Source organism: Corvus cornix, chromosome 7 (assembly GCF_000738735.6).
Source record: "Corvus cornix cornix isolate S_Up_H32 chromosome 7, ASM73873v5, whole genome shotgun sequence".
Taxonomy (NCBI): Eukaryota; Metazoa; Chordata; class Aves; order Passeriformes; family Corvidae; genus Corvus; species Corvus cornix.
Genome location: NC_046337.1, coordinates 22,079,841 through 22,151,929, shown reverse-complemented (window position 1 = coordinate 22,151,929; position 72,089 = coordinate 22,079,841).

Below are 72,089 nucleotides of genomic sequence, written 5' to 3'. Positions count from 1 at the left end.
TGTTCTATTCCATATAAAGGAACTTTGCATGAAAAAGAAACTTCTTCTTCGAATTCTACTTTTCATATATTTTTGTTTAAAGAGAAAAGGATTTTGTTTTATTTTACAGCTAGCCAGTGCAGAGACAGAAAGTAGCTTGACATTCAGTAGAAACCATTTGGTTAAGGAAGAAAATGTAAAGAAATCCCATTTCTTCAAATAAAATTGTCTCTGTATAAGCTATCTGTTGGGGACAAGAAGATTTCTCTTCCCAAATATTTCATCCTGAATATATTTTAAATCCTGAATATCAGGACGACCATTGCTGTCTAGTTTTTCAGAAAGAGCATATTTATTATTTTTTAATTCACACACAGGAATCAGAAACATATTGTCTAGGGCCAAAGTCTGAAAACTTTTCCATAAACATAGCCATAATGATGAGCAAGGCTGAGTTAGTGGGTTTTTGCTTTGCTATTTGCAAATCATCCAGTACATGGAGATTTCCAACAAAGCTGATTACCTAGGCATTGTAAGTGTACATTGCCAGCTCCATGCTGGATAGCCTCAGCATCTCTTGATGGAAGGGGATATCTCCTTGTTGCACGGCACAAAAACTGCTGTTGGTTTTGTTGTTTGATGAAGGCAAAATTTGGCTTTGGGGTAAGGAGATAAAATGACAGTTGTGACTGTGACCAGTGTGCTGTCACAGCTGTACAGAAAAGATAGACTTAGCATGTTTCCAACATCCTCTAGGCCCTTTCAGCACTTCAGAGAAAACAGATGTAAATATGATGGCTTTCATATAAGGCTTTGCTTTTGCGTTGCAGCTGGATTTTGTGGTTTTATAGTGTGTGCACCACATTAGAGTCCTCTGCTTTCCACAATAATAATTTTTGTCTTTATCACTGTGCAGCTATCACATAATCTAGGAGCTTAGCTGAGCTCTTGCAATAGGCTATATTTTATTGACAACCAAAACCTAAATCTTGGTGTTGTGGCAGGAGCTGATCTTTGCCTTGCAGTTTATTGGGCAATATTCAAGTTGTTCATACAGCTCTGTAGATATTCTGGATATTTTACAGACAGATATAACACCAGCCTCTGCCCCAAGGAATTCACACTCAAAATTCAAGGTGGCACAGGAGCAGAAGAGAAAGCAGATGATGTCTGAAAGGAAGACTGGGAGTAAATCATCAGCTTGTAGTGCAGCATTAATGTCAGCATTCTGAATATTGAAGTCACCAAAAAAAGCTGCTCTTTTTGTAGATTGCATTCTTCTTTTCTCATTAAATATTCAGTTTTGCAGTGATGCTAATGTGTAAGCACTATGAGACCATGTAGGTAGCAGTTGCTGGAGGTCTAAAGTCACAGGTCAGTGTACTAATCACAGCATGCTGTACCAGCCAAGCAGCCACGGGGTACCAGGCATGAGGCAGCAGCACTGCCCTGAGCATGCTGCTACCACATTGCTTCCACACAACAAAATTCATAGCAGGACGTGATGCCAAATCTTCCGGTCAACACGCTGTATAAAATAGTTTTCTCTTTGTCACCAAACAATTTTAAGGATACAGCCCAGCACAGTAGGGCTGTAATCGTGTTTATTCTTTGCAGACACTACAAGGCTCTCTAAAAGCCTTAGAGATCATCATACCCTTGTTATCTTAGCAGGTATACGCCTTGTAATCTCGCCGTACTAATTGTTGAGAAAATGTGCTTGGTAGTCTACACCAGCAGAATCCCAATTGCCAAGGTAATTAATAGTGTTACAGACTTCAAGGCCATAATGCTCATCAGTTATTAATTAGCAATTCATTTTGCTGAATAAATAATACTTATGATTGATGATGGAACTTGTAATTGGGCACTAGTAGTGTTCCTCAAGGGAACAGCTTCTCTGCCAGTATTGACTATGACAGTAACAGCTCAGAAATCCAAGATCATTTAAGAAAATCTACTCTAAACAACTGTGACACAATGAAGGCATTTACATTCAATGTTGTTGGAAACATAGAGTTTAAACATTGGAGACTTGCCTATGCCAACCAAATGCTACTATTTTTGTCTATTTTTCTTGTATGTTGCTTCACTTTAAGCATTGTCTCCTTATAAGGAGATTTCCTATATAATTTAATGGCATGCATTACATTGTCTTTATGAGCTTTCATACGTGTTCTTCACAAATTCAGAAGATAGTATAATAAGGGAAATACTTCCCCAAGCACAATAACCGATTTAAAAGAAATTTTTTCAGATTAAATCTATTTCAGATTAATAGATTGTGGAAATCACTTTTATATTAGTTAGCACTAATATAAAAATAGCACTACCTTTTGACATAAATGAAATAGAACTTATAGCTTCCACCCCCATGATGGAAGGAGAAGCTGGTAAATAAAGCAAATAAGCTTTAAGTTTTAACTGGTTAGTCAACAAAGACAAGTATGGGAGGTCAGCTGCTGACCAGATGCTGCCTTCAATTAATATTCCAACCCTAAAAGACATTTATTGTTCAGTTTAGATGGCAGAGCAGCTGAGTCATAAAAGCAGCCCACAAAAGATATTTTAAAGCATTTGTAATGACTAAATTGCTTGAAATAAATTAGCCCTGAAAATAAACATATTTTGTACAGCCTATGTAAACCAAATTTCTTCTCCCTGTAAATTGCTTGGACTAAGTGGGAGTTTGTGTTTGACAAGAGCGTACATTTGCTTCATTACTACATGCAGGTTATTTTTTTTCCCTTTGAAAAGGGTTAATAAACTATAAGATATCATTGCTAACTAAATGAGTCCTGCACCCTTTTAAGGGAGGAAGATGCTGCTGAAGAGCAAGTTAAAAAGAAATGCAGAGCCTGTGTTGTAATGCTAACAGGCAATTAACAAACTCATGGGTGTTAATTATCTTCATACTGTATCATGTTCAATTAGCTCAGCCCCTGCAACAAAGGCAACCATGAGCAATTGCTTTGATAGGCGTACAGTACTTCATTTGTAGTTAATCGGTTTAAGCCTTGCAGTTGCTAGGCTACACTGGTCTCCAGAGGTAAAAAGCTGCACAGATGCACTATGTTTAAATGACTACAGAGAACTGTTTAAACTCAAACCATGTATAACTCTTTATTGATTTTTCAGAGAAGATCTCAGCTCTGATGATAAGGTTTTGATATATTTTCCTGCTACAGCCAGTTCCTTGGAGTATTGCAGAAAAAATCTGTCAATATGCTTCTATTATGATCTCTTGATCTGTGGCTATAAAAACCTTTAGCTGCAGCCCTTATTATAAAATAATGGAAGAAGCGATATTTGATTTTTTTTTCCCTTTTTTTCATCCTCCCACTCTATAATACATGGAGATTTTTTTCCCCAGTGCCTCTAGAACAAAATTAAAGTATGTTCCTTCTGTATTTCTGTATTAGAATAATACAGAAGAATTTCTATCACTAATTAATTTGATTGACTCTCAGCAGGAAAGGATCAGCTGTAGCATCATGAACTTTAACAATAACTACCAACTGATGGGCATTTCACATCAATAAGACCATCACTAGCCTCCCTCACCTGTCACCAGGCAGGGAATGAGCAATAACCACCCCCTGCAGATGCACTGCTTAGCTCTTTCTGCCCGATTAGCAATTTATAATGGTGATCAAGAAACAGTCAGCGGCAAATCAAGACAACTGTCTGACTGCCTGTTTAATTGGCCTTGTTTGCTTTTTGATAAATGGCTCATGACTGCTATAGGCCTCCATATTTTGACTTTTATTAGGCCACTGTGATTAGACTACCAACAGATACCAGGTCAAAGCTGAGGGAAGGTGCAAAAAATGTTAATTAATATCAATAATAGGCAATTATTAGTTAGACAGAAGGACCTACTAGCTGCGTGCTCTAATGACTCAGAGCTAACTTGAAGGGAAACAGTGCCAAATTAGCATAACTGTGTATGCAGGCTGCATTGTGGATCCTAGCAAACATCTGTTATGTAATTCAAACAGAATTCTTCCTTTTTGCATGGTGCTCACAAAATTATCAATTCTTTTCAGTCATTTCAAGATACTAATAACACTGTGGGGGTTACTGATTTTGGGCTTTGTGTCTGTCCGTCGTATCAAGGGCTAAATTGCAAAAGTTAATAATTTAGGTGTGGTTTTCTAGATCTCTAAGTTAGTAACTCCTGTGTAAAGGTCACCAATACTCTAACTGGAGGAATACATGCTGAGCAATCATGTTAGTCCAAGTGTTGCTCTCACTACGAATAACTTTTCTCCACTTAGTCTCTTTTGGGAAAACGACCACGCAAAACAACAATGGATACTGAAATATTTGTGTCTGCTATTGTTGACCTGCTGGATAGACACGATGCAATGCAATGGCCTATGATGAGAGAGTCAAAATTCTTACATATGGGGTGACACAAAGAAGAAAAGGAGCTCCTTTGACTCTCTAACGGGTCTACTTTCCTATGGTGGTTTCCAGGATACTGAGTGTGTCCCCTTCCTTGCAAACACGGAATAGACAAAGCACACCCAAGGGCAGTGGAAGCATTTCACTTACAAGATGTGTTTTAAGTAAACTTTATCTAGAGGGGTAATGGCCCTAGATTTTAAGGGATCCTTTATTCTTGCAAGCTTAAACTCTTAAGTGAGATGAACTCTTGTGATGTAGAGGGTAGAGGAGACTTAGTTGAGAGTGTGTTATCTTGTAAGTAGTTCAGGGATTTTTTTCTCTTCACTAAAATGGTCAGAAATCCCTTATAGTAGAGTTAGTGATAAAGCTCTGATACAGCTTTACTCTGGGTATTTCTAAGGCAGCTGCAGTGCCCACTAATATGGCTGTGACACACTGATGGGAATTTGGTCACGACTGAAGAAGACGCATTGATGCAAACAGAATCGAGGCGTCATTATCAAGCCCAAAAGAAAAATCTGTGATTGAAGGCTCAGGAATGTGCTGCAGTCTCTGTAGAGGCTTGTCCTGATGGGGGTGGAGAAACAATCTCCTGTTAAGGGCCATAACATCCTATACCTATATATCTATTTCCTTTATTATTTCATACCTATATTTCCAGATGTAAAATCAACAAGTGTCGCCAATCCCCGATTTGCCTGGTCAGTAACATATGCAGCACCAAGACTGGCTTGATGGACTGTCTGCTTTGGACACAGTCTGGCTCTTGGAACCCCTACCCTGGTACAAGTTACAACAGTTTGAAGCAGGGAATGATTGTGCAGTGTTTTCTCTGAGTATTTCAAAATTATTATATGACTTATATTCTAAAGTTAATGGAAAAGACAGGCTCTCAGTGGTTGACAGGATGAGAGGTATGCTGTTTGAGATGTCTTAAAAACAATTCTTGGGAAAGAGAACATGCTCCTGGCACATCTTTTGTAGGATTCAGGGGCTGGGCTGCTGAGAACCTGCAGTACTGACTGACTGAGGAGGGAAAGAAGTGTTTTGTGCTCCCTCCTATTCAGAGAGATGAAATGCACGATTTGGGAGAAGACTGGTCACTGTAGGCTTGGACCAAGAGCTATGTATTACTGTGTGGGATGTGCCTTGGATGAGGGCAGATGGCACATAGAAAAATAGCAGAATAATAGCTCTGGAAGCAAAAGGTAGCAGGTGGTGTCTGGTGTCTCCTTCCTGTCCTCACCTGCTCCTTTTTCCCTTGAACTTGAGTGCCTGGTGGAGACCACTCTTGGCTTCTAACAAATGCACGGAGCACAAGTGCTTATGTTTCTAATTTATTTTTCTTCTGACTGGTCTCTTATTCAGTAGCTCCCTTTCTAGGGTGCCACAGACTTTTGTAGTGCTGCTGTTTGGCAGGCACTGCTATGTGAAGTTGTCTTGGCTTCTGCTTGGCAGCCTGATGCTTGGCAACCACAAGTCTGCAAGAGCTCACTTGGACTGAAAGGGAATCATAGTAGGCACAAGCACATATGACCTCCCCTTGTTATGATGGATGTTCAATATGGCATTGTTTATGTGCAATAGAAAAGTACTCTGAGGCCTCAGAGGAGAATTATGGGACAATACTCTGGTGAAAATACCCACCCTGAGTAAAATACCTTACACCTGAGTGTAAGAACTAAACAAACAGGGTGGGAAGAGATGTTTCCACTTCACAGCTGGAAGCAGAACAAGTGACTGAGGCAGGATTTGTTTTCTTTCCTACCTCCTGAGCTCCAGCCCCAAGTCTTAGCCACAGAACTGTAGTATTTTAAGTAAGCAATGTTTATGGGCACACGTATAACCTATAATCATATTGGTTTTCTACTGACATGTATAGCCTATTTTTTTAATATTTACAACAAATTGAGGATGAAAGATGTGACTTCAAAGAATTATCTCCTCACCATCACCTTCATTTTTAATTTTACATTGAGGAGTGGGAACAGTGGGAATCATGAGAAAACATATCAGTTCCAGGCGGTAGTGGCCACTTTTCATCTCCCAAGGAAGATATTTTACTTTTTATCTATCTACTCAAGGTTCACTTATATGAAGAGAGAACTACTTCATACATTTTGGAGCCAAAATGTACATTGTGATGCATATCAGCTTAAGGAGTCATACATGTTAGTACTTAAATTTTGAAATTCTAGTTGATGCAAAATGGAACCATTGTAGAGGTACATCAAAAAATGATCCTTTTCAGGCTTTAGAAGAGCTTGTCTCCCACAGAGAAGTCTCTCTGAAAAGTTTCATAAAGAAAAGGTGAATAAAGATGTAAAGTCTACTACAGAGTATTTATATGCTTCATATAATTTGTGATTTTTTTTCAGCTGTGACTATCACGTTATTACAAATATTACTGTTTAAACACAAAGTTACGTGAATACAGTAAGTTTTGACTGTTTCAGGCGAGGTTGTTCCATCTTTTATAAAGAAAAAAATTCCATTATCTACAGCTGAAAATCCTTTTTTTTTTTTTTTGAATTTGCATGGAGTATTTGAAGGCATCTGACAGAATAAAAGATTTTTTTTAAAATCTGAACTTATATTTAGACAGGATTTGTCTTGAAAATAATTTGTTTAATATACCAGTTTTGAAATCTTAAGGGCATTTAACTTCAGTTCAGTTGTTGTCTGTTATCTCTCTCCTAAGCATTCTTAATATCTAGAGATTTAAACATTAGTCTGGAGGAAGAAAACAAAACCAGCAACCTCCTCCTCTATGTACCCTGATTGATCTTTCTGTATTCTCATTTATTTTGCATAAATTATTTTACTAACCTCATTAGGGAAAGAATTGTGAAAATGTATAGTTTATACAGCATGGAAGCATTGCACTGAAAATCACGCATGATACAACACGCTTTGGTACATAAGATCTATTGTTTGAAGAGCTGTGGGAGGTTTTATTTTCAGTAGAATAAGCTGGCCCAGCTGTTTGGTGTACTCTTTAGCTTTCCTGCTCCCTCGAATTATGTGAAGTGAGTCTTACAGTGCACAGAGAAGTCTCTTTCGATGTTCAGGTCTGCTAAAAGCTGGAGCACCAGAGACCTGTGCTGGAATATTACACCTCTGTTATGAGGTCTTGTTCTTCCAGGTCAATTCTGACTAAACCTTTTCTGACATGCTCTGAAGGGACACATTCTCCTCATCACACATAACCCCAGAAATTTATTTTTGGGTTAGTGGGGAGTCTAGAATGTATCTATTCTAGAAGATACGTAATAATATAAGATTTTTGTCCTCGCACGATCTTTAGTTGCCTTCTAAACCATCTCTTGTGAATCCCCTGGTGACAAGGTTATAGAAAAGTGGGGGAAATTATTGTCTCCTTTGAAAAAGGAATTTGAGAAGTTTACTTGGGTGTGAAACAGGACAAACTCTGAAATTCTTAAAATCATTTGAAGTATGAGAAAAGCACTTAACAGTTAGATCTACTAATTGTGAAAGAAATTGATGTCTTTTTCATGCAAGTCATCTTGCCATCTCCCTATGAACCCTAAATTATTGGCCATTGATACCCGTGACAGCGAATTTCTATGCTAGATAGATGTGTTTGAAAATCTTTGAGCCCAGACCAGAAACTTTGCTCTAATTGACTGAATGTAACAGGCTACAATAAGCTCTGAAAGAATAGTTGTTGTCTGAAGATAGTCAACAGTTTCAATTTTAAAAATGTTTTTATTGTATAAAGTAGTTCAACAGAAAAAAATACAGGACACTGCAGTCTTTTTCTTGAAGACTTTATACTCTTGCATTATGCAGCACAGATATCTGTAAAGCTCATCCAATGAGCTCAGCATAGCCTAGAAGGCACATGTGACACTGGAAATAATGAACATTTGTATTGCACAACTTCCCATATCAAAACTTGGTTTGAAAGTTCTTTGGTTTAATTTTTATAAAAACAGAATCATTAGGGTTGGAAGAGACCTCTGGAGATCGTTCAGTCCAACCCACCTCATAATGAAATGCAGCCTTGATAATTTTTGTCTGCTTGTTTGTTGTAGGAGACACATCAAACACTAAATATCCAACATGTTAAATTCAGGAAGCTTGAACTTCTTGTCTTCAAATTTTGCTTCATATGTGGCTTTCAAACATTAAGGTGTCTTCTGGAAAGCTGTAAGCCTTGGAAAGTTCGTTGTGCATATCCCAGTTTTACAAATAAGAATGTGAAGTGGGTTTGTCTGGTTTTGTTTGAGCAACATCAGAAAAGTCCTTTATCTTTCCAAAACAATATTCCATGTGTTTTTCAAGGTCTCTCGAATGAGATTTTGACTATTGCATACATAAGGTGAGAAAGTGTGTGTTTTAACACCATTATTAAAATGCATGTCAAGTTATTTATGGATTTAATTTTTAAGCTCTATGACTTTATAAGACTTCCATTTTATTAGCTTTTTATTTTTTAAACCAATAGAGGACACTTTATCACAAGCTGTCATTTCAAAGCACTGGGTTGAGGTAGTGAAAGATGTCTCTATCTCCCCTGTTTTGCACAGTCTATTCATGGGCTGCCTGTTACCCCATCTCCTTGGTAAGATAATAGTATGGGTCTAGGTCATTATTGCTTTTGGCAAGATAATGCATTAAAAAAAATCCCCCAGAGATTTGTTGTAGTAATCATCTTTTGTATTCAAAACATAGGTTCTAGAGTCTTAGAACAACAGAATCCATGAAAAATAGTTTTGATTTCCTGGAGCTATAACTACCAATTCTGCTAGTGCTTTGCCTTGCGTTTAGCAGGTTTGGTATGGCAAGCTTCGCAGACATTCTGCTACTCTTTTTGTGCAGTGCTGATGAAACTGTCTCTCTCCTTCTATGCTTGCCTGATTCTTAAACATTACTGTCCAGACCATAAGTACTAGAGATTTGTGAATGTAGGTGGCATGACATGGGTATAGACTGGTGTATTAGCTGCAGGGTATTGAAATGAAACCCTGAACCCAGCTACAGAAGATGAAACTAGGGCATGGTTCTGGTCATTAAGATTAGACACGGGTTGGATTAAAGCCCTCTAAATTCAGAACAAATACAGATCTCTGCCTTTCTCAATTGTTTCATATTGAAGTTTTCTGGAGACTTAATTGTGAGTTCAATTAAAATATCTTTTAAGGAATAATGCATTGCTACAAAATTGTCTTAATCTCAACCAACATTGGAAAACCCTTAATTAATAATTTCAAGTTCACTGCTCTCATGTATTTTAGGTGGTATGTACCTTTTGTTACAGACAAATTATCAAATAGAAAAGAGTCAGAGGAGAAGGTTCTCTTTATATTAAGTAATGGTCTCAGAACTTTGTACTAGAATTTATGGTTATACGCTGTGAAGACAGTGCAGACTTTCAGATACTACTAACATGAAAAATACAGTCCAGCAAAGATTAAAAAAAAAAATGTGAAGAGGAAAATAAATGACCTAGGAAGCATTTGGAGCCAGGTAGCCCTCTGCAGCTTTTTTCTTCCCAATGTGTTACCTTTGTGTAATGATTACATCATCTCTATGTATTTTATCATTCCTAATGAAAAAAAAGAAAAACTGTAGGAAAAAAAAGAGAATTCTTGATACTTGGGGATTTATTTTTGACTGGATTAACATAGAAACAATGGCCTTTAGGGGGACTTTAGGGGGACTGATGAGATTGCATGGCTGTCCTCAGACCGAGTCATGTGCTGTGAACTCAGATGCACAGGATGCACTTGGGAGGAAAGTAAAAATTCTGTTCTCATCTAAGCCGAAATCCTGTAAGACTCATTCAAAACAAAATCCTTCAAGTGTATCCATTTAATCTGTGATACCAGATACAAGCTTAATTTGAATGTACTGCTAATCTATAGATCTCAGGACACCGAGCTTCTCGTAGGGACTGCCTAATATGCTGCCTGCCACAGTGATGCTCACACAGCTCCTCATCTGAAGAGACTTGAGCATCTGCGCTCTGCAGATCAGCCTTGCCCAGAGGCTTAAAACTGCTTTAATTTTGTTTTAGACCCAGAGTGCACAAGATTGAGTGCCTGGACATACTTTCAACATACATCAACTTTTCCTTTGGACTGTCTGTGAGCAGATAGAGCAGGAAAGCCATCCTAGTTTCCTAGCATAGCTGCTCTCTTATGAGGTAGAAATTACTGCTGTGAGAAGGAAAGGTCTGTCATGCAACTTCTTGAGAATTTTTGTCTTGTCACCTAAAACCTTTCTTAAGTAAAATTACAGCTAGTTAGGAAGTTATACTTCAAGGGAAGCAGAACAGCCTCTCCCTGAATGTGCAGTTAGATGGGATCAAGCTTAGAAGAATGGATGCCAATCTGGATTGCCTGATGCCACTTACGTTCATGTAAAAACCCACAAACTGCTAAGTGAATTAAATTATACTGCTTTTTGGTTTTCTTGGAGAAGAATATTCTCCTCTTGGCCAGCCCAAAGCAGTCTGCTTCTCCTATAATTTTCATGTCTTATGTTTATATTTTCACATTCTTGTCAAAATTCAGCTGTATTTTTGAAAGTGAATCCTTTCAATGTTTTTGCAAAGTCTTTTTCTGGATGAAGTTCAGATGAAGGATGCAAGCAAATGCAGCATCTTCACCCAGCAGCTGGGTGAAGAATGCAGGTTTCCAAGCCAAATGAAACTAAATGACTAATTGTATTTCTACCACCTTAGGGGGAAAAAAAAAAGCCAATGGCAGTTTGATCTTACCCTTTATTATTTTACTTATAAAATCTATAAATAAAAATAAAAATAAACCAAGTAATTTCTCCCTGAACACAGAGGACCCCAGACCTAGAGTCAAAGGGCAAGCAGGGCACCTTGTACCCCAGTCGCTGTGCTGCTGGTCCCCAGGGCCTGTCACGAGAACAGGTCTATTCTACTTTGCTCATAGGAAAGTCATCTTCTGAGACTGCCTTTTGTGAAAGGCTTGGTGCTAAGGACAAGTGCCTCCCAGATGTTATAGGGACCCAATGGCCTGTTTATCTGCTTTTATATATGTTCTTTCCCTCGCACTTGCTTAGGCATCTTTGGCTTCCCAGACTTTCAGATTGGAATGAGACCATAACTTAGGCTTTAACACCATCTTCCTTTGTACCTTACAACCCTTTTCCACTGTATGTCATCTCTGTACTAAATAAAAATAAACTGTATGTTAAGTATATCATAAAATCTGCTGGTACATCCATAATTTGTGCATCCAACCACAGATTGTGTTATAAATAATTGTTCGTCACTAGATTATTTTCGGCAGCCAAGCTGTAGCTGTATCTTTCCTCAGGAGTTGTTCACCACATTAAAAATTACCACATGGGTAACTAACGTTCTGTTTAGCATTTTTGCAAAGAATAATTGACACAGATGCACAATCAATGCTGTCTATACTAACTTAAATTTAGCTGTTTCAGCTCTCATTAATGCAAAAAATTGCATGAAATGCTATATTCTGATGGTGAAAAGTTTAATAAATGAAGCACAGTTCTGCTTTTCTGTCTTTTCTGTTATGCAAAATAAGTGAGGATGTGTCTTTGGAGTAGTGAGGTGTTTTTGAGGGGAGAGGTTTTGTTAAAGAAAGCTTTGGATGGGCCAAATACATGACCAAATTTTCAATGAACTTCCCAGGATTTCTTTTTATTAATACAACTTAGTTGCCAATTTGAATTCTATTCCTTAGTTTTAATGGTTAGTATATTTTAAAACTAGAGAAGCTTAATTGTGACATATGAAAGTCCTTATTCAGGGTAGATTTTTAATTTGATTGCTGTCTGCCCTGCTGTGTAAATAGTCTCTTGGGTATGGATTTTTAAGAGAGTGTGTTCTCCTTTACATTTCACTGTGTGACAATTCCTCTTTACCCATCCTCTCCATCCTCTGAGCAAGCCAAGAGCAGACAATAGATACATACTAATGGAGCTGTGTACTTGCCATCTGTAAGAGCAGCTGCTCTCCTGCATCTGTACAATATGTTGGAACTGAGAGCTTCACTAATCTGCATAATAAGGAGGAGGCTTATCCCACTCTAGCTAATAATTGCAAGCAATCGATGCACTTCATTCCCCCACTGTAGAACACAAAAAAGTTTCAATATGTTTGCATATTCTTCAGATATACAGAGGTCAAGCAAAAGAATGGACTGCTCATTCTGCCTCGAGCAATAAAGAAAATTCCATTCTCTGTCATTTGTGCAACCGTTACCAACAACCCCCCATTATTGTATTCTTATTTTGCAATTCAAATAGAAAATCAAAAACTTCAAGATCCAAATTAAAATATCAGGACATCCAATCAAGCATATCTTTTAAACTGTCTGTAGTATTGAGTGTTTTAGGTTTGTACTATGACCTCTTCCTCTAACCTTGACCCCTATGAAAACATTGAATTAGCTAGCATATGATTTCCCCACTCTATGTCCTACTGAACATAATCCATATAGGGAAGTGATACTGAGATACTGATTAATTTCTTTTGCTACTAGTACATTACATACAAACACTGATGGAAGATTATACAAATGCCCTTCTCCTAACTGTTGTGCACCTAGAGGATGAATTTGAAATTCATGGCCATTTCAGAATGGAAATTTGGTTCATGACTCCCACAGAGGCAGAAAAGGCTGTAATGCTGTATTACACTGAAGAACAACAGAATGAGAAAGAAAACAGGCCGAGAGCAGTGATAAACAGTATTTATTTTCATTTCATTTACAACACCAGGGTGAAATGTATATCTCATCTCTACCAGCATCTTGCAGGCAGCAAGGCTGACCATAAAAAAATGATGAGAAAGCTTTCACTTAGAAAATAGAAAAAGCAAAATTTGAAAGTAAATATCTGAAGTCCTGTTACAAAAGCATCACAAATCATAGCTATTCTCTGGTTTCTTAGGAACTGGTTGCAACTGTATATTTTCTAATATTGATAATTTTCTTTAGATTAAATGAAAGAGGCAATTCTGAAAGAAAACTGAATGCAATAGCATTTACAATGTTGGAGTAATGTGCAATCATTTAGGAACAAGTTTGTTTTCCTGGCAGCAGCAGGAGCTGGAGCTAGCAGCCCATGGAAGGTGGCAAATAGGTCTTCCTTCCCTCTCTCCTGGAGGAGAATCCTAACAGTTCTCACAGCGACTCCCTGGCACCTTCCCAGCTATTCTGATGTTTTTATAGAGCATAGCAACTGGGGTAACAACTGGCTCAAGAACAGTGCCTATTTTAATCTATGAACCTGTTGTGACTAGCAAAGTTTATAGGACACAAGCTAGGACTTGTGGGGTATAAAGGATTTTAAAAAACTTAATGGCAGGATCTCTAAGTAGGGTGGCATCTGGCAAACCTCTTGGAAAATGTGAAAAATATGTGTGCATATGTGCTCTACAAACCTACTTACATCCAGGTAACTTTTCAGCTCCCACAGACTTGAATGTTTAAGATCAGATCAAGCCATAGCTATGTTTAGAAGCTGCAATCAGTCTGTTGTAGCTCCAACAAACCATGTTTTTGGTGGGTGAAGGCCACATGCCCTAAGAACTAGGGAGGCTGTGCATCAGAGCACGCCTTGAGCAGCTTTGCTCTGTGCCTGCGCTCACCTCTTCCAGCACAGGGAAATCCTTGTGGCAGCACTTCTCACTTCAATTCAGCAGGATGTAAAAAGCTTCTTTGAAGCACAAAATACTGGAAGCTAGCAGTGATTATTTTACTTCTCATTGTAACAATGTGGGCTTTTTCTTTTCACACTGGTGGAAGGAATCAGATAATTTTCTCTGAATTTTAGTTTTCAGACTACAGGAGGCTTATCTCAAAAACATAAACCAAATATGCTCCAAATAAGCTAGTTTTTATGTTAAAATCAATCTATTATTACTTTTATTGCTGTTCCAAAAGTCAGGGTTTAAACATAAATATTGGATAATACTGTGTCAGTGATTCTGAAGACCAGACTTGTGAGAAACTGTGTATTTGTGAGCCTGCAGACAGTGGATACACAGGAAAAAGGGGAGGTAAAACTCAATCACTTGTGATGAAAAGGGGATTTTTGGAAGAGTACTTATTCATATTCTGGCTCTGGTTCTGGAACCCAGGCAAGCAGTTTTGGTGTTCCCCACCTCTGTCCGTGGGTGTGCAATGTCTGTTGAAGCAGAGTTTAGGGGAATGTATTAAATTACACGATTTTTTTTTTTAACCCTAACCCCCCACCCCCCAAATCTGGAGCACATAGGAGGTGCTTCAGTTTGTCTCTTATATTACCATTCAATATTGCTGTTCATGCTGCAGAGAAAAACTGTGGTAGATCTTTTTGCATTCCATGCTCTTTTGATATGCTGGGCTCTGCAAAGCGGAAGAAAGCTTGGGAGAAAACTCAGATCCCATGGATTTGGAGGTGGTGTCACACACACATATTTGCCTTTCCAATACAGTCAGCCAGACTCTTTGCTCACATCATGCTTAAAAAGGAAACAGTATCTCTAATGGGGGAAAATCAACAAAACCCAGTGGCATCCCCAGATGTCCACCCTCCATTCAGTGACTGACAAATGTGTAGCAGATGGTACAAGTGCTCCCGGATGTATTTACAGATCAATGTAAACGTAAATAAATAACTAGCAGCAAATGCAAGCACCTACCTTACTGCTGATGCCTTGGTGGCTCTAATGAGTCTGACCTGACTGGAAACATGGAGGAAGAAAAAATTTGCTTGAAGTTATTTGTCCTAATGTGTTGGAGTGAAAGTTCCTCTGGACTCAGGCCCAGAGGGAAGCCAAAGCACAGGGGTTGAATTAAAACCTTCGGACAAGCTGAGATACATGAAGCCACACCAAAGTGAAATAGAAATACAGATTTTTAACTTGTAGTAGAAATATATGCTAAGTGCCTTAAACATTAAAAAGCTGTAGCAGAGACCTTAAACACAGTTCTTGCTGCAGCAGTGTTACCTTTTCACGGAATTCCTTACTTTAGACAAAGTATAGATAGAACTATACTGTTCACATTTTTTAGATGGAGTGTTCACATAAATAATAAGAGCTGATAGAAGCTGTATATGTAAATCTGTGTAATACCTGTGTAACACTTGTGTAAGGCTTACGACTGTTAGAAATAGACCAGGATAGGTTCAGAAAAGAAAAACTAGAATCGTATGTTAATCTTATTGGTCAGTTAGCAAATATAATCCACTCTTCTGTAAGAAAAAATATATAGAGCATATAGAACATACAGAAGAAGAAGAAGCTGTTTTTGCCTGCTGTGGCTGCTTGCCTTTATCATGTAACCCCCTTCGAACTCTGCCTTCAAGAAAGCTATGAGACTATGAAATAAAGAACTTAGCAGAACAGCAGCCTCCTCTGCTCTCTTACCCTTGTCTAAGAAGGAAGGTTACCCCGTCAAAAGTTCAACACTAATGGACCGAAGGGAAATGGCAAATCTTACAAGCTCAAGCTCTGTTTATTCCTAAGGAGAATTTCAGAGACAGTTAAAAGCATTAGTGAGTGTTTTTTCCACCTCCTTCTCTGTAGGTGCAATAATCCTACCACAGTCTAAAGCAGGATCTCACTTTTTCCACGCTCCATAAGTAAGAAAATGTTGAGCGATGTGCAGTTTCACCAGACACTATGAGCTTGACTTGTGGAAATCATTGTATTTTCTCACAACAAGTTCTCCATTTTCTAACGATGGGAGAAGGGAAAGATGTGTTTGGCTTTTTTGTTTCCCCATACAGCAGCAGCAGTGGCTTCACTGCAGTGCTGGTGGCAGGGACCCTGTGGAAGGCTGTTCCAGCCCCTCTCACTGCATCTCACCAAGCTGAACACTGGGGCTTTGCTAAAGCGATGAAGGAGCACTGATCTATCAGAGTTTTACAGGTTTCTTGGTTTAGAGAAGGTTTGTCATCCCCTAAAGCTAATCAAACTGGGAAAAAAAAATCACTAGAACATTTTCCAGTGATATTATTTTAACAGCTGTAATTACGACATGCTCTATAAGCACATGTGGGCATTGCGTGTCTGCCACTGAAAGACCTTGTTGTCTAAATAAGTGTTCTCTTTGATGCTTCTAGCTAGGCAGAAACAACCCCAGTACTCCCCAGCTTGCCTTAAAAGCAAAGCAGCCTCACTCGCTTGGGCCTCTGTTCCCTACTTGAGTTTTGATGCTGTCATGTCTTCTCCAAAACCAGTAACACATAAACTTGTACTTGTGAGTAATAAACCTATTACTTGTGAGATGGTTCACATACTTGAAACACCTCAGTAAAGGCCGTTAGAAACATTATTCTCTGGAAAATTTGGGTTAAAATTTTTGCCCTGTGAAGTCTGTGACAACAACCTACTACTCAGAAAAAAAAAGTATATCTGTATATGGGAATGTTTTGAAGTCTCACAGCTATCAGCTGTGCACCATGACCATTTAAAAAATATTATCCCCCAATAAACATTTCTGAGTTCAGACTTTTTTTCAATTTAGAAGTATTTCTGTAGCTACATAAAACTGGAACATTGTGACTTTCCCAGTTTCACTGAACTTGAACCTCTTCCTGTAATTCCTCAGTGCAGGAGGAGATTACTGGACAACCGAATTTTAGGATGTATATTTTAGTATGGATGTATTCATAAATTTAGCCTACTACTGTAGCACTGAGTTGAATATTTATTTGACCTGTGAACCTTCCAGAGCTACTTTCAGATTTCACCAAGGAGGATTTCAGAGCTGGAGGAACCATTACACCATGTAGGAGTTTGATTCATTATTCTCACTGTTTAAAATTAGCACCATTTGTCTGTTTTAAAATTGTGTGCCTTTAAGTTCTAGTTCTTAATAACACCAACTCAATAAGTTCTATATAGTTACAAAAATATTGATTTTCAACATGTTTTGAAGTAATGGATGGTCTTAAGAATACAACCATGCAGAAATGAGCATCTCTCAAGGCAAATTGGCTCGATGGAGTTTTTTCACTCAGCTTCAATGGGTCCAGGATTATCCTCTTTTGCTCACAGGCATTAGGAGATGAGGCCTTTGTTGGATAGTTATGATTCTTCCTCTGATGAATGTATCGGTTGGAAAACTTACTTTTTATGAGTTTGTTTGCACATTTTGTAATTTGTATTGCACATGATAAAGGTTTAGACCCACACTTTGGACCTGAAATCTAAACAGAATCCAAGTGACAAAATCAGATGGTGCTAAACCTGGGAGTCTGACATGGGGACAACAATATTCAAAGCAAAAAAAGAGAGGGCAGTGACCAAACACAAATTCCAGCTGTAGGAGCAGTGACTGGAAAGCTCAAAGGCCTTCTTTTTTCCTTGGATGGACCTGTTTTCCTTAATCTCTATCTGAAACAATTAGCATCAACAACTGGACAGTGTTTACTAAGTGAAGCCTTCTCTTCCTGCAGTTCTTTGGTTTCAAAGTTTAAACATAGTGTATCCTTTACCACAGACTATTTCAATTTGCCTTCCTGCTAACTCCAGCCTGTAGTGTACTCTCGCATGCATGCTCAGGTGGCGGTTTTTAGTTTGTTTGGTGGTTTTTTTGGGGGGGGGGGGTGGTGGGGGGGGTGGTGGTGGGGTTCTTGTGTTGGCAATTATTATCTCTTGTATGTGTTTTAGTTGGGAAAATTGAAGGGAAATGTACTGAAAAAATGGAGAAATGATGCTATTTCTGGAAGAGAGAAGTCTTAATTTTGGTTTTGACTTTGCTGTTATTTCTGTGTGCCCATATTCATCCAAGGACAAGATATTATACCTAAAGTACAGCCTAAGGCAGCAATCTCTACCCAAGGGGCTGGATGAAATTTGCAGCTTCTGCGGCACAACACTCTGTTCCTGGGAGCAGCCCTTGCTGGTACAAGCAGCAGCCATATGTTTAACTGCATCATAACATGATGACTTCATGACACCTGGGTAACCAAATTTGACTCTCTGTTACAATTTCTCCATTTGCCAAATGAGAATATTGACACTTTCATCACAGAAATAGAATGGAATTAAAGATTCAAGTGATACGGCACTCTGAATTGAGAAAGTACCAAGCCATGCCAAATATTGTTATTAGTAAAATCTGCATTTGCAAAATAACCACCCATTCTTACAAAGATTAATTTAATTTCCTGGAAATTATGCATTTTTGTAAGGCCACAGAGGGTCTCCTGTAATTATGTGGGTACTGTTAAAACCCCTCTCGCAGTTCAGTATGAATTATTTTCAAAACCAAAAATTAGTATAAGCTGTATGATAGCTCTATATATCCATCTATCTGGATAAAATTTTAATTCTATTCCTGCTTAATTTTTCTTTCGTCCTCCAAAAAAACCAGAAGATATCAACCATTTTTTGTATCAGCACTATTGACACTATATCACCTCTAGAGTACATGACAGATTTGAAGAAGTTTCTCTGTGAAACGTCATGAGATGTCCCTGACTGAACCTGCAGCCCACATGCAGAAGAGTGAACAGTACCGAATGGGGGAAAAAAGTTGAGTTTTAGGAGAAACTCGGAGAAAGAGGGATGTGCCCACAGGACAGAGCAGCCAGGGTGAGTCATTTTCCCCATACCTTCTGGCAACCCAATATAGACCACAAGAGATTAAAGCCAGCTCAACCATCTTTACAGAGTAATGGAGTAAATAGGTCACCCATTACTGATCCTGTGCTGAAAAAATAGCTCCAGTTGTATTTCAGATGGCCTGACATCTTTTGTACTAAAGCCTACTTACTTGGGCGGTGTTCAAGAAAACAGGATTTGATTTTCAATATATTTCTTAAAATGTAAGAAAGCAAACAAATACAACTGCATATCACAATAAGCCTGTCTTTGCCAATCTTAAATACTCAGTGAAAAGGAAGCTCATATTTTCCAGTGTAACTTGAAAGTAGCACCTTTCAAAAGATAAATGCTGCTGTGCACCTTTTAAAGTTATTTAGCTTTTCCTTAGCTCTGTGTTATAATGATTTGTTCTGCTTGAAAAACATGCAGCAAGGGAGTATATTTTCAGTTCTATGATACGTGGAGTGTGCTTACCTGCAGGAATATGGGAGAGTGGTGCTGGAGGAGGCTTCCACACAAGACCAGCAAAATTTCTTGGTTTAGAAATGTTAACGCTGCTACTAGCAGCAACAAAAATCAGACCTTCTTGCTTTTAACTTGGATCAAGGGGAAAAACACGGAAGTGAGAAAGACTCAAAGATATTGAATAATTGGTAAAGTCAAATTAGATTTTAAATGTATTGGGTCTTCTGCCTATAAATGTAATGGACCATTTTTTCCTCTCATTTGCACCATTACCATGCCAGCTGAAATAAACGATGCTCCCCTTTTTAGTCTATGACATTGTAGTGATGCCATTTCACATATCTAATGGGAGCACATTTTGCTTGAATAAGCCTATTAAAAAATTTCCTTGTTTTTGTTGTACCAATGTATGCTGCGTGTGACAGCACAGCAGGTGGCTGCACGGAGGTGAACTCTAATTAATTCAAATCAAAAAGTGAGAGACCCAGATAACAAGCTCCACAATTAGCAAATTACATCAAGTGTATGCAGCTATCCATCAGGAAGTAGCTGCCTGGACACCAGTGTGCTAATGGTAAATCCAACCAGTTCATGACCGTGGCAAGCACTTGCCCAAGGGAGCTGCCCTTCTGTCGCCACCACCACTGTCCAGCCGGACAGAGGGGCTGGCTGCTCACTGTGGATGCCTGTGGATGGCCCAGGCTGCGACCTGGTTTGCACTGGGTGGAGCTCTATGGACTTGTTGTGACCACCCGCTTTATGAGGAAATAAACTAGCAAACAACAGTAAGAAGTAAAATGGGTGGTCGTCTTTCCTCCTTGTCATTGGAGTGTCCTGAGCTGTACAATGTACTTTGGAGTAGTGCGGCCTTACACTTACTTTTAAAAGCTGTGCTGTGAGTACTTCACTGTGCTTTTCAAAGTACCTATAAAACATAGGAAGGGCTTGGGGGAAAAGATTTGCTCTCACCATAAATCAAAAGTGAGCAGACAAAGGTCAAAATACCAAAAGCCCCAAGAACATTAACACTTGGGATATAAAGATTTCCTAAGAAACTAATGCGTGCTCTTTCCCCAGATAAAGCAGACACCTTATCTTTGGGAGTTTACAAAATGGAGCCAAGCTATACAAGTAACCACTTAACTAAACCAAGGCCTGGATCTTTTAGCAGTCTGCAGTCATTAAAGCTCTCGGAAAGTCTCCCAGGAGCCAATATGCTTGCTTAAGTATATGCTGTAAAAGGTCCCTGAGATTTACAAGGAACTGCTCCATGCTAAGCTAGGCACCATCTGATAAACAAGCAATTTTAGCTTCAGGCTAAACGATGCTCTTTGAGGCTTTGATTTACAATGCTGCAGATGATATATTTGTAGTTCTAGGATAGGTTCTGCTGTGGACCTGCTGTGATTACTCATCCATGAACTAAGTTAGGGCTCAGATCTTCAACTAGGAGGTCAGAAAATTGTCAGCGGAGCAAGAAATGTTTGATAAGGTTTATTTAGTTGCTAACCACATTAAAAAAATTAAATTAAGCAAAGAGAGGTGAACAATTCTTAAGCTTTCTAGGGACCAAGCCTGGGTTTTTTCTTTTTTTTCTTTTTTTTTTTCTTTTTTTTTGGTAGCTTAATCTTAAATGTATTTTGAGTGAAAAAGATATGAAAGTAAGTCCCAAATTGACTTCTGTACTAATTTTACTTTCATTAGGCTATTTTTTCGAAAAGAGGGATGCATTTAACATCTTAAAATAGAAAATCCTAACTTCTATTTTATGAATTTCTCAATCTTGTTATACTTCTCTCTAACATCTAAAAAACAACTTTGAAAGAATCAGCACAAAAGAAGTCATCTAAACTTCAAAAATTTAGACTAAAAACCCAGGCGGCCTTAGGGGAAAGAGCAAGAAGGAAAGGAAGCAGAACCTAACATTTCAGGAATGTGTGGCTTTCATAATTTTTTCAGTGATCCCAGACATGTGGGCCCAATCCTGCACACTGCTGGGTGCCTTCTGAGAAGTGGTGAGTCGTCTCAACTGCTGTTAAAGTTGGAATTTTTTAGTGATTCCTTTAACTTTGCTGTCAGGAATACACAATTCACGCATTTAAAAAAATGTGATTTTAACCTTGCTGCTACATATATTAGGACTTTTTTTTCTCCAGAAAAGAACACAGATCGAACATTGTTAGAAACAGGTTAAACACAAAATTTTAGTTCAGAAAAAATAACCTTTATTTATTTCTTTTAAATGGAATCTATGTGTTCTGACATTCTTTTCTGTAATACTAACTGTTGATCTTACCTAAATAATATCTCACTGGAAAAGCCTGGAAAATGTTTCTTGTTGTCACAAAAGCTGTAGACAAACTTTAAAAGTATACCTATGTTTTTGCTCCTTTTTCTAGGTTGTTTTCAAATGTAAACCTTAGACTTCTGAAAACTGTGGGTCTGAAGATTTTCAGAAGTGCTTTGCTTTTAGAGTCTAATTTTTAAAAACCTTTTAAACACACAATTTTGTTTCACTTTTAAACCTATCCATCCTTGGCTCTTGGTCCACAAAACCCTCTGCCTTAGAAGTATGGCATGTCCTGAATTCACTCCACCTTGGTTTCCTGCAAAGTTCAACTGAATTTATATTGAAGTTTATAAACCATTATGATTTCATAATGCAAAGAAGGCTTTTATCACATAAGCATATGACTGAAAGCAAACAAAACATGTTGTTTCAGAAAGCCTCTGGGACTCAGCAATCAGAGAAGGGGATGTTGCCAGCTGTACTTGGGGGAAATATGTAACAAGATGTTTTCATTTTTAGCAAATACTGTGCAGAATGTGCATGTGGCAGTCAAGATACTCAGGTAATATAATCTTGTGTTGTATTATATGACATCCATTAAATTCAGAGATGTGGCACTTATTTAAATATCAGGGTTATAGGCACTGTCCAGAAATCATTAAGAATTGCAATTGCAGTCACATAAGTAACAATAACTGGAGTTAAGGCTCCAAAACAACTATCTTTACTCATTTTTTATTATAAACCACTGTCTTTACTAATTTTATGCAATGAACTTTTTTTTACATTCAAATTTAGAGTACAATATTTTGTCTGGTATCTCTTAGTACACTTAAGTCTGGCCTGTGAACATAAGAACCAATGTGGGGGATTTTCTTAGGTGGTGGTGGTGTTGTTTGTTTTGTTTTGTTGTTGGTTTTTGTTGTTGTTGTTGTTTTTTGAATGCCAGCTGGTTCATGCCACCCCTTAAATAAAAGGAAATACCCTGATTCTTTTCCTGCTTCACAGTCTAGATACAACTAATGAAGTCCTGCATTTTCTTTGGATATTGCATGTGACATAAAAAAAATTGTGTAGTGAGTCTGATAATGCAAATACCTTACAGGAGGATTCTACTTCACAAATCTCCCTATTAAAGTTTGAACAACTTCAAGAAAATAACTTTTAATTTCAGTTGTTGTTTCAACAACTCAGACACTGGGCATTGGCCACTTTCTAGAGGGTATGCTTGTGTCATTTCTAGTGACATCAATGGAGCTTGTGGATCAGCAAATGAAGTGCATATCTGTCTGTTAGAAATATAATATGCAAAATACAATATCAAGGCCCAATTGGCAATGTAAAAGGTCACTTAAAAGGTGCATAATGTTTTAAGTAGTACATAAGGGGAGTACATGGGGTATTTTTTTGGTTTTAAGACTTCACAAAAAATTAAATATGATATCTTTAATGACAGAAATACTAGCAGAAAAATAACAACATACAATTCATGGCTTTTACTACAACAGTTTTTTATTTATTCTTTCATTGAGAAAGACTCCCCGGGAATTTGTTTTCCAAGAGCATAGTAAGCTACATATGAGTTTCTACAATACAGGGTAGCAAAGCCTTGCTGTCCTGCAGAGCAGATGAGGTCCAAGCAATTGAACAGTTGGGGGTAGGCTTTGTGAGCAACCTCCTCTGCACAGCTCAGAGTTTCAACTGCTTTAAAACCAGGGGATTCCAAGTCCCTCAAGTCAGAGAAGCAGTGATGCCAGCAGGGAGGAGCCAAATTAGGCTGACAGCCACCTTGCTGGAGTGGATGCAGAAATGATGAGTGCATGCATTAGCACCCTGGCTGTGAGCACCCTCTATCCCAGCAGCCATGGGTAGGTGAGAGCAGGTCTTGAGCTGTCCTCTGCTGATCAAAGGAGCTCATAATAGCTCATTCAAGCAATGAGGAGAGGCAGAAGCCCTTTGCTCCTTGCATGTCCCTGTCCTACCATGAGCTCACAGCCTATGGGTGGGTGGGCAGCATCTTGAGCTCCACTGTCGAATGATCCATTGCAGAGTGCTCTTGCTGCCCTCCCTTCAGACACCTGCCCTCTCCACAGGCTGCATGGACAGGGGATCAGCAGAAATGTTTACTTTCCCTTTTATTTTGGACCCGTAGAAGCCATCATGGTTTCTGCCAGCCTATTTGTATTGGTTTTTCTTGGCTAAGAGCCTCTCCATCCAATGTCAGAATATTGGTTGGCAAACCAAGAGTGTGTAGTTTTCCCTCTGCTCTGCTTCTAGGGCTTTCTGACCCATGGAGCTTGGTCTTTGAGATCCCCTGGCCTCATTTCAACTGTCAAGGTCAGATGAATGTGGAATCTGAATCCTCATGAATATCATTATGCCCCAGAATTTTCCCAAATTTTGCATGCTGGAACCTTTTCAGATCCTTGCAAGGCTACTTATCTTGAAAAATAAAATAAATTGGTAAATCTCTATGCCAATTGCAGAAGATAGAATCTAGGCAGCTCACAAAAATGTGAAAATATGCAAAGTAAACAGATTGTTTCTGACAGTAACAACCCTGCGATTGCATAAAGCATCATCAAATTGCAACATGCACATATTAAGCTTTGAGAACAACTGAATTCACAGTGACACATTCTCAGCTCTTGAATTCATTATCACACCTGCTCAGCTTGGAGATTTGCAGTATTGTACCTTGTTCTAAAAGGTGGTCTCCAAAGGAGCGCTGTATTATCAATGTAATCTCATTTGGGTTCAATTTTATGAATTTCTCTTTGAGCTGTATGGAGAATTGTAGTCAGGGCAGGGCAAAGGGGTACCAAATAGAGGTAAATATATGCAAACTCTTCTTTGAGTTCTGCTTTCTGCAAAGATGCTCATAGCAGGACCATAAGTGCTCCTGAAAGGAGATTGTGAAGGGGCAATGTCCTGCAGTGCCATCCAATCATGCTCTAGCTCTGGCTGTAGAGAGCCCAGCCAAGCTGATGTGTGTGCACCTTCCCCTCTGTGATTTTAACAGCTTACTTTACTATGTAGAAGTTTCTAGGAGAAAAATAAACCCAAACCTTAAAATCTAATTCACTGGGAAAATGGTAGTAACTAACAACCAGAAAACAAGCTTTGTAAAACAAAGGAAATAAATACCAGCCCCCTAATAAACACACTTTCATCCAAATACAAAGAAATACAAGCTTCATGATAATGCTACAGTCTTGACCTTGGACAATGTGCTCGGGATTCCTTAAATCAACATGTTAATGTATACTATTGCAGGCATTTTTAATAGTCTAATATATTAACGTGCTGTAGAATTTTAAAGCATTTTTAATTGCTATGACTTCTCTCAGTTCTTCCAGATACATTATTAAAGTATTTTCCCACTTAATCTAACAAAATGTATATATGCAGACTTCTATTTGATGCTTGTCAGTAGATGTCATTAACATGTATATAAATAATTTTTAATGGTTGTCTCTTCCAGAAGTAGTTATTGCTGTTATGGTTAGAATGTGAGAGGTCTCCCGTAATACTATTTATTTAAGGTCAGAAATAAAGTTAAGCTATGATGCAGTACATTCTTTATAAAACAAATGTGTACTCAAGCAGCCCACAATTTATCGTGTATTTATATCCATCTCCTTGGTTTTATGTAATGGATACTTGGAGACAGATAGTATACTTATGAAAATACTTAAGCTGCTAAAGATGTTCATTTTTGTTTGTTTGGGTTCACTCTAATATGTTTATTTACCCATTGCATATCTTTATTTCTCACAGATGTACAGCAGCACAATTTTCCAATAAGAAAACTATTTCCTTTCATGCACAACCCCATTTTATTACAGTAAACAGCTGCCAAAGCCAATACTGCCTGGGAACTGACAGACATATTTCTCCAGCACAAGATCTTTCAAGGTCTTGCAGAAGCAGGTGGACAGAAAGAAGTCACCTGGCTACCTCCTGGAGGGGACAATGGAGTGCAGTGAGCTCTTTCACTGTGGGAACTCATGTGAGCAGAATGAAAGCAGTCACCTTCTGTCCTTAAAACAAGCAGCTTGTGGCAAAGCACTCTCTGCTTCTTCTTCCACTCTTTCATACACTTACAGGTGTGGAAATTAGCATACAAATCAAAACTTCCAGCAAATTAGAAAAAAAAAGAAAAAGGATTTGAAGACTTCTCATCTTTATTGCAGAGAAGAATATTGCAGTGCTACTGAGTTTTACATTTTCAGTGCATTAAAAGTACCTTTACACTGAAGAATGTTTTGGTTAGAGTTGTCCTAACTCTGTCTTTTTACACAAAATGGAGTGGGTGGAGAATCTTGGAGATAAGGACTTTGAAGTCAGAAAAGTTTCCTGGGAGCAAACTATAACAAGGTGAGTTATAAAGATAAAAATATGTCATAGAATCACATAATATACTGAGTTGGAAGGGACCCACAAGGAACATCCAGACCCAACTCCTGGCTCTGCACAAAACCACCTGATATCATGAAGGTAATGTATTTCTATTGTAGTCACAGAAAAACATGTCATGAGAACAAAACGTCCCCTTCTCTATCCTGTCTGTGGCAGCTCACTAATCAGATATGAATCATTATGAATTCAGTAGTGTAACCCAGAGATAATTCAGCAATGACATAAGGGTTGTTCAAAAATTGTGTTTTTGAAGGCAGAATCTTGCAGTTTAAAAGGTGAACTTCAAGAGAACAGCAAACTCTTCCTCTCAGCTAAAGAAACGTACATCACAGATGAGATGTTGCCAGCCAGATGATTGTCACTAATAACATACAATCTTCTATGACAATTTTTTCTGTTTTCTTTATTTTTTCATTGTCAAAGCAAATAACACCCTTATCAGTTTGTGACAAAGACAGTTTTTCATACCTGTTTTCTGTTCAAAATGCTAGTAGGTTTGTTTGGCTTTTTTCTTTCTGCGAGTATCTCCGTTTTCAGTCATAAAAGGAAAGAAGCAGTAGACATACAGAAAATTTTCCCTTTAATTCCATGCTATAAGAAAACGTGCCTGCCTCTATACCAGCCTGTATCAGTTTCAAGATGTAAAATACATTTGGAACATGTTGTTTCATGTATTTTGCATTTCATAGGGATAGTAGCCCTATGATAGTAGCATGTCAGACAAAGGAGAGCAGTGCTATCTTATCTCTTCTGGCCTCTTCCCTTGCTATCACTCCAACCTCCCAGTGTGATGTCCAGAACACTTTACCCAGGTCTTTAACAGAGCTTTCAGTCCTTCTGCCTCAGGACTGTAGGCAAGTCTAGGAGTGCCACACTACTGCAAGATCTCCTCATCAACCTTCCAGCAATGCTCAGATTTGGAGAGATAGAAGCTGCCCCCTGCTCCTGTGGTCTTCACTACAACCCAGAGGCTCTGAATAGCTCCTAAAAAAAAAATCTGCTTGTGCACAGATCTTGCCGAGTCCTGATTCATTATTACAGGTTAATGCTGATCACCTCTTACCATTAACAGTTGGCAAAAAGAAGATTCAGATACATTTCAGTAAGCACCAAGGTGTGTAACCAAACTGCCTGTTCTCCTTTGCCACTAATTTTACAATATATATGTATATATATATCTATCACCAAATCTGTCTGTCAATAAATATATTTTGCCACAAACGTGCCTAATATTTGTGTTTTGAGGTGCGCTTCCAGACCATTCACAAACAGAAAACAGGCAAAGAGAACTTGCATTTGTTACAGAATTTTTGTTCCTATGAGAATTCAAGAGGCTCTTTTTCCTTGTATTTAGTGGTCTCATAGCACCTGTGGTGATCTGTTTTAGTCCCTGATTTAAATGATTATCAGCAATAATTGCATTTCTGAAACAACAACACTTCAGTAAAAAGACAAACATTTATTCAAAAAGGATGGAGCACAACATGGACTATATTTCAAGATTATTCCTTCGCACACAAATGCTTCTTTAAGCTTTGGGCCAATACTGATCTCATATTACTACAGATATACTACAGTGTCAGCAGGTTAGATTTGCCATGAAGCCCTAGCATCACTTTAGCAGCAAACATTTGCCTATAAACCTTCAGACAATCTTTGTTGTACTGCGTGAGTTGCTCATCTCCACCAAAAGAGAGCAGGCTAGAAGAGAAGGTAGTTGGCATGGTTCCTACTGTGCTTGGTGCTCAGCAAAGCCCCAACAGCTTGGGGGAGGCTGCAGTGGCCACAGGTGTGGGCAGGGAAGCTCTGCAGCCCAAAGGGAGCTGGAGAGCAGCGGAGTGTGTGGCAGGGCAGCTGTGCTGAGTTACCCTGATCAGGAGCCCTATAAGAGCTAGGGAGGGGCTGAGGTGTTGGTTTGTTCTTGTTTGGTTTGGCATTGCTCTGGCTGTGATGGGGCTGTGTCTCTGTACTGGTTTCCAGGTACTCCGTTATTTTAAGTCTACCGCTGTGGTGTGGAGTTTGGTTTAGTTTTTTTTTAATAGCTTCATTATGGTAGTGGCTGTGAGGGGTGCTTTGCTAAAAACCTTTCTTTGGTTTTACTATGGGGTGGACTTAAGAGGCTGTGTCTCTTCTGGAGCTGCTGAAAGAAGAGTAGAAATCTGTGTTTCATTCCTCAGGCGTTATTTTGCTCTATTTTCTGTCTTGAGCACCTTGTAATTCATAGAGTCATAGAAAGGCTGGGGTTGGAAGGGGACCTTAGAGATTATCTTGTTTCAACACCCCTGTTGTGGTCAGGTTTTCCTTTTAGACCAGGTTGCTCAGACCACCATCCAACCTGGCCTTGAATGCCTCAAAGTGTGAGGCAGCCACAGCTTCTGTGGGCAACCTGTTCCAGTGCCTCACCACTCTGATAGTAAAGAATTTCTTGCTAGTTTTTGATCTAGACCTACTCACTTCTGGTTTAAATCTGTTACATCTGTTTCTGTCCCTCAATGCTCTTATAAAAAAAAACCCCAAACCAACCCCTCTTTATTGTTCTTGTAGGCCCCCATAAGTAAGGTGCTTTAAGGTCTCCCTGGATCCTTCTCTTCTTCAGCCTGAACAACCTTAACTCTCAAGGCCTTTCTGTAAGTGTTGCTTTGTAATATACTTTTTAAAGTTGATTGAGTGCTATTGGGTGGGAACCAAGAGCAGCATTGCTGGAAAATCAAAGCAATATTTCTGTTGTGTAGCCCTGTCATGACTCTGTTACTCTCATGGTTGAGATGAGACCAGCTCTCAGAGAAATTAAGACAAGACTATACTGACAAAGCTCAGTGAAATCTCATTCAGCTGTGTGGAGTAAGCCTCTTTCAGGGAGCAAACACAGCTGCTCTAAGTGATGGTCATTAGAAAAGAAGTCCACCTGTTTTCTTGCCAGTTTAAGTTCACTAGCTTCTTTAGGTCCAAGTCTGCCCAGGACTGAAACTGTCTCCCTTTGCAGCTGTATCTGTGTTGAACTATCTGCCAGCTCAGCAGCTGTGTGTGGATACAACTCTGCCTTATGCTGCAGACAAGGGAAGGTGCAGCTTGTGCCGATGGAGCTCCATGTGGCTGTGAGGAGGAGGCAAAGACTCCTGGTGCCAGGGTTGCTCTCACTGGCTTTGCTCCAAGTTTGTGCTGAATTATCCATGTTAATAACTGGCTGCCAGTTGTCACAAAGGAGAGAATACCCTGAGATGATGGGGTCTAAGTCTAGTCACATTTCAGAGATGGCAGTTCCTCTTAAACAGAGTGAAAGGCCTGTGTCCTTCCCCCCTGCCCCCACTATTGTATGCTACTATTACTTTGTATATTTTTTTTTTTTTTTTTTTTAATACCTAGTAGAAAGAATTGTGAAGAAGGAAAATGTGAAGCTCCTCTGGGTGACATAAAACTCACATCTGGCTACCAGGATAAATGAATATGGTGAGTAACATAATCTGAATTCTTCTACTTTGTATTTACTTAGACTTTCTGCTGTAAATGGTACCAAAAATATGTCAAATATATCTGGCATTCATGAATTTATATAATTTTAAATAACTTTCTAAAGGAAACTCTTCTGATATTTATTATTCAATGGCTATAAATTTTTACCTTCATATTCTTTAAAAACACAAAAGTGAGTTAGAAATGTGGTCCTGCATTTCATCAGTGAAAACAAAGTGGCCTTTTCAAATGGGGAAAATGGAGAAGGTAGCAGAGGGGAAAATATGCAGACAATGAAGAGCTAGGTAGGAAAACAAAATGAACTGAGTAGAAAAGGAGAAAGCAATGAATGTGAGCAGCCCTGAAAAGGACACTTGTTGAGTAACTGCAGGAAGTCAAACCTTTAAAGAACAGACAGAAAAGCAGGAAATGAGAGGAGTTGTGGTCACTTTTGTCCTTCTCCTGTCAAGGCACAGGAGGTCTGCAAGGAAACCACAAGCTGTGCATGCAGAGGGGTGGCCTGACTATCTCATTGCCCCATTCTATGCCTCTCCTCTGAGCAGTCTTGTCATACTGAACTCCTCATTTGCTCCTGGTGCTTCACTCATGCTTGTGAGAATGTCTGCAGGGGACTGGGGGAGCACCCAGCAAGGAAGGCTTTCACCCTGCCCCTTCTCCTTCCTTCCTCTGGGGCTCAGAAGTTTGTAAGAGTGAATAAAAGTCAAAAAGAAAATGAAAGTTAGTGGTGTCTTAAGTATTACTATGAACAAATACTGAATTACGATATGTTTGCAAAGGTCTGGATTTTCCACATAGTAAAATCAGATGGTAGAAATGAAAAGCTGTGACTGGGTTCTGCTGCTGTTGAGGTGGACTAGATTTGGGTTATGGAAAGGATGTTCCCTCTCTGCACTGCCAAAGTGGGTTTTGCTTGGAGGTTTTCTTTAAATCAAAGTTGCAGAGAGCTGTACAATGAGTATCTAAAGCAAATTTTCTTTCTTGCTGGTTGATGCATGTTACAGTGAAGGTGAGGTAATGATAATCAGCCATATTTACAGAACACCTGGGGAAATTAGGTGAATTTCTACTGGAAATAATGGACATTGTGCAAGGCTGAGTGCAGACTTGTATTTTGACCTTCGTTCTTGTTATAACTTTGCTATGTTTGTCAGAAGTGTAAAATTATTTACTTATGGAAAAGGTTTTTATCTTTTAAAATGTGATTAGAAACCAAGTAAATCCATAACTTCTCATTTAAAATGAAAAAACCACTTAGTACTGCTTTGGAATACTTTCTTCTTGGGGGAAGAGGATTTAATTGCTGCTTTTAGAATAAATTTGCTATTTTTTTTCAATGGTTTGCCTGTCCTGACAGCACTCAGTTCACTCAACAGTATGAAGGCAGATTTTACTCCTCAAGAAAGTGAGAGACGCATATGCCTTTTCTGACTTTTATTAATAGTTAGTTGATATTGATTTTTCAATATGAATTCAGTAGAAGACGTGATGTTAATTTTAATATTGGAAGATCTGCTAGGGTTGCTGTTTGGTTTTCTTGTATTTTCTCTAATGCATAATCTCAGAACAGGCTTAAATAATGCTGAGAAAAGTTTTTGAGTCTTGGATTCTGTAGTGGGGGAGGTGTAGTCAGCAAAAACAGGATCAAGTCATCAGTGTGAACCTGAGTGTTTTTAAAAAGAGGTGTGAGCTCCCCTTTCTTGGCTTTTCTTGAAAAGGTTTATCAGCCAGAGATACCTCAAGCCCTGTGCTTCTTTCCTGTTAGTTCTACCCCTGGCAAAGTCAGGGCAAGTTTTAACATCAATTACATAATTTCAAAATTGACCTGTAAGTCCTTGTTTCCAGTAGATGGTCTAACACTTTCTGGTGAATTTGGGGTGTTTAATGCCTGAAGCCATTTAGATGCTTATGCATACACATTCTTGCATTCAAAGTGTTTTGCTGTTTTAAAAGAATGGGGTAGAGAAGTTGTAGAAGAAATGTAGGGAATCCCATGTATCTTTTACAGGTCAGAGGAAGGCGGGGTGGGTGGAGTGTAGTGGAGAAGCCCTTGAGTCTCACAGCTGGATACCAGGCTGTACAGTCAGGACATAAGAGAAGTTATGCCCTTGGCTTGGGCCCTGCTAGAATCTGGGGTCATTGTTGTAGCTGGTTTTCATGTAATTGATGTTAATGACAATAATTGCTAGCAATGGGCTGAGGTTAATTATCCAAACAACTATTTCAAGTATCTGGAATTGCAAATATCTCCTTGAAGGTATTGATGAAGGAGGGACCCTTTTCCAGGTATATGAAATTATATTAATTTGAAGAAGCTAATAGAGTTTTGGGATTTATAAAGCACTAAAGTACTATTAGATATTAATTTCTACTTAGTAGAACAACCAGAGAAATACCAAGAATGTATCAGTGTGTTTAGTTTTTAGGTGGTGGCTGAATTTTTTCTCACAGAGCAGAAGATTCTCGGAGCTTACCAATGTACGACTTGGGTAGAAGTTTAGAAAACTCTCTGCAGCTTCATATAGAGCAATTTTTCAGCTTTAGGTAGGTGTTTTAAGCAGCTACAGGTCTGTTATATGCTGTGATTCAACACGTTTTAGTGAGCTGTAATGTATAATCAGTCGTATTTCAGATTAATTGCTTGATTAAATTAGTAAAAATGCATACACATTGTACTTTAAGCTATTTTAAAATAGCAGGGTGCAGTAATGACCCAAGTTTGTGTCTTGTATTACCTGCCTTATTAGTGTAATAATGTGCAGGTCTTGTTTTGCAGTGTAGTTGCAAACCCTTCTTGACATGTAAATTCACTCATGTTCTGTATGATTTTATTGATTTTTACAAAAGAGAATTGGTTTATTTGACCTACCTTACTTTTTTTTCTTTTTATTTTTCCTAAGGAAATCAATATAATAAAGTAATTCTTTCCTGCTATCCTCTTCTTCACTAAGCTCTTCTAAGAACAGTCAGAAAATGTCTCCCTTTCAATTATTTTAGACTTGTTTGCATTAAATCCCTTCAAAGGGACGCATGTAAGTGTGCTACTTTAATAAGGATGTCTTCCTATGGTATAAGCTAAATAAAATTTTACATTTAAGGTGAGTAAGAACCAGTTATGGAGAAAATTTTTCAATATATGTTCCATCCTAATTTCATTTTCCATACAAAGCCTGCTACAGCTCTAAACTGGGATAGGAGTTTGATGATTCAGTATGCATAATTCATGGTTTTGGCCTTCTGTCTGCCCTTCTTTTTCTGGAATACTACATATTTAGATTAGGCAAACCTATTCTTGTCTCCTATCAATACAGTTTGTTTTCAAGCAATATAATACAACATACAGCATTGCACCTGGAGAGAGTGAGACAGCTGGAGCCTCACTTTGCAGAACAAGCTGTTTTCTCCCACAGAGTGCATAGGTCTCATTTGGGAAGTTCACTTCTGTTTTATCCTGTAAATATTAGAATCTAGATTCTACTGATGACTTTCCAGAAAGAGTGGGATGCTTTGTACCACCCTGACATTATTAAGCAGTTATTTCCATGGCAATTCAGTGGCAGCAATGAAGGTACCAGTGACTAGACTGAACAGTGTGTGAGGCACTGTTTTGATACTCATTGCATGTGGTCTCATCCAGAGTCCATCTCTGTGTTTTGAGCCCTTCTATTCTTTGTGGTGTTATTGCTACTATAAAATATTTCTAAGTGTATTTTTGATTTTAAATTTAATAGACCTTCAATGCATTAGTTTAGACTAACATGCCCCTGAACTACTGAAAGTTCAGCAGGTTAAATATGACTTCCTGAATGACAAATGGTGAAATTTGGCATTTTTACCAAATGTTTCCGAATGGTGTTCTTGTTCTTTGTAATCTTTCAGTGATCTGGAGTTGTAGTGAGCAGAAAAACTCTTCATGTGTTGAATTTGGAGTGAATTTGGATGTTACTTTGGTAATCAAATGTGGCCATGTGAGATGTTACCATACTGCAGAGTAGTATTTGGATTTGAATGTGTCTGAAAATAAATGTTTACTGTTAAATTACCCTTTTGAAGTGAAAGCCTAAGATTATAATTGTTTCAGTAATAATGATAGGCTGTAAAGAGACCAAAGTCTCAAAACAATGGACTCTTGGCTCTGGGAATTCAAATGCTGACCTGCATTTTAGATTCAACTCTTAATAGTGTTGTTTAAACTTTTCAGAAAATTTACAAATTGAATTATTTTTTAAAAAAATTACTATTATAGTTTCCATTTAAAATAACATTTCTGAAGTAAACTATCCTGCATTTTTCACAAAGGAAAACAATTCATTAAGTGTCAACTAACTTTCAGTTACTTAGCAGTCTTTTTTCAGTGTAATTTTGTGATATCACAATGAATTAACTGAATGCTTTGTTTAGCCTAGTTTTTTTTTTAGTTGGAAGGAACTTTGCAGAACCCCCACACTGATCCCTTTTAGCTTTGAAATGGCGGATTTGAAAAGTATTCACGTGATAGTGTCAGTCTGACACCTAAACATAATGTCCTCCCAGTCAAGAAATTAAAAGTCAATTTATTTAATTTTAAGATGGTCTTTTGAGTCTTTCAGATGCTTATTTTTACCCTTCAACAAAATAATAAAATTTTAAGCTTAGAATAACTGCAATAGCAATGAATTACCACTTTTCCATACTGAATCTTTAGGGAAAAGACCAAACTACTTGTGCAATCGAATGTTTGAAGCCCTGCTTTAGAGGGAATAGTTCAGATTCTTCTACTTGTTTACAGTGGGCTGGGGAGGTACTGGCTGTTCTGCCTGACTGCAGTGTCTGATTACAGCACTGGGGCTGAGCTTCAGAGCTTGAAATGAGCTTGTGCAGATGCACCTGCAAAGTGGAATGTGTTCTTCCAAATGCTTTTCCAAATGCTTCATAGTTTGCCTCCTGTTCAAATTTAAACCTATAGAAAGAAAATTAAAATCAAGATTATTCCTGAACTTATAAATCAAAACGTTTTTCCCATGCCCAGATACTGCAGTTTGCTATGAGTCTTGGATGCTGCAGCTGGGGGCTGGAAAATGGCTGTGGAGATGTTTTCTGCTCTCAAATGTGGAATTACCCTTCACCCTTCTGAAAATACTTGCTGTAAGACAGGAATTGGTCCCTGATGGTTAATTCACTGTCACAGACAATACAAGCCCATCCTTCCCAAACAGGTTTTATTTACCCATATTATTACTTGGTGAATGCTGCTTCAGTCAAAGGTCCTCTGCTTCAGTATAGATCCAAAGTCTATGAATTCCTATTGGAAGTTGCTATGTGTGAGGGCTGTTTGTTGTCTTGTCTGCAGTTCCTTAACTGTCCCAGAAAGTGCAGTAATTGTTTAGCACTGGAACTGCATCAAGTGTTTTGATGTGTTATATGTTGCAACTATTTTAGATCCCAAGGTACAAATTTCTGGTGTTGTCATCTATGTAACCCTTTCCTACTGAGGTCAGGATCATGGCTGTGGACTTGTCACAGACTCTGAATTCCGCAAACTGGATTGTGGCTCTGCTTCCTTGTGCCTCTTGTGTTTTAAGGGACTTTCACACTCCATAATAGAAATCCAATAGGCAGGGAGAAGGGTAAGGATATAAAATATAGTGTTTAAACAACCCTTCTCAAAGATACTGCCTTCATCATGGGTGTCTCTAGTAAGTATAGCCAAAGTATGTCTGAGAAGAGGCAAAAGTGATAGGTGACTAAATCATAGTGAGTGTGCACTACAAAGCTGCTAATAAATACAATTCCTAGCTGCCATCATAGTGTAAATATTAAAATCTAGAGTCTTCCATGAATTTGTATTTTGAAAAAAATTTTTATGCTTATTTCAAGATCTCCCCTTCAGTGTTATATGTCTAATCAGAAAGCAAAATAGACACATCAGGTGAGGTTTAAAAAGGGGAAGAGAAAGTTTTGGTTTTGTGTGGGAACAATTAGAGACTGTAAAAGGAGTAAGAATTTGCCTCATCAATGAAAGATGTGTGTTGGAGAAGCTTGTTCTGTGCAGCAGGAGAGGAAAAGGTCTGGGGCACTGTCTGTGTGTGCAGGTGTGCCTCAGCAATACAAGTTAATGTTTACACTACTTTGGAAAAGCTTTTGTTTTCCCATCCCAAACTGCACATTTGAATACCATATCAGTGCAAAAAGGAGGGCATCAGCAATAATCAAATAAAACTAAATGCATTTTTATGTAAGAAAAATGCTAGAAGGGTGAATTCCTTGCTCTGTACTATCTCGAGCTTTTAATATGCTGCTTAGCAGTAACACCAGGATGTGCCTTTAGTGGCTAAGAGGCAGGCTTCAGTGGTTTAGCAGACCTGGAAAGTAATTGTGTGAAAGGCACTGAGGTACTTGGTACAAAATCTTGTATGTGAAAGAGCTCCCATAATTTAAAAATAATTTTGTACTTCATTTGAAAATCTAGTCATAATACATTCAGCTCTTGCTTTTGTTCTATCTGTGACATAAGACAACCTTGTTTGTATCCATAGGATTCACATTTAAACCTGTTTGAAAAAAACCTGTTGATTGATTAGAGCTCCGTATTCACTCTGACTCTGGACAGTCCTGGTCTAGACCTTGCACCACTATTGTCTGTTTCCATTGAAAATAAAGTAGAATCCACTTACTACATTTCAGGATGACTTTTGCTAGAGATTCTAGATCTTTTGTGGACTTCAGGTTTCTCATGAATGGAACTGTTTCTATAACTGTAGGATTGAGCTGGAAAATGCCCAATAAAATGCAAGCAAAAACATACATTTTTATAAATATCTCTAAGCAGTTTAAATGGTCAAAATTGGGTATATTGGACAGATATTGAAGAAGCCTAATGTTGAAATGGGTTCTGAATCTATTGCCATCTTGCTCATCTTAATTTCCTTTTGTCTTTCTGCCCCCCCCCCCCCCAAGTTGCTCTCCCTTGGTGCTGTTTGTGAAGTTGCTGCTCCCTGCAGAGGTGGCTGGCTCTGCACCTCGGTCCCTTAGTTTGTCCCAGCTTCAACCACAACCTGCTCCTCAGCAAGCTTCAATTTCACTGATTTCTTCATTACAACTGACAATCTGTATCTTCTTCTCAGGGCTAAAGCTGAGAGTGAAATAGAATCCTCTGTGTTGTTGCTTTAATGACTAAAAGTTTCAAATAAGTGTATCTGAGACACAAAAACTATCTGAGAGGCTTACTGGGAGCTTCATATGCAGGATGCACAGCACCTGTAAATGATTATTACTACACCAAAGATAATTTCCATGTAATTAAATTTGAGAATAAGAAGCAGGTCCGCTCCTTGAGTGCAGCAGCATGTCTCCTTACATAGAAATCACTGTCATAATTTGAGACATGTACTTGCTGGATATAGTACTTTGTAAAGGCAATAATCCTAAGTATGAATAAAAATTCAGCATTCCAGGCAGTAATAGAAGCAATTCTTATATTCCTAATATAATGTAGCATTTTTTAAAGGTTAAAAAAAGATTTTAGTATGTCTTGAAGTAGCTTCTGAATGATAGTAGTCTTCAGCTGATTGCTTCTTTGACATCCAAATGACATCCTGTGTTGCACATTCATAATTCAAAAAATGAAATGTGTTGCAAAAGAGAGAATGGAAATAGGATTTGGAGTTATATTTATATAGCTTTTCAGAAAAAATTAGTAAGGAATAATGCATACATTCCTAGTCTTTATATTTACTTAGTACGTACACAACTAAAAATGAATGTATTATATCATGTTATATATGTCCTCATACATAAAATGGAAACCATAAATATTTGTCAATCATTTCATAGATAGAGTGCCTGTTTTAAGCCAGTGGGAATGTTTTACAAAAATAGTATTCAATTTAGCTTCAAAGACCAAGACTGCCTTTTATTTAACTGCAGGTGGTGGAGATGGCCTTTGATGACTTTGTAGAACAAGTTCTTCCCAGTTATGCCTGTCATCTCTACTTATTTAAAATTCCATTTGCAAACTCTATATTACAAATTTTTTTCTAGCTTAATGATATTGGCTAGTGGTATTTATGCTTTGGATATATTTTATTTATGCTAGAACTTACTTTGGGATAGGTGGAATTAAAGGAGTGCATACCCCTGTTTATAATGTGGAACAACAGAAGATTCTGTAGAACCTGGGAGGAAAATATGTTGTATTTTTATTATCCTATGTTATACCCCTTAGCTGGAGACCCAGGTTTTTGAAATCCGTGTCATTCTGCAAAGGTTTGTTGGGTGATGGATCCCTAGGAGAGCTCAGCTGGTGGTGACTTTGGTGGCAGTTGCATAGACAAAACAAAATGATGTGCTACAGCCCTGTTGCCACTCAGTTCCACCCCCTCCTTCTCCCAGTTTGTGCTGGCACAGGCATGGCTGAGCTCTGAGCTGCCATGTGAGCCAGTGGGTGTGGCAGCCTGTGGAGCAGGAGGGAGTTTGGGTGGAAGCACCTGGGCAGTCACAGGGTGGTGCTGGGGAAGCAGTGGGAGCACTTAGGCAGGAGCAGATGGGAAGAAGCTGTTTTTCTATCTGCTTTTTGTGCCAAGGAGCTCTCAGCTCTGCTGTTGTGGAGACTGCACAGTAGCTGGAGCATTTGGTGGCATCTGAAGGATGGCTTCAACTATTTCTCTTACTTCCTTCTGTCCATCTCTGCTTGCCTAGAGCTGCCAATTACCTATTCATGAAAAGTGAGTAGAAAACTCATACATTCAAGCAAAATTTGGCTTTCAGATTTGTAAATCTTTATATAGTTATACCAGTTTGTGATTTTAGTGCTTCTGCATGAAAGATGGAAGAATTTGGCTTCATATTCTTGATATCCATTTTTATCTACACTATACTACTGTCCAGTCCTTTTTGTCTGATCAGTTGTTCTCTATTCTGGCATATAAAGCTTCAAAAGTGGCTGTAGTTCAACAACCATTTCTTTTTCTCCATGTTTTTACTCTAAGTAGTTCAGCCATAGGTTCTGTTAGAACAATCTGTGAGCTCCTGGAGTAATAAAGAGAGCAAAAATCTATTCTTGGAGATGTTTACTTTTCTTGATTTACCTCATCTTTTTGCCTATAGTCTTTTGTCTGTAGTTATTAATTATAGTCAGGGCAACATTTTCAATGATTAATTGACTACTGCTTAAAACAGTAAGGCTGCTTAATAAGCAAAACACAGTGAAAACTTCTATTTTTGTGAGACTTGCTTTGGTAAGAGAGCTCCTATGCACACTAGTAATTCTGGTGCTATAAAATGAGGGGAAAGTTTCTCATAAATATGAGATGTTTAGAGCAATAAGCTGCTTGTTTTAAAAATGTCCCCACTTCAGTATTAATACATTTGTTGCTTTAGCCCTTGATTAAAACTTACTGGCTTTCCTTAAACAGAAAGTGGAAAAAATAGAGTTGGACTTGCTAGTGCTGGGAGAAGGTGGTAAGAATTACAGCCTTGCATGATAACTGCCTTCACAAGAACCTAGAAAGGAATCATGAACTTCAGAGTGAAGATGGATGTGATCAAGTTAATTCCTTTATTAATTTCACCATGGGATTGAGTTCAAGCCACCGAATGAATATGCAGCCCCCATTGTTTGTCCCTCACCTGGTGTGCTCCAGGTGCTTTTTGAATACTGTTGACTTCCACTGCATGTGTAAGGGATTAGATATATTCTGACAATAATTTAGGCAACACTGTCTTTTCAGGTGTCTAGATATACCATCAATACTTTGTTAATATTTCCAAAATACTACAAAGACCTTGCAAACCCACTTGATGGTGGGTAGAGTTAAATGGACTGCAGGGACTGCTGGCTTAAGCTGAAGCCCAGCCAAGTGAGCCAAGTCACCACATCAGTGTTTCCAGGACACAGCCTCCTCCCTCCTTTCTGCCCACATGCTTTCTCCATGTGATGGACCAACAGTACTAATGTCTATTGCTAGCTGAAGGAAGACTTGTGCAGTTCTTGAGGAATTATGACTTTATCCACTCTTGCCAAATTAAGTACCTGGAGCGGCTGCCATCTATATACAGCACAATTTTCCCTGGAGTACTTCTTAGTCTTTTATTTGTGATGCTTTCAATTTCTTTCAGCTCTTTTATCTCCCTCTATCAGATAATTTTTCTCTGCATAGTTTGTTTCTTCTTGTTTCTTCTATTTCCACATCTTTTCACCTGGGATGCAAATATAATACTTCAATATGGCATCATAACTATTGGAAATCAGGCAAAACCAGTTCCATCCTCTCACCTTCAAATGCTAGCTCCTTGTGATGACACTGCTTCCATTAAAGAAGCCTTGATGAGATTCAGCATGTCCCTGGCTCTATCACTTAGCCCATCTTGCATTACTGCTTTTCTTCTGATATTGGAGGGGTACAAGCTAAAAGGGCTATGATGTTTGTATTGATAGAGATATTTAAAGTGTCTCCAACATAACTAATAGCAAGGTTTATGCCATTTATCCTGAAATTTGCTTGTAAGCCTGTATGTCAGCTAAAATGAATCTCTTTATAATATGGAAAATGAAGGCACTAAGCATCTTACATGTTGCCTGACCTATATCTTTCTCCACTAATGGAGCTGGCAGGTCTCTCCCAGGAATGCGACAGGGGACATTATTTGTTGTCTTGAGTGCTTCTCTGGATCTTGTCTTACTGCTGTGCAAGACAAAACATGAAAACAGCCTGATTGCATTCTTTAGAAGTCTAATTAGAGATTAAACCAATCAAACTTGATACACTTTCATAGCCTCTAGCAGAGTAGAGTCTCCCTTGGAAAGCCTTAGAGTAAACCCCACCATAATAAAAGCAGATCTGGCTTGACAGGAACAAATGTTTCCATGGGTCTCTAACCATAACCCAGACAGCTCTACTAAATAATCAAGAAAGAAAAATTGTACCAAGATTTCTGCAGTCACTTGATTTGAATGCAAGAAAAAAACCCACAAACTATTGAGTTTGCTGATACTATAGTGAACCACCCTAATTCTACTGGGTTTCTGGAAAGGTCTGTAAATACAGCAGGAAACATTTACATCCTCTTTCACTGGCAGGACGAAACTTTCCTACAGGTTTAAAATAAATGGCAAGTTGCATCACCAGGCAATAATTTCCCTTCCAGGATTGTCCTTGGCATCATTTTTCTGGTTCCTGAAACTAATCAAGGTGTAGGGAACAACAAAAATATCCTTAGGGCTGTATCTTTAGCTTTGTGTCTGTAAAATTTCAGATCATCTGTAATATATTGTAGATGACACTCCTTATCAATAAAATTGACTTAAACATCTTAAAGCCACAATTAGACTAGAATTGGCATTGCTAATATATGTTAGTAATAGGATGGAAACCTCATTTTGTGCAACAATAATTATTTGTGGTAGTTTACAAATTAAACTTTGAGAATGTTATAATTAGTCTAATAATGTACTGTTGTTAATGACTGAAGCAAGCCAAATTGATCTATGGTTAGGCAATAAAGCTCTTGGAAACAAATGGTCACAATAAATCAGAGTTTTGTAAGCTTTTTTTAAGTTAAAGCCAGAGGCTACTTCCTTAGAAAGAGATCTCAGAGAATATCACTAAAAGTGTTTTGTAGATATGATTTAGAGGATGGCTGTGTTGAGCCTTCTGCTGAGCACAGCAAAAAGGGATGACCCATTAGAGTTCTTTTAAGGTTTTGTATATAGCAGGAAACTTGTGTTTAGTGAAAGCAGTCCATGTATTGTAAACTACATAAATACTTGCATGTTTTAACTGGTGCTGTATGGTGATTCCCACAGCTTTTCTTGGGGAGATTAAATGTGGCAAATGAATGACGCACACATATCAGAAAGCCCTTTTATTTAAATGTTCAGCAGAGAACTCTTACTGGTCTTGCCAGTACACTTCAGAGTTTCCATGTCTGACATCAAGAAGGTCTGTGATCCAAAAGTGGTTCTGGGATTATTAACTTGTAAGCCATGTGAAAGACTGCTTCAGGTTCAAGCAAAACAAATTATTTCTGCTTAGCAAGGCAATTGGTTAGAGTGGCTACTGAGACCTGGGCACTGCTCAGACACACCTCATGAGAAGAGAGACCGTGGGCAGAAACTTGTTGATGCTGGAGCAAAAAATGCTGAGTGTCAGAGAGGAATGACTGTGTCAAATCCATTATGTGAATTTGAAAATTCCTAAATAGAAAAGCATATGGATGCTTTTATATTTTCCTGTTTTTAAAAGAAAAATAATTTGGTTTTTATCTGTGAATAAGTAGTTTTTTACTTTAAATGGAAGCAGTCCTGCAAAGCTTGTTTTCCAGATTAGTTATGGGAGGGGAAAAAAGGTTCTACCACTGAGTGTCAAAGTAGAGAAAAATTCTACAGTGTTAGAGAAGATCTGCCTCTATTTAAATGTTTCAATTCTAAAATCCTGCTTATCATTTGGAAACAATTTTGTTTTTCAAGTTCTCTGACTGAAAAAAACCTAATTTCCCTTTCAACAAAAATTTTGGTAGTTTTTGTAATATTATTTTTCATTTATAATTATCAGATGCGAAAAAATAAGCATTCCTGTTATTCAGAGCAATACTTTGGAAATTACATCTATATACTTCCCAGAATATTTTTTGGTTTTTAATAATCTTTCAACTGTTTGGCAGTATTTTTATGGTGTATTCAGTAACACCCCTCATACTCACCAAAACAATCTTCAGTAAAATGAGAAGTCCTGATATAAATAACTTCCATTTTTAAGGTTCTTACACAGTCTGGAGAATAAGAATTACTTATTGAAAAAGAAGACTTATTCATTTGGTTAGATATATTGTTTGTTGACAATGTAGAATGTTTAATATTAAAAATATTAGTCCTTACTTTCAGCTGATTTAACATTGCCATACAAGGGGAAAAAATTTCACTGCAACTCTTCAACACCATCCATTTTTTTAATAGCTTCCCCCTACTACATAGTTACTTATCTCTCCTATAGCAACTTTGGTGTTTTATATTCATGTTATACCTTTCAGTGAAGGATGTAAAAAAAAAAAAAACAACCCAACCCCCAAACCAAAAAAAACCCTGTAGTGAATTAAAGAGAGATGGCTTATCATTTTATTGAAACAAACAGGATTTCTTTTTTCAATTTAAATTGCCCTCTACATGCTAGCAAAAATATTCCAAATTTTTTTCATAACCCTGAAAGTAAATTACCATGGAGGAGAAAATTTTAAGAAACATTATTCATTCCGAATAAAGAAGCTGCAAACCAAATCTAGTAGAAGAGAAATGCTTAGGAGATGAAAAAGCTCATACAGAGGCTGTGAAACACTTGGTGATAGGTGGGAATTATGAGATGGAGGAGGAAGACAACATGTTAGTTTGGAGCTCCTTAGGGACTTCAATGCTTGCAAATAATAAGGAAAAATAAGAAGCCAAATATCCTGAAAGACAAACACTTTTGGGGTTCATGGTTGATGACATTCGGGGAATACTGTGAAAACAATTTCTGTTCTGTGTTGGCAATCTGCTGTATTTCTGACCTAAACTTTTATTTTTACACACAACAGACTTTTGGCTGATCACTCAGGATATTTAGTTGCAATACTCTTTATGCCAGACAGTTGTGTTGGGGTGTTAAAGGTGTTATAAACCTAGATTGGTACAGGAACCTGTGAGCAATCATTATGGGTCTGACCAGTGGCCCATTACATCCACTAGTCTCTCTAAAAGCAGTATTTGTCTCTAATGTTAAAGTAATCTGGAAAAAAGCTTGTAGTCAAAATGGATAAAAATCAGTTGCAATTAAGTCTACAAATACTGTTTTGCTGATCTTGGAAATCTTTGATGTGTTTATTTGAATTGTGTTAAAGCACATCTGATGTATGCTCAAGTAAAAGAAAAATTTCTTCTGCTTTGATCAGAGCTGGGCCCTGTGCAAGGCAATAGTGAGGCTATTCCACAAAATCATTGTTTTAAAATACAATTCTGTCTCAAAGCCAGAACATACCAATACTTTCCATTAGTATATCAAGAGCATCCTGAGTCTACAGCCTTGGAAGGCATTCCCTTTCCTCTCTGCTGTCTTCATACCAATTTCCATACCAGTTATATTCAGCTGCCCTAGAGAACCGTGCCTTGAACTACTCAAACACCTCTGTTTCTCCTTTGACTTTGAAATTGGGACAGAAAATTCCTGGGCATTCTGAACTCTGTAGGATTGGCCTAATCGTGCCTTGAAATAAGGGTCGGGAAGGGTTTGTGTTCTTTGGGCAGTCAGTAGCAGTTACAGCTAGGCAAAAAATCAACTTCAATGAAGATAAATCAGAAAGAAATAACTATCTTGTGGACCTGCTATGGGACTTGCAAAGAATTTGCTGGTGCATCTTGGAGCTAGAATGCTAATACATGCAGTGTGTTTATCAGCCTTGAGGTAGATAAATGATGGTGGAAAAGGGATGTGAGTACATGGAGGGGAAACCGGCATATGCTAAATTAATTTTTGTTTAAATCCCCTTTTTAAAATTCAGTCAGGCTCAAAAGCATGGGAGAAGGTCTCTACATTTAAAAGCAGAATTTATTCCACAAAAAAAATGACATTTCAAACAAACTTCTTGGAGGTAAAAAGGCTGGAGGATGCAGGGAGGAAAGGAGCAATAAGCAGGTTGCAGCTGTTTGAAGTGACAGCTCAGAGGATTTACAAATGTAGTTGCTATGACTATATTGCTTGAGTCACAATGAAAAGTAATAGCAGTGCAGTTGTTGAGAGATGGTGACTAAAGTTGATGGAATAGTAGCAATTCATTTAAACACACAAAGTATTTTGGAAGTAGAGATGCCACAGAAAAAGGAAATAAAGAAAAATAAATGAGAGAAACCCAGAAAATGGGTATAAGAATGTCCCAAGCAGCTCAGGATGTGTCCAGTGTGCATTCTAGGGGAGAGTATTTACTAAAATATTAGGTTTGTTTATGTGGCTTTGTTCATGTGGTGAAGCATATTTTTCACTTTGTGCAATGGGGAGCAGCTGGGAGCATTTGTACCCATACAGGTGACTGCTACTTGTACCCAACTCTAGTGCAGATCTACTGGGAGAGGTAACATGTGCAGACTAAAGAAGTTACAGCACCAGGCTGCTGAAGTCTAGCCCTGTCCAACAATGAACTTGTGCATGATGCTTGAGGACTGTTCCTGAGATTGTGGAATCCTTCCGTAGTGTGAGTTACTGTAACAACCACAGGATCCCAGGAATTCACTGCCAGTGCTAGGGGAGGTTGAGAGCAATGCAAGTGGATGTATTTTGGACAGGTGGCACCAGTAACTCCTGTACTGGGATTGCTCACTTTTGGAGGAGTCCTCACAGGAAACCTTGAATGAGCTGGCATCATTACTGGTGTCAGTTTCTGGAAGACATACTGGGTTAAATGGGTATGGCAGAGATGCTTGGATGAAGGAAAACGCAGCATACAGCCTTTGAAGGAATGCAGTAGAAAGTGTCAGGCCATGGGCATTTTTAGATGTTTTGATAGTCCAGCCTGGAAGTTCTCTGAACGTTTTATGACCAGCAGCTCTGAGGTATACAAATATACCTCAGAATATACAAAAGCTGTAACTGCTTTAAATCTACTGAAAGGAACTAAAAGAATTCAAAGCTTCTGAGCAGTAGTAGATGAAATGAGTAGAAAGATGCTAGGTTTTAAGTCTGGCAAACTAAAAGGACCACATTAGCATAGCTGTTTTGCAAAAGCCAAGATTGTTACAATTTTAATATATGTTTCCTGTAAGTGAGATGAAGTTGGAGCATCATAGTGGAAGCAAAGGAAGGAAAAATAGTGTAAATCATTGGCCATTATTTTAAGCTAGAGGAATTAGTGATATTTACAGAGGAAATATGATCAAAAGAGTAAGATTATTGTGTGTTGGAAAAGGCAGTCTGAATATATTTTTCTTTATATTTAATTTCTTCCAGCATATACTACTTCTTTCCTCAGTTTGAGTGAAAATGCAAAATTAAGGAGCTGAGAAAATGTTGCAGTTAAACTAAGTAGGTGTTATCCAGTACTTCCTATTGCTCATCCACAGGAATGCAAAGTATGTAGCTAGCAAGCAGTCTGTGTAGTACCTTGAAATGGAGAAATTTTTTAAGCCTTCCTGCAGAGCACATTTCTTTAGTTTAATGTTAGCTGTTGCACCTTTTTATTGCCACTATTATTTTTTTGGTTTTACATATATACACTATACTAGTATAGGTTACAGAGAGGCCTAAACAAAGCCCAGGGGATGAATTCTGCCTTCTAATGCACTGCTAATAGTCAATGAGAGCTTGAAGTGTTTTAATTTAAAATAAAAGCCACCACCTTTTAAGTCAATGTGCTATGGTGGGAATTTTTAAGAAATCCTGCAAAATTTCATAACAAAACCGTCCCTAGTCTGTTCTGGGCTCATCCACGGTGACAAACACAGGATTCAAAAAAGTAGGGATGGTGCAAAATTGTTAATGACAGCCAGGTTCAGCACCTTGATGTGGTCTGTTTTCCTGCGTGTCATTGCAGAATTGCTTCTGACTAAAGAAAAGTCTTCCAAAGATACCTGTGTAAATTAGAACTAGCTCATACCTAGGCTGAAGTGTTCAAACACAGTTATTACAGCTGTATGTGCAGCTGCTCTGAGCAAGGTGTGTTTGACCACGCTCCTGCATTGCTGATGAAATTGTCACTGGAGTTGAGTTTGACTGCAGCTGGGTGTGCAGGGGAGAGAGATTGTGCAGCCTGTGAAAGTGTCAATTAGCCTGAGAGCCTACATGAAGCAACTGGCTTGTCACATGCCCAAACTGGTTAAAATTTCAACATTGACAAAACAATAATGAAATACTAACCTGCCATGTGTCTGTAAGACTTGCATGGTAGCTTCAGCCTCTCGGAGAGACAAAGCAGTTGGAGATGCTGTAAGTACAGGTTGTGGAGGAACTGAGGGACAGGTGACACTGAGAGCTGAACAAAACCAAACTGTTTTTGCAAGTATTCACCTTCTGAAATGAAATTTTAATTTTACTAATAGGAAATGAGAAGTCTTGCTCAGATACAGATTGTCAGTCTAAGTCTGCACTAGGACATTTTGTTGCAGAAATATAAGCATATTTATGCTGTCCTAATTTAACCCACTGGCACAGAAATTATTATGACTAAAACTGGCATATACATTGTTATTATAATTTATATTACTCAGCTAAAGCTTTCCTATCATGGTTAGATATTCCAGGAATGCCAAATCTTCTAAACTGAGTTTTACAAGTGAAAGAGACAAAACAGAAGCTGGTAATTTTGTGTATATCCTCTGCCTACTTGCACCTTTTAGTATCCAGAAGGCAAAGCTGGTCTTGAGCTGCTATTTTCCCTAAAAGAAACGGTTGTTGCTTTTGCATGTCTCTGTGGGTTTCCCCTCTGAAATAGTTTTTTGTCTGTACTTTGAAAAATTATTTTCCTAGGCTTATAGTAAGCTCTTTTCAGCCCATGTATTTCAGTGCATTGTAGCTTTTCTTACCATTCTATCTCTTTGTATCTGCTCCTGCTAAGTGCTTCATTCTGAAATTTTCTTTTTTGCTGTGTGTTTCTGTAGGTTCCTCTTAGTCTCCTTTCCATTGTAGCCCTTTTTCTTCCTTCTCCCAAAGCCACACAATATGTATGCGTGGAAGTACTTCAGGCCTGATTTATTTATGAATTTGCCAGAAGCAGGTATTTACGGGTATTCTGTCTGTTCTTTCACACAGCTAATGGCTGTTGCTGCTTTGGTCTAGAGCCACAGGAGTAAATGAGTCCTTGAGTGAATAACTATGTGTCACTCTAAAGAGAACAACCCTCATGTACTTCATGTACAAAAAATTCAGAAAACTGGAAAATACGTAAGAGCAGCTAACAGGATAGCTGGGCACCAGAAGGTTTTTGTAGCCATCTTTGAGCTACCCAAGTCTCTCTTGTGCTTCATTCCCAAATGTATTTGCCTCATAAAAAAAGGCAGAGATTAAATGATACAGATGTGTAGAGAAAATATCACCTAGCAAAATCAACAGAGGGGAAAAAGTGTGTTGAAAGGGGAATTCTACCACAACCAAACAAGACTATAAAAATAAGATACAGTAGTAACAGCACTAGACTTTTTCTGTTTAACTTAAAGTCTTTGTGGAGTGGTGATGAGTAGCAGTTCAGAAACTACCTAAGTAGGAAGGTGACAATGTGTGTCATGGCACGCTGAGTGTCCCTCTCCTCTCTATTTTGATATAACAGGTGTTTCTTTCTGATGCCAGTTTTAATTGTATTTAAAATTGCCCCTCTGAAAATGAAAATGTGAAAGCTCTAACCCAAATAATTTTCAAAACATACAGTTCAGAAACAACAGCTAATTTCTCCCACAAGTGGTAAAACCAGGATGAGGTATCTCTTAAGGTACTTGCTTCTGTTTCCTTTCTCTGCCCCTTTTGGCTCAGAAGAAAAGAGGTTGCTTGCACAGGGACTGACACTGCATGAATGCTTTCTGGCCTATTCCTGTAATCATTCAGCGCTCATCATAGGATTTTTATCTACAAAAGAAGCTTGGTATGTTTTGTAGTATTATTGTTGACTTCAAAGAAAAGCATTTGGCTAGGAAACACTGGCAATTCCTTTTAAAAAACCTCTTTAATAACTGGATTTTATTATCATGAATCTAAAGATAAAAGAAAAAAAGGAAACAAGATTTCAGCCAGAGCTGAATGGCAGTGAAAACTTTAGGGAATGCCACAAAATGAGACATGGTCTTCTCATGGACATTCTGGCTATGGATTTATTTTTTACTTGCCTTCTCCAAGTGCTTGGGTAAATTCTACAAACAGGTCTTCAGAACCAGACTCTTTTTACTCAAAATTTCTGGTTTGACATCACTAGATAGCTCAAAGTAGTGAACTATTTATGGACTTTTATTTACTTCACCTATAACAATTATGCTGCTACTAAACTTGGCTTTAAACTGCTGTATATAAAGATGAATCCATTTTATATGGAGAAACAACTCATAGAGCTGCGGAAGTGTCCAGTCTTTACAGATCTATGACACTCAAGGTGTTTGAGAAAAAACAGCATTGCAAAATAATCTCAAAAGGAAAGGTAAAATTTTCAATAGTTTAAACACATTTTTCAAGTACTAAAAAAAAAGTAAGCTCCCCCTGCTTTTCTTTTGGAAATAAATACTGCCAGGAAAAAATTTGCAGATACATATTTGGCAAAAAAAAGTATATGCTTTTTTCTCTTGTGTCTCATGGTGAAGTATGAATAAAACCAATACTTACAGCCAAGGTCAATTCTGCTGTAACAGTTCTACTTCTCTTTCAATGTGTTCTGTTTCCTAAAAAAAAAAAAAAGTTATTTCAATGTAAAAAGATCTTGAATTCAAGGGCTGTAGCATTTAGGGTTCTGCAAACTGGACTTTAACCTGTGATCTTTTTCTTTTGCTTTAATTTGCAGAATAACTGTGTCCTCACAGTGAGGATTGAATGCTCCCCTATGAATGTTTCTTAGTTCTTAGACAGCCCTTGCTGCCTCTGATCCCCGCAAGGAGCACATGCTGAAAGAGGAAAAGCCTGTTTGTATTAACTACATAACCTTTCTAAACATAACCCATTAGAAAAATCAAATTGGGCACTTTGATCAGCCTGAGATGGCCATCAGAGTGATACAATTGCTATAACATAAAATTTTATAGATAACTAGGAAGTTTAAAAACTTAAGGTCAGTGGTACATAACTTCTGGAGCTGTCTGTGGATTTTTGTGCTGGCTGTTTTCTTAATTTTTCTGTACTGAATAGAGAAAGCCAAAACACCTTCCATTTCCTGAGAGTTCAGCAGTATGGGTGTGTCTGAATCAGTGACAACCAAACCTATCTTCAAGATGCAGAGTTTGATCCAGGTTATGCAAATACATTATACCCATTTAAAAGAAGGATTTATATATTAATTTGAAATTGCAGTATTCTTTACTAGTGGATGTTATGTTGATTCTCCTCTAATAGCTCTATCACATATGAAAATACTAGCTTTGAAACCTTGCACAAAGGCATTTGTCTGCAATTTTTTTTGTCACGGGTCAGTCTGCACTGAGTACTGGACTTGCAGATATTGTCATCCTATGACTAAATTGGAGTGAAGATAGTTCGTTTTTTTTTCCCCTCTTGTGCTTCTAAAAGTGATAATTCTTGTTTTTTGGTACTCTACATGGAGTCTCTGCACCCTTCAAGGTACACAGCAGCTTTAGAAAATGTGACCAATGTGATACAGAAGGAAAAAAAAGTGACTCCTTTGTTGCTGGTTTTAGCTCTTATTTTATTGATTCCTGACTCATCAGGGAGCAGATAATAATCATCTGGTGTCAGATGAGATGGCTGCCTAGGTGAGCAATATGATTTATGACTGCCACCATGGACAGTAAAGCAAATAAACTTTGTGACTCTGGATAAGCAGGATCCTGACTATTGACCAGCCCATGCTGTTTTAAGTAGCATTTGCTCATACCCACCTATTGTGTTCTCTGGCTACAAAGCTGACCATGAAGAGCTTTTCTCATGAGACACCAGGGTTCTGACTTGGTGGAACCAGCTAATCTCTATTATGATGTTACTGTTGCCAGCTGCATTGCTAAACTAAGTTGACCTAACTTGATGTGCATTTCTCTGGCTTTAGTGTTCCTCTCTATTAAAAAAAATTAATGCAGGTTTACTTAAAGTTTTTTCTTCTGCTTTTCTTCCAAGACTGTACAGGAAATAGTTTTGTTTCTTTGGGTTTGCATGAGTTTGAATGAAGTGCATGTGTGGGAAACCTTACTGCATCAAAGTCACATCAGTAAGAAGAGCTTATTCTTTTACTGCCAGAGAGTTAAGCTGAGCTTTTCACTTGGCTCTTGCAGCACTGAGTTCCACAGAGAAAATCTTGGAAAAATTCTTTTGTACTCCAGAGGCTCTTGTTTGACTAACTTTTGAGACTTCACTGCGAGTCAGCTGTTTGAAAACTGTTATGGTCCTGGAGGGAAAGACTCAAGACAGACCTCAAGGGGCAGATCACTGCTTTTATTGGTGCATCAAGCACAGGTCATGCTTATAGCTCTCTAAAAATTACTGCTCAGCTAGGGAGGACTCAAACTCTTTGAAAAGGTGGAAGTATGGTCCTCTCAAACACAGTATTTTGGTAACCCTGAAACTCAGAGTTTTAGTGTCAGGGAGAGATAATGTTCCTGTCCATGATGACTCAGGTAGGACTCTCTGAAAATGTTACTGTATTGGGCTTCAGTGCCAAAAACCATTTTGGCAGCAGAGGCAGGGATTGGTCCTCAATGTGAGGCAGAAATGAGACAAGCAGATGGAGCTGGTGATAATGTAGTGATGAAGAAAACAATCCAACCTTGTGTTTGCTTCTTGCACGGTCATTTACACACAAAACTGCCTTAAGTAGAAATAGCTAAGTTAGAAAACATGAGTACTGATTTCAGTTTGGTGAGCTGCTGTTCTGCATCTTATAGGTTATTAACAGTAATGTATTTGTCCATATGAGGATTTATTTGCTAACTCTTCAGTTCACTTGTAATGCTCTGACTGCTCAGTTTGTTTCCTCTGACATTAGTATGGGTGAAACACTGCTATTCCTTCTCACTTTTGATTTCCTCTTCTCTTTTTCTGCTAAACTGAAGATGCATTGGTAATCACTGCCAGTGTGTGTCCTGAAGCAAAAGTGTATGGCTGCTTAGGGAAGGGTAAGAAAGATGTGCTGGGCTGCTGTTAGGTTGATGTATCTGTAGTTTCCTTTCCCTGGAAACCCTGAAGATATGATTCCAAAAGGGCAAGATGAGGACACAAATGTGTCTCAGCTCATTCTCCTGCCATGAAAAAATAAATGGGAGGGGTGAAAAATGAACCAAGATTTCTTCATGCGAGTATTATTTCAATTACCAAAAATTTGCATTGTTATGGGAACTACCAATCTGGAAGTATTGTAAATTAATTTTATTCTGGTACTAAGTGCTGTGTTGTGTTAGAGATTCTCTAATAAATATTGTATTCTTGCATAGGTTTTTTTTTCCCTTGGAAATATGATTCTAAGTTTTAAGATCTAGATTTCAAATAGCACTCTATTCTATTCATAAGCTGTGTGAATGTTTTCACAATTCAATGATACAAGTACATTTTATTTTCAAAATGGTCATTCCCCTATTACCTAAGTCAAGGAGGAACCCTTCCCCCCCACATAGCTATACTTAGTTACATCAGCATGCATCACTGCTGCATAGCAAATGCAAAAAATAAACTCAGAGAAACTGCTTTATAGATGTTCTAGAACTATACTTTTCACTCTGAAAAATAAAGGTTAATTTTCAAAGGCACAATTTTAGAATATGCTTTTCCTTTCCAATTTTCATTTACAAAGTTTTTATGCCTTCAGAAAATACAACCCCTTTCTTAATCCAGAAAACTACCCTTATGAGATTTGGAATAATTTTTGTCAGCTGATATTATTCATACATATGAAAGAATGGGCTTAGTTATTATTTGTGATTCAATCTGCCCTTTCAAAAAACTCCCAGCAATTACCAGGTTAGTAAGTTCATCTTTCCAGTTGCCTTCAAGTGTTGTAGTTTTAAGTGCTTGTTTGAATGCAAGAACTGTATTCCCTCACTGCGTGAACAGTATCATACTGTGAGATTTACAAGCAAGCAGCTTAATACTTTCCCCAGCCTTGTCTTCAAGGTATTTCACTTCCTTTATTTTCCTTCTTTAGTAAATAAGGCTGCAAGTTGCAAATCTGAGTGCTTGAAATTAGACTTTCAGGTCTTACTGAGGCTTTTAAATAACAATGTCCAGACTCTCAGAAGTGAATCTGGGTTGATTTTGGAAGCCTACAGAGTGTATTAGAACAACAAGTTTAAGCACCTAGCTTAGGCATTATTTTAACCTCAGTTTTAGGATTTGTACTGAGGTATTTTCTTCTGATAAAGGGGATGTATGTGCTCCTCTTGCTGCTCAAACAGCAGCAAGCTCTAAGCTTCTTATATTTAAAGAATTGGAGTCTTAACTTTCTTCCATGATCCCTGAGTATAGCTGTCAGATCCTAAATTGCCCTTAATTTATTTTATATCTTTAAGTTATTCTATGCTTGAGTGTCAAAACTGGGTACACTCCTTGGAGTGTGTGAAATGAATTTTTCATTCTCTTTAATTATGAAGCTTGAATGATTCAAATATGAAATATATATTTATATCAGTTTTCATCTTGTAAAACTGCTGTTTCACCTCTCCCTTAAGATCACATTACTTAGAAACCCATGAGAAATATTTTTGTGCTACCCTCCTTTTGGGCTGCTGTGCAGTCCCCTGAGACTCTCAGCAGAAAGTGGCTGTGCAGTGGCAGATCTGAAGAGCCAGGTTAGAGGGGGCTCCTGCAGCTGTGGGGCAGGGATGTGTGTGCAGAGGTAAGGGAGGGCATCCCCTGTTTAGCTTCACTCCTGTAGATATGGCTCAAGTTAGAAAACTGTAAGTGCTTAAAAATACCTGGTTTGGAGCAGATAATTGGAGCCACCCCTGTATATCTGTAACTGCCCATGCCGAGTGGTCCTGCATAATTTCTCCCTGCCAGTGTTCTCTCTGATGGAAAAATTTATGGTTGTGTTTGTGCTGTGGCTGGATCAAAATAATCTTCCTTCATCAACAAGGAAAACATTGTTCATTTAAAGAAGATTTCCAAAAGAATGTGGGAGAAATTGTTGTAGCCACTGCACTTGGATATGATTGCAAGCAGGTGCCTTTAATAACAGGTTATGGCTTCATTTAGTCAGGTTAAACCCCACTTTGCAGTGGTAAAGTGAGATTGGCTCATTGCACCAGGAAGAAGAGACTTGCCAAGCTACTTGATCTTCAAAGCCCAAGTCATAAAAGCCCTTAATGTTTACTGTGTACACATTATCAGGGCTGGTTTTTTATGGCCAAATAGGGTTACACAAGTAAAAATAATTGAAGCTTCATAAACTCCTTTTGGATGAGTCCAGTGTATATTAGAAATACCTAGATAACATCTAGTGTTACTAAGATTTTTTTTTTCATTTTTTTCCATGCCTGTCCTGTTTGTCATAGTAAGAAGGCTCATGCCACCATTGCCTCTGTCCTCCTGTACTCACTTCAGCTGGTGAGAAATGGTGCTACTCAGACAAACAGCTTTCTGTTTGCTAGGTTGCTTCGTTGGATTCACTTCTGGTGGGTTTGCAGTGGGTTGCTGGACACAGGAGAGATGAGCCCAACAGAACTCTGAAGCCTCTAAGGCACCTAAATGCGTCAGAAAAAACTCATTTGAAACCAGTCTGGATTTGTTCTACCATTCACCAGACTGCTTGTTGTGGTTTAAGAAATGGAGGATCACAGTAGTCAGGCTTGAATGAAGTTTCAGTTTGAGCTGAAGGGGAAAGTGGGTTTTCTGCCTCTTTTCTTTCCTCTTTCATCTGGTTGGCATTTTCCCTAACATTTCAAAATTAAGCTGCTTTGGAAAACAAAAAACTGTTTAAAAGCACTTTTTCTAGAGATTGATATTAATGGAGGAAAAAGTTTGGAGTTTTTATTTGAAGGAGTCAATAAGCTGAAGGGAAGGAGTGTTTAAGTTATCTTCTACCTGAAATTTTGATAGGTTTTTAACAGTCCCCCTCACCAAAATTAAGGAAATAAAGAAGTCTTAGGAGCAGAGGAAGTCCCTGCACAGAGAGATAATTCCTTAAAACAGACAGGGGAGTGAGCACTTGGTTACTGCAGCAGATGGTGTTTGGCAGTAGTGTTCCAAGGGTTCTGCACCGTTTATGAGAACGTATATAAATGGGCTTGAAAAGGGGTGAGAGCAGTGAGGTGGCTAAGTTTGCTGTTGATACACAATTATTCAAGGTAGTGAGGATGGAGGCAGACTGTGAAGAATTACACAAGGATCTGAAGAGACTCTGTGACTGGGCAATAAAATAGCAGATGAAATTCATTGTAGATAAATGTGAAGTGATGCAAGTGGGGAAAAACAGTCCTAGCTTCACATATAAAATGATTGGCTCCAAGCTGTCTGTTGCCACTCAGGAGTGAGACCTTGGGTTATGATGGATAGTTCCATGAAAACATCAGCCTGTGCCTGACAGCAGGCTAAAAAGCAAATCAAATTTTAGGAATTATGAAGAAAGGACCAGAGAACAAAACAGATAATGTCATTATGCAGCTATATAAATCTATGGTTCACCTTTACTTTGGGTACCACAAGGAGGTCTGACTTGCTAATCTCAATGAAGATACATTCAGATGGGAAGATTCAGAGGTGGGAAAGGAGGATGTATGCAAAGGGCTGAGTGGGCTGGGACTCTCTTGTCTGGGGAAAAGTCAGCGCAGGATGATAATGATGGAGAGGTTAAAAAAACAGTGAATGGGTGGAGAGGGACGGATCTGTCACTGTCTCTTTCAGCACAAGAGTTAAGGACCATTGAATGAAACTTGTAGAAACTGATTCAGAGCAGGGGGAGGCATCTCTTCCAGAAGGGAATAATGTACCTCATCAAAGCTGTGCAGAGGGCCTGGGGGAGAACGGACAAATAATTGGATGAAATGGCAGGTCAAGGACTGCTAGATGCAGAAACCAAAACAAGCTCGAGAAATCTCCTGAAAAAATGCTGGAGTCTGCAAGAGCTTTGTTAGAAATACTATGTATGTTTGTCCTGTACTTTCAATTGTGACTGCTTTTGCTTTCTGCTTGAGGCTGATAAGTGGATTTGAGAGGGGAGGGTCTATAGACTGACTATTTGAGCCTTGTCAGAGATCTATGAGGGGGATGCATGCAGACAATTCATATACCAATTGCAGGCTACTGGGACTTCTATTGCTCCTTGTCCAACACTGAGTACAAAGACCATTACAGAGAAAGGACTGATAACACAGCAAGCCAGTTGCTCCAGTCTTATGTACTCTTAATGCTCCTATAAGTGCTTGTAGTGCAAATTCAAATGTGACTGATGCTGGAGTCTCTGAGCATGTATCAGTAGTAGGAAACGAATACCTTGTGAACTGGAGTAGTATTCAAGGAAATCAAAGAGTTTCTGAAGTTATGCATAAAGGTATTCACAGGTGGGAATCAAAGATTTTGGTAAGACCCTCCTCCAAACGTATAAAGTTTGCAATAAAATAATAAATGCATTCTCCTTCATACATTTAAAATTTTTGTAAAGGCAGTCATCTGTATTTACTGCATTTATTACTGCATATAAGCATTCATTTCACTACACAATTATTCAATTGGAGAGATCAAGTATTGCTCACTCAATTCCAATAAATGGACTACTGTGTAGCAATTGCAGATCAACTACTCATTTCCTTACCTGTCTGCCAAGGAGTGCTGATTTACATGAGTGGCACTGCTCGGGATTGAAGAGAAATCTGACTTAAGGATGAGAACAAAGTAGTTTGATGTGTATAGCAAACATGACAATGCAAATTGTAGGAAGATCAAGAGCAAACGTTAGGTGAAAAGTGTGTAAAACTGAGGTGAGTAAAGAGTGTTCTCTTGAATCTGCTTACTTGTTTTGTCAGTATTACACTTTTCATGTCTTCCATTCCCCAAATCAGAATGTGTCTGCTGAATATAATAGAGACAAAGACTAAATTCAGCATTTCTTTTGAGGTGGCTGCTGCAAAAATTATGAAAGGTGTGTGGACTGGATATTAGATGTGCAGGAGAGAGGAAAGGGCTGAGCATAAAAAAAAAGTCCAGTTGATTGCTAAAAGCCTTTAAAAATAGACTGCTAGTTGCTACTGTAGTAGGTACCATTGGTTCTAACAGAGCATAAGTTGACACTTGAAGGAAAACATAACTGGCTAAATGTCAACCAATGCAGTAAAGCAGTATTGAGAATTTTAGTGGATTTAAAAGTCCTGAGTCTGACCCTGGTGGAAAGAGTGAAGGACTTTGGCTCTGCAGCCTCTCCAGAGACCCCTTCCTCTATTTTGTTCTCACAGTGAAGGATATGTTAAGTCAGAGATTTGCTTCTTAAAACCTGTGACCATTGCCTGAAAGGACAGATAGTTGCATGACACCTGTGGTGACAAAAAGGACCAGACATTTCTGCTTAGGGTGGTAAACAAATTCCTCCGATGGTTTTAGTAATGGAAAAACTTAAACCTGCAGTGGAATGCCTTGCCTAAACTTTGATTAACATCTGTCTCAATGTGTCCTATACCTGTGACATGTACTCCTTTCAAACTGGTTGGTAACATAGATGTTCCACACCTACTGGCTCAAGCAGGAGCCAGTAGAACATCTGTTCTGCCAAGCAGGTTATGTGCTCTCTTAAAAACCCTGACCACCTGTGTAATGTTCTTCTTGCTCTGAACTATTGTAGATGAGTGGTTGCCTCAGGGATAGCCTGACTTGCAACTTTCAGGTTTTTCCCACAAAGAACCAAAGACATGACAAATATGCAAAAAATCTTTTGCATTATGAATTATGAATAAATTCAACAAAATGACACCTTATTTTGACAATTAAATTACTTTTTCTTGTTTTAAGACAGAGGCAAGAATTACTTAAATCTCCCAATCATTTTGTAGTCTAACCAAGCAAAAACTCTTGCTGAGTTACTCCCAAACTTTGCTATTATCCTTTTTGTTCCTGATCTGCCTTCTGTTTTAAAAAAAAAAACAAAAAACAAAAACAGCTTTTAAAAGGCCAGGAGAGCATAAGTTTTCCTTTATGTATGAGTAAATTAATTTTTTCTGATCTTCTATACATATACCTTGACCAACATCTTATGTCTGTCTTTAAAGGAAAATGCAAGGTGAGGAACATAGCAAACCAAAGGGGGAGAAGAACTAGAAAATGAGACATTCTATTAATATGTTATCATAAGTTGTCTTTATCACAAGGGAATGTTCTTCCTGTTTCTTTCAGAAAAGTAGAAGAATCAAATGTAAAATACCCTGTCATATGTATTACAGGGAAAGGAGCTGAAGAGTTTTCAGCTCAGTGTCCATTTAGCATTTATGTCCACAAGGCTGCATTATGCAGCTAGAAGTACTATGACCTATTCAAATAATCTTCTGAGTATTGGCCTATACATATAGTTTAGTAATATCTTACAATGAGCCAAGAATATGCACTTATTTTTAAAATACACTGTTGGTACAACGCAATGTTGCATGCTAGCTAGTGCTTTTGAGGAGCAAATGATGGTTTCTTTTGCTGACTGATGAACCTTAGGTCTACACTGACCTGTTCCAATATAATATTCATATTAGTAGGTCTATAAAAGCCTTGTTAAAATATACGTGTTACAGCAGTCCCTGACAGCGTATGCATAGTTTCATTTATTTTGATTTTTTTTTTAACCCTCCACAATGAAAATTTGAAAACAAGGAGCAAGCAATAGTATAAGGTCAGAACAAGTGCCATTCATAGCAAATAGCAGTGCTGCATAGCGTGTGCTTATAAAGAAAGGTAAGGTATTTTGTTTCCTCTCAGATAAGGAATACTTGACTTCAAAATTAACTGGAAAAGCTGTTCTGTGCAGTGTGGCTGTAGCAGCAGCCAACCACACTGCTCTGCAGCTCTTTGGACTATAATTGACTTCTTTAAAAAAGCCTGCCAAAAGTTTTCCTATGACTTTTGCTGTCCTCTACCACCCATTTTGTTTTGAACACAGAACACTGGGGGGAAAACACCAACTGCTTTCTGTCTGTAGCAATCAGTTTGTGTTTTTCTAATTCTACACCTATTTTAGCAGCTCTGACTTTGTAGAATGCTTATATTTTGCTTGATTGTTTGTATTGGATGATGTGAATGGGATAATGTTCATGTGATCATTGGGCCTAAGTTTTAATGTGTTGATCAGCAATCCTGGCATGGCTATGGTGTACTTTTCTTTTCAGTAAAGTGCTTTCAGCAGGCTGTTGGAAGTATTGTAGAATTCTAATATCTTATAGCAAGCACTAAACCAGTAAACTTGTTGGTTTTGCCTTCCAGCCTAATCTGCTATGCCATCTGAAGCTTTTCTGTGAGCCTGAACACCTTTTCTGAAAGATGATTTAATTAATATACAGTGCTTGCTACTGTAGGGCTAGTTCTGTGGATTATTTCGGTTCCAACATTTCTGTTGGATTCTTGGTGATGTCATTAGCTTGATCCTGTTGATTGGCCGAAGAAATGGAATCCTTGTTATTTTTTTACACTGGTTAATCTTAAATGCTTAATGTGCTTTGTGGAGTTTGAATGCTTCACATCTTGGTTTCATGCTTTGTATTTTCTTTCAGAATGAAAGATAAGAGTGCTACTAGAGAAATGTGAAAAAAGTTTAGTATCTGTAGGAGAAAAGGTTGGCAACTGTAAAAGGAGTCTGTTGCCCACTTTAGTGCTTCCCAGCAAAGACATATGGTATGTGTGGAACCACTGCAAGTAGCTGATGGAGGATTTCTAACTGTACATGTAGAAGGCAGCTAAGGGCAAAGAGATTTGCACAGAGGTTCCTGAGCAGTCTAAGCCTGCACCTGATTTCAGGAGAGCAGTGTGCTGCGTCTTCAGAGCTATTCAGTCATGCTGGTGCTGCTCTGGGCCAAAGTTAGCACCTCTGTGTGGTTCTGCATTGTTTTATGTAAACAAACTTGTCCAGTGGTCCTTCTCTCTATGCTAGTAGAATGATAAATTTTTCAGACTCTCAAATGTCAGCTGATACCATCAAGGAATTATCACCAGGATACTGGAAAATTAAGATGGCTTTTGTGCTACTGAAGGTAATAAGATAAATTACTAGAAGTTTCCCTTTCCTTTGCCACCTTTCCACTTTGCAGTATAAAAAGATGCAGATGTTCACCAAGTCAGATTTGGACTCGCTTAACTGGAAATATGTAGAATTCCCATCAGCAAGAGTTGTCAGCTCAAGACTGAGTATTAGTCTGAATACTGCATTTAGTTTGACCCAGTGTTTAATGTTGTTCCCACCTAATGGTCCCTGATTGCCTTTTGGCAGAGCCAGAAATTTTTAACCAGCATTAAAACAAAAGATTCTGATCTACCAATGATTCCTGAGCAGTCTATAGCACTATGTCACAGCTGGTAATTTGAGTTTGCAACTTAAACTGTTTTGTTACAAAGTGAATCTTATTCAGGTTTCAAAATTTTTGCCGTAAGTTTGAAAATGTCACATAGCTCTGGATAAAAAAAAAGGAAGAAAACTGCATAATTGAAAGACTAAACATTATTAATATTTCTTTTCTTTTTGTAATGAAAACTACTACTCTACAGTAATATAAAGTGTTTTCTTCAATTTTCTCAGGTAAAAAAATAGTTTGCCCACAGTCTGCCTGTGTTATCACTGTATTTCACTGTACAACTCATGGAACAGCACTTCAATTTCTCATTTTTCGTTTTACCTATAGAACAAATACATAAGTTCACTTTCTTGACCCTTTGATGAAATATTTCTGGAACATGGAGAATCTCCTCAGTCGGACCTTTAATATTTCTGAGCTTTAATTAAGCTTATACCAATCCTTGTAGAAATACACCTTCAAAAGAAGTATAATTTTGGATATCACTGTACAGATCTAACGCTTTGTTGTTCATGTTTGCTGGGTTGCATCATCTTGTAGCTTGGGACAGAAGTCATTGTTCAAATTCAAGGTACTCTTAATCACTCTGAAAAGTCAAGTTTCCTTGTGCTCTTCAGATGGTTCTGTTGAGTGATACAAGCTAATTAACAGCTGTGGAGCACTTTAGCTGGACCACTTCTGTGATCACAGAATTCAAAGCTTCTGCTCAAGCTAAGGTCCCAGGAAAGATGGGGGGGTGGAAATGGTTTCCCAGAGCTATTGTACTTCCATGTAGAAATAAACTTACGGCTCTTACCCCATAATGAAGAAACCTGAATGATCCATCTGAAAATGAAATATTAGTGTACCACCTCTCCTTACCTTTTTCTCCAGAAGTCCCTGATGTGTGATTAAGTAACATGAGAAAAATTCTTGTATGAACAAAATACTTCAGGAACTGAAAGTGAGATTGGGAGGGCTGTTAGTGGCATAGCTTCAGTGATTAAAAAACATAACTAGAGATGCACTTTCTTTTGATTCTAGGGATTTGAAAATGTCTTGCTTTCTCAGTTTATTTCTGGTTTACTTCATGCATGCGGTGATGAATAAGATAAAAGAATCTTACTTAGAAAAGGATTCATGCAACTGACAATATTTTATGAAGTATGAATGCAAATTTTGGTCTGATCTGTCACTGGAGTATTGCTGAATATTGCTATAGAAGACACCTGAGGACTTACTGATGCTGACCCATTAGGAGATATACTGAGAGGCCTGTGTGTGCATGGGGAGTGCCTCTTTGATTAATAGCCCTGCTGTGAGTGTGACATATCTGTGCTGCTGTGTAACTTTTCCCGGATGCTAGACACTTATGTTTAATGATATTTGCCACTTCAATAGGAGGAAAAAGATTGAGATGATCTTAAATTGCTTTTCTCAGCGTGTGCAATGTAGGAAAGGAAATGAAACATTAATTCACGGGGAGGCTTTTTTTGTCTTTTGTATGTGCCTGTGAAACAAGGGCTTTAGCTTTAGCCCATTAGAGCGCACGTGGGCAGATCTGCTGACCCAGCTGTGCCCCGGCTAGGAGAGGGCTGTGTCTGTTCTGGGCGGGGGTAGATCCCGTGTACACAGCCTCAGGACGCTCACGGACAATTATGGCACTTCTTTACACTAGACAACCTTCCCGTAAGTTTAGAACACTCCCCAAAAAACCGGGATCCATACAAACTCAGAACTCAAAAGCAGGCAACAGAGTTTAAGGGCTTCTGGTGCTCTTTATGTAAAACATATCACTATCCTTTATTGCCTCTACAGCCCGAGGCCTCGGAAAGGATCGTTTGGGAAATGATACCTTTAAAACCTAAAAGACCCTATTTTCACGTTGCTCCTAACAAGGATGCGGTGCCGGAGGACGACGGAGAGAGCTCAGGGGCTTGACTGCCACCTACCGCTCACTGCTCCGCGGCTGCCGCGCCGGCGGCTGCGGGGAGAGCGCTTCTGCCAAACTTGGGCGGGGGGCGAAGGTGTTTTTTGAGCTATGAAGAGGCCACAACCGAACTTACAAATTAAATGTTGCTGGTGGTTTACAGTCTATAAATTCCCGGTGTAAGAGATGCTGAAGAACTTGAGATATGTTTAGCTTATGGAGCTGGTAACAAGCTAAAGAAGACCCACATTTTGAATTTTAAAACCTACAAAGTTGAACAAAGGAGAAAGATTGATTTAGAAGGCTCTTGGACTTTAAATGGAAATACAGGTTTTCATATTTTTTTTTTTAGCACCTAGCAATTTTTTAGTGGGGACTGTCAGGTCATTTTCAGCAGAGCTTTAATTCCTGGTGAAGGGGAAAACAGAGAAGCTGGCTGCCAAACACCCTCTGTTTTCTGCTTGCAAAAGGTCCCCATCCTGTATCACACAGAACCGCCTGCTCTAGCAGCGGCTCTCATGGGGATCTGGCACTGCCCACCATTAGAGTCCTGTGCAGTCTTGAAATCCTGGGAATCACACTGCTCAGTTCAGACCCTTTCATGGCAACATTTCTGAGAAGAAAACCCCAAAACCTGAAAAACAAACCCATAAAAACCTCAAGAACAACCCAATCTATAATCTACAGACTTATGCCATTACTTTAGGGACCAGCCAGAGCTGTTGGTGTCACTTGGTGCCCTACAGTAGTTATAACAGGTACTGCCCAAAAACACTGGGAGCATGCACACCGTATGAGATAAATGATAAGCATGAGGATGTAACTGGATTGCTGTATTAACCTTTACTAATGAAATCCAAATAAGAGGTGAAATAAAGTTTCTTTACAAAAAATGTAAGTGTTGTCACCATAAGCTACATATAGAGGAGATTGGGTGTAATTGTCTTGCTGATAGTGAGCCAGTTTGTTACCTTCAGTGTTTCCTTTGCAACATTCCTTTTCACAATTTAATAGCCAGTACTGGAAGATGGATTTTATTCCTATGAAAGCCTTTCAGTCTTTCCATGAATAAGAGCTCATTCTCACTATGTTTTTGATGTTATGATTCTCCCTGTTATGATGCTGGGGAAAAGCAAAGGAGTACTAAGCTCCTGTTCACAGAGTTCTGTCAGAGCCCTATGGGTTATTTCAGGAGTAAAGGAAAACCGATTTAATGCTTCCCAAAGAGTTAACCATTAGGGCCTTGCCCATGGAGACAAATCAGCAGTGTCTTTGTAGGGCTAACATCACCCAACTGAGCAACAAAGAAAGAGATCCTATAATTTAGGCAACCAATCAAATTACACAAATAATGAGTAACAAACTGCTGTGTGGGGTGAGCCATTTATACATTATTCTGAGCTTAAAATTGCTTTAAGTAGATTGCTTGGAGAATGTCAGAGATCCAGCACCTTTCTGATAATTGTGATCTATGTGTGAGCTTTTCAGGAACCCAAAAATACCCATAATGTACCCATAGAATTCAACTCAATGAGTAGGTGAGCTAGCTGTACCTGTAACTTTGGGAAAACATTATCTTTTGTTTGTTTGTCTGGAGCCCATGTGAAGGTAAGTGTTATTTTAGCGATTAAGAGAAAATGCTTTTTGATTTGGTAATGTTAATTTGCCCCTTAACAAACAAACAAAACTCCTCTTTGAGAGGATGAATGGAAAACTTGATGACCTTTAAAATTTCTTTTGCATAAGTAATGTTTACCAAAGCCTAGATGTCCTACTAAATTTTAAAGATCATAATATGTGATGCTTATGAAACAAAAATAGTTTACCCTTCCAGTTCTACTTTTAAGAAAGTAATAAAATCATAAGAAAGTCTGAAGTGTACACAGTGCAAATATACCATTAACTGGTTAAAGGTATTTTCTAATGTGTAAAACTGAAACAAAAGTGAACAAAATTCAGCTGATCAAATATTATTGAATAATTTTTGGCAATATTATTTGGCTGTTTTATTGTATTGAAGACTGTGCAATACCCCTCACAGCTCAGACAAATGAAAGCATGCTAAAAGCTTGTAGCTAAATTTCACAGAGGGCAAAATGAGAAAACAGAACTGCAGGCTTGCTGAGTTAAAGGATTAGAAAAGGTTGTATTAATAAGTTCGTATGATTATTCAGCAAAGTCAGGCCACAGAATGATTGAACTGCTATTTTTGGGCACAAATAAAAATGCTGTAGCTGAGTACTTGCCTGGTAAATGGCAGAGGGATGGGTTTTAAAGTCCATTTGGGATGGGAATGCATGCTGAGACACAGTGTATCTCTGAACAAGAGGTTTGTCTGCCAGAAACCGGAAAGGATTGGGTCCTTCTCCATCACTGAGCTGCTATCGTTGTAAAAAGTTATCGGATCGAATTCAGGGCTGGCTGTATTACTCAGGACTGAATTACACATTTCATCCCAAACCAGTGCCAGTGAATCCTTTGAATCTGAATTGCCAAGAGGTAGTATAATGGCAAAACTGACATATACTTGATAGCTGTAACCTTATTTACATTGACTCTGACAGAACTCTTCACATTATAAAGCAATATTAATAAAATGTTAATTGAACTACTAAATACCATCAGCCATTAAAATTACCAGTTGCTGGTGTAATCCACTAATACAGTATTTCTTGAAAAATAAAGGAAGAAATGATTTTGCTTAAAATATTGGTAAAAAAAGCGGAGAGAATAAAATTAAGTTGACCTTTTGATAGATGTCTGTTTATTGATTTAAATTCACCATTTTGTGAACAATGTCAAAGAGGTCTGTTAGAATAGAAGCATGTATAATAACATGAGCTAAACAATTTTTATTTCTTTGTGTGTCATTACAGAGAGATTGAAGCAAGCTTCACCTAAGTGTAGTGATGCAAAAAAAATAATAATACCCAGTCTGGATGTGAAAAAGCAGAGGAAAACAAGAGCTTCATATTAAAGTGCCTTCTAGGTAGCTGACATGACGCATCTAGTCAGACGTAAATAATGACAGACGGAAACTATCATGAGGTCTGTGAAGCATCAACATGCTGCCATCATTTTCTTTCTAACCTTGCTTTGCTAGCAGCTCTCAGACTTACAGGCTGAGAGATCATTTAAAAAGCAAATCCTAATGATGCTGCCCACTGTAGCAACAGCCAGTGAGACTGGCATCAATTTAGCTCAGTTTGGGAACTCGGGCTAGCAGCCATTGCTGGCTCCTGACACCCCAAATGGGAGCCATCCCTTGCTCCCTCGCTGGCTCCCCGCAGCTTCATGTGCATCTTGCTGACAATGATCCACCTGTATGGGAAGGGGGAGAGCAGGCACTCCTCCTTCACCCGCCTCTTGGCAAATAAGCCCTTCAGTTATTTTCTTTATTGGATTAGGTGTATTTGGGTGCAGGATGCCTGGAATGATTTTCATTGTACACATTTTATTTGTAGTGCATGTGTCTGGGAAAAGAGAGGGAGTAATACGCTGGTATCCCTGTAGCTTCAGCAGCAATGTGTTGTGGTTTGGATAAACACATCTGTACATGGCTGCCATAATCAATGTGGAACAGCAGAGCAGTTTTGCAAATGCAACTTAAGGGAGGAAAAAAGGCAAAATAATAAAACCTCACAACAGGTTACTGGTCTTGTCCAGCTCAATAGACTCTACTCATCAAAACAATATCCAAGAAAACAGTTGCACATTTTATTTAAGCTGGCGACTGCATTGCAAACCATTGGGAAACAAAGCTGGTGTGCAATAATGTAATGGCATTATCACTTTGCAAATCAGCACGTGGCTTTTCTTGGGTGCTAGCAGGGCATGAGGGCTCAGAGACAGATGACAACATGAAAAAAGAAGTAGATCAGACTGCTTGTTTCTGATTGTAAACATTATTTTCATATACAACAATGAATTTCATCCTGTTTGGTAAGCCTGACCTCAGGCTGTATAAATGCATTTCCATTGTTTGTATGTAAGAAGAAGTAGATCAGACTGCTTGTTTTTGATTGCAAACATTATTTTCATATACAACAATGAATTTCATCCTGTTTGGTAAGCCTGACCTCAGGCTGTATAAATGTATTTCCATTGTTTGTATGTAAATTAAAACATGACCAAAAAAAAAAATCCTTCCCAACCCTCCCCATCAGAAGGCTATTTATGCTTCACAGATCTTTCCAGTACTTTAAGCTCAACTAAGCAGCTACCTCAGGTAAAGAAGATGCTATTTTTCCAAGGAAGCATTTTAAAATATTTTCCCCCCCACACTTCTGAATGTTCTAACAACTAATGTAGAATTCGTGACTCTCAAAGTAAATAGATGGCACTTAATTATGCTGGTGATGTCAGGTATTGTATAGGTTGATTTCCCAAGGCGTAAGTGAAAAATGTACTATTTGGTCTTAAATTTAGACTTAATAAATAGCTAATTTAGGATCTTGCTCTATATGCAAGGATATAATCACAAGGCATTCATTTTTAAAAGGTTTCATTTATTCTTGTGAGCTTAATTATTGCAAGGAAACTGTGAGTAATTTGTTTTTTTTTACCAGTGTCTGATTTCTGAGAATGGTTATTAAATATTAAATGGATGCATAATTCAGGCAATTAAGAAAGTAATCACACAAAGTAATGTAATGGAAGTTAATTATTACTGCATAAGCAAATAGTTCATTAATGCTAGTAGTTGCTATGGCTGCATTCTTAATACATGCAGAACTGAAGCATGAATCCTCTGTGTATTCAGAGGTACCAGAAGCATGGTACTGCAGAAAGAGTGTTCCTAATGAAAGGCCCAGGCAAATAAGGTCATATTGACCCCTGACTTGTCTGAATGCTGCAGGATCATCATTACTTAAGAGAGTTTTATCAAAACCATGGCTACGTTAGATGCTTATAATACCTTCTGTTTGTAATACAGGCCGTGGCTTAAATCAAGGAAGAACTTGGGGAATTTAGCTGTTTTAAAATAAATTAATAAATTGCCAATCCTGCTTCTCTTGTTAAAATTCTACCCAGTGGTGCTCCTCTTGTTAAAAGGCTATAAAATCATTATATGTAACTTAAAAGGATTGTACAATTTTTCAGTACAAAAGCATAATAGCTGACAACCACCCTTGTTAGATTTTGTTCTTCAGTGACGAGAGCAAAACCTGACATTCCTTTACTAACATTATTTCCCTAAAGCAGAGCTTTTCACAGAGACTATTTTAAGCCCAGAGACAGTCGGGCAGCTACATTCCACCTAGTAGGCTGTGATGCAGTAATATTACCTTTAGTGCTGTATGGTTCAGCCAGGGATGGGAGGATCTGCGGCTGAGGGGTGAATGGTGCAAAACGGTGACAAGGTTCTCCTTGGAACCTTGAAAGGTGTGAAGATAGGAGAGTTGGTTCCTTCATGTGTTTCCTTAGAAAGGAACAGGATGTCACTTGCCCATTTTAGGCTATGTGTTGCTTTAAGGGGCGAAGAAAAGAGCAAGGTGGCAATTACCATGCTGGAGAAACCCTGCAGCTCATCACATGCCCATTCCTGCTGCCAGCTGCTGGTTCTCACATCCTCCTACTCCTCCCTCAAAATGCAGCCATGTTAGATAAAAGAAGGTGGATTTTGTCACTAGTTGTGCACTGCAGCTAAGCAAGAAGTGCAATTGTATTAGTTCTGTGTAAAGACTGCTGTGAACTGCTTGGGATATCTGTAGAACCAAATGACCATTTGGCAATTGAGAACACTAAGGTTCGCAATCATTAATAACCTACTCTCCTCATTTCAGTGCATCCCACAAAAAGACAGTAAGCAAATGAGGGTGCAGAATCTAGCTGTTGCCAGCTTGGTGCTTTCTGAGTTTTCTGGAGAAATCTTCAAATGATTGTTTTATGCTCCCCAGATACCGTGGATTTGAGCAGACTGGGGAACCTAAGGAGGGAGGGGGGAAAGCAGTGTGGTGGCAGCTCAGTGTTGCACTCTGGTCTTCCCAAGGAATAGCAATCAGCTAGAATACTGATATGATGAATCTGGAAATAAAACTCTTGTAAACCCTTGTGACTGGCTAGGGGAGAAAAGAGGTTAGACCTTTGGACGGAAAATGTGCCCATGCACACATGCACAATGACATTTTTAAATTTATTTTAGCGCCACGCAATCTCTGAAAGTGTTCATTATTTTGAAATACTTAATGCTGTTTCAGAATGAAAACAAATGTTGAAGTATAGGAAATTCCTGTGGGACAGAAATTGTGTTTTTACCAGCTCTAATAACCACCATTGCAACAGCATGAGCAGTCAATCAAACAGGAATTGAGCCAGCGCAACCCCAGGAAAGTTCCTTTCATCCCTTCTTTATTTGAGAAGCAAACCCTTGGTCTTTTTGCAAGCCCTATTAAACGTACAGCTTTTGCAGAATGTCTGGGGAGGCATGAGATTTGTCTGCTTTGGGGCTGAGTGTGAGGGAACAAGTACCAGACTCTCCTAAGCCCCACAAACAACACCTTTCAAATGGCCATCTGAAGCTTTCCACACTGAGTGCCTCTCCTGGAAGTGTCACACAGGAGGGTGATGAGCCCCTCTGCTCAGCCACCTGGAGACCTTCTGTAGCACCTATGGCTGATAGCTGGGTACTCAAGTCCCTCTCAATGTTACCCACAGCAGTTTTGGAGCCCTCCTGTCTTCTGCTCTTGACAAAATGTCTTTCCTAGTGCACAAATTGCTGAGTAGGGCGAAGCTTTGCACCCGGACTGGTTTCAAGGTACAGCCCTTTGTAGAGGGCAGTGCAGCCATGCAGAGGGAAAACAGATGGCAAAGGGGGCTACTTGTGGATAACTGAAAGGATGCCTACTTCAGTTCAGGCTTGTCCTGTTGCCCTTCCTGCTCACTGCTTGACAGAAGTTTTATTTCTCACTATGCTGCTTCTCTGTTTTTGGCAAATGAATGTGTGCAAACTGCACTTAAAAGATTTTCCTTTGAATGAAAACTTGTTTATTATATACAGAGAGATATGCCCAAATAATTCCTAATAATAATTTTATTTTCTTTCATTCCAATGACATTACTAGAAAGTAAAGGTTTCTCGAAACAATTACATAAGTAGCAAATGTCTTATTAAAATTATAATCCTCTGAAATAAAAGAATAGTTCTGAATACAAAATTTAGTAACAATCTTCTTACTTCAATGCTCCTAGTATGCTGTGTCTTTCTAATCAAGTAATTGTAATCTATTTCAGATGCAAATTTGAAGTCTCATTTTCTGTCATTTATTACAGAAATAATCCTCAAAACTTTTATATAGCAACAATATTGACACTAAATATTTTTTCTTTTACTGAAACAACTGAGCCTTTTTTGAAGCAAAATAATCAAGCAAAACCAACTACAAATGTTGATTTTTATCTTAAACCACATTGTTGTAGTTCCAAGTTCTGGTTTAATGTGAATAACTGGCAGATGTTTTGTTTTCATTTAATGTGGCAAAAATGAACTCTGAGAATAGTGCAGTAGACCAGGCCACTGACCTGGGTTCATAATCATACTTCTCAAGCTGGGGATATGTTCAAATATAATACTGGTAATGGCCAACTATTTTTATTTAGCTACATAAATTTAAAATCTGAAGTAAAAAAAGATAACTTGAAATTCTACCTGTCTCTCAGCCTTGACTATAAATTTATCAATTTCTAGGCTCAAACAAAGCATGAAAAAACTAAATGCTTTGGCAGATGTCCCCTGTGTGAACAACTCCCTCTTGACTTCCTATCTATACAGAACATGAGTGTTCCTTATTCTGCTGCCAAACATGGCTTCACGTGGCAAGAAAGACTTACACCCTTGCTTTGTTCAGGAGGCAGAATCTTCACAGGAAATACTTTGGGAAATTTTTTCTTAACTGGCTCTGAGAAGCTACATTGGGACATCTTATTTTGAGTGATTTCTCGCTATTTCTGCAATAGTCCTGTTGATTTAAGTCAATATAGTCAAACAATAAACATTTCAATAACCAGGTCAGCATGTAGTATTCATAAATTCTTGCAGAGCTGCTCTATATCCATCATGCAGTATAGTAAAGGTTGAACACCACAGTCTTATCTTATTTTTCATTTTCCTTAAAAATATGCACATCCTTTAAAAAATCGTACCACACTGTTATTCATAGATTCTGGGAAGCTGTCATGAAACATAACAAAAAGAAGAGTACATGTAATTGTAAGGACTCTAACAGAGATAACAAGGAAAAGTTGGAGTTTCAAGTATTCATTCAAGTCTTGGTTAAGGAAAATTATTTCTGTTTTTCTTTGGTCTTTGGCACACAAGCATCAAAGCAAGGGATGCCCAGCTCTAGCATGTCTGGTCTGTACAAGCATGGTGATGTTTTCTGTTATCAGTTATTCTTGCAGTGTCTGTTCGTATTACATTTGTTCTCATTGTGATAGGATTCCATGTAGGGATTCAGAATATCTGAAGGCCTTCCACCTAAGTCTTAACAGACAATGTAATGAACTTCAAACAGGTCTAGGATGAAAAGTTTGAACAAAAGTTGAGAAAATTATGTGCTTGTGATGGTTCAGAATCATTTGCTTCTTCTGTATGGAGGTTTTGGTTTGGTTTTTTTTAAAGCAGAAATTCTTCACTGAAGTATGACCCCATTTTCCTTCAGTGTTTTTCTTAACTCTCTGCTACTTTTAGAGTTTCACTGTGTGTGATGATTATCAGAAACCATTTTTTGTCTCCTGTTCTTTGCTGCTTCTTTGCTTTTCAGCAAGTTTTGCTTAAGCATCTTAAACCAGTCAGTTGCCTGCTTCCCTTCTTGTATATATTGTCCTGGTTGCCATGGTACAGAGAATTGTCCCACTCATGAGAAAAGACAAAGATATCCTGGGATAACGTGGGCCTTGGCTGGGGAGCAAACAAGCTGATGTTGGGCACATAGGTTGTGCAGGTTCTGGCCACCAGTGACCTCCCAGTTTACTGGATGTCACTTAGAGCCAAAGGCCCATCATCCAAATGCAAGGGATTAGCTTGTGTGACAGTGCTGTCTGCAGACACCGTGTGAGAGAGAGCTGGTATTGCACTGCAGTGATCTGGGAGAGGAAGGCTGAGTGTTACCCCTCACCAGAACTGCCACACACAAGGCAGGCTCTGCTCCTCCCACGTCAGCCCCTCGGCTGTTCTTGCTGTTGGTAACTGCTACTGCACCCCAACCTTCCTTTTGATCCAGGTGCTGTGTGAGCCCATACAGTACATGGTCTCACTGGCTGCATGGATTACCTCTGCTTTGATGTAATGTTTGGTCCAGTCATCAGAATTACAACTGGAAGTTTGAAGGAGCAAAAGAATGAAACTGTACAAAAGTATAAACCAAAGGTGCCAAACAAAAAGAAATGCCACAGACAGGTGAAGTTGAATGGGAGTAGGGTACTTGTTGGTTGCTGGTGGGGTTGCAGTGGTGTGTGTTTGCATTTATATGGTGGGAAGAAATTCATGGCTGTAGAAATTTGGATGAGGTTAATCTCGCATCTCAATTACCTTTATTAACATTACTTTAGGTTTATACTTCAAAATTGGCTAATGGCATGAGAGTAGATCTGTGCTGGACAGCTGTCTCACTTCCTAGTATCTCTATTACAAATACAACTGGAACTGCCTTGATAATATCCTATGGAAAAATAATGAATGATCAAAATAATTCCAGTGGAATTTTTTTATTTATTCCTTACTACCAAAAATTCACAGTGTGCTGTACAGCAAACACAGAAAACAAACGCAGCTCCAACATGAAAAAGCTGTCTGGAAAATTGAAGTGGACAAGATAGGGTTCCAGCTGAAATCTAAGGATAGCCCATTTAATTTTATTTTAGCAATTTTCATTCCCAGTTTCTCTCACAAAAGCCTTGCAGCAGGAGCCAAGTGCTTTGCTACACCTTTGGAACTGCTTCTCAGGCCAACCCAGCTCCTTGTGAGCCAGATATTTGCAGAGTTGCCTTGGTCCACGATACTCACCAGCAACAGTTAATTTCAGGTGGAAAGACAAAAAGAGGATGCTGACCTTCAAAAGAGAAAAGGCTCCATTCTACCATCACCTGATTGCACAGCCCTTCAAGTGAAGGGATTTAGGCAGAGGATGATTCACTTTGAACTTGTGTAGACCGGTGCTGACTCCATAGTTGTCCTGCCAGGGGAATACTCTAATGTTATGGGTAGTTCAGTGTCATGCTAGTATTTAACATTTATGTACAGCTTGCCTGGACTAATCTTGGAGGTGGAACACCTTGAAAAGCACTTTAGGACTTGTACTTGCAATATCCAGGTCAGTTAATGGCTCTTGGAGTTCAAGAGGTGCTTTATCTGTTGCATGGATAGCACTATAACTTTCTATAGGAAGTGTTTGCCAGATCCAGAATTCATTAGTGAACTCTCAATACTTCATCTCAGTGTTTGCCCCTGAACTGAGATGCTGATGGGTTGCCAAGACTTGTT